General features: G+C 37.9%; 1 protein-coding gene across 7 annotated transcripts; it reads left to right on the top strand.

Annotated features, from left to right (window-relative positions):
• The first annotated feature begins 23,497 nt into the window (after positions 1–23,497).
• Positions 23,498–68,631, top strand: CRISPLD1 (cysteine rich secretory protein LCCL domain containing 1). 7 transcript variants are annotated; one of them, XM_009689461.2, is made up of 15 exons: positions 23,498–23,590; positions 24,995–25,317; positions 47,100–47,218; positions 47,349–47,481; positions 49,028–49,143; positions 49,746–49,846; positions 50,980–51,159; positions 51,252–51,312; positions 51,441–51,507; positions 52,219–52,349; positions 55,895–55,938; positions 56,028–56,100; positions 58,267–58,342; positions 64,988–65,118; positions 67,062–68,631. In XM_009689461.2, exons 2-15 carry the CDS (start codon positions 25,060–25,062, stop codon positions 67,111–67,113), a joined length of 1,542 nt encoding a protein of 513 aa, XP_009687756.1. In that variant the 5' UTR covers positions 23,498–23,590; positions 24,995–25,059; the 3' UTR covers positions 67,114–68,631. The 7 variants fall into 7 exon arrangements, with proteins under 7 accessions (XP_009687756.1, XP_068788578.1, XP_068788580.1 ...); XM_068932477.1 differs by lacking the exon at positions 23,498–23,590 and adding an exon at positions 23,934–24,001; XM_068932480.1 differs by lacking the exon at positions 23,498–23,590 and adding an exon at positions 23,974–24,001 and having other exon boundaries at positions 24,995–25,189.
• The last annotated feature ends 3,458 nt before the right edge of the window (positions 68,632–72,089 follow it).

The following is a 72,089-nucleotide window of genomic DNA, read 5'->3' as shown; positions in this document are numbered from 1 at the left end:
CCATTGCTGAATACCTTTACATTTGCTGGTATTTAACAATCTTGTTAAATGCAAAGCTTCCGTTTTGAACGTTCAGTAGTTCTGTACTGATGCCTTTCCTACACATTTTTAAATCAATATTTTAAATTTATTGGAATAGCTGATAAAAATTCTATTCAATAGAAATCCAAATTTCTATTCAATAGCTGACATTACAAGGTATTAGGTCTAGAATAGCCGATGAACTGATCTGACTGTCCATGAAAGAAATAACATTATTTTTGCTTCCTGAATATTTTCCTTGTCTACTATTGTTTCCCAGGTGGTTTTAGTGATTTTAATCCTCCATGATATATGCTTTTCTTTCTCCCAGTCCTTATTTTATGATGTTTTTCAAACACTGCGTGTTTCCTCTTTTACCTTAACTACAATAGTTACGCCTGGGGCAGCCAAAACACTAGCATTTCTTTCATCTGAGAAAATACCAACTAAGTAAAATATGAATTGCTATAGTATATCAAATTAATGGTCTATTTTTTCCAAAGTCTTTTCTTTGAATGGAGAAAAAACTAAGATTTTCAGAGAAAAGCAAAAAGAAAATCCACATAATGACTTGTGATAACATGCCATTGGGTTATTTTTTTCCAAGGCAGAAAGTTAGTGATGGAAAATGTCTTAAAAAAAGAAAGTATATGTCTTTTTTGGTACATACAAAATGTATTTTATTGGGCTGAATTGCAGACATTCTTATCAGTTCTAAAAATGCTGAATTCTTTTTAAAGCCCTCCTCTACTCTGTAGCATGTTGTGCCAGTGCGTTCCACAGTGTAAGTGTTTACTATGTAAACTAGTGTTTCCCAGACTGATGTTCACAGACCCCACTGCAATCATGTCTGTGATCTATGAAAAGTGATTATATAGCGGTAGGGTGATCTGTGAAAAATTCCTAAAGGCTTAACCTCAGTTGATGGTCCCAAACTACGAGTATAAACACATTCTTCTCTGCTATTTTTAAATGTAATATCTAAAAAAATCTTTTGGATGGTCCTTTACCTTTCCACTGTGAAAAAATTAATACACATTTGAACAATTTCCTCCTAAAATATTAATTTTGTAAAAGCTTGTCTTGTCAAATCTTGCTTATTCTTTCACATAAAGATCTTCTCTAGTCTCTCTAATCATTGTAACTGCCTTCTGCTATATCTTCTTAAGATTTGTGACCAAAAGTAACACAATTTTATAAGTAAACATCAAAGTTATTTAATTGCAACATTATTAGCTGTTTCACCTTTGCAATGAATCATGTTTCTTTCTCTGAACGCCACTGCAGAATGAGCATATGTTTACAATGCTTGTCCAAAAGGTTCATAGAACTTCATTTGAATGACTGTATTCAATATAGAAGACATCAACATCTCTGACTATTTGAAACCATTTCGTTCAGTATTACCGACCCTCAACTTTCTGTTCACAGATCAACCTATCACTGCATTGCCTGGTTACTCATACATGTTAAATTTCTGAAACACTACTCATATTACCTATGAAATTTGTGTCATTCACACTTTTGCTGCCTTACTGAATGTCTTCACTGAACTCTAGAAATTTTGTAGTCAGATCCAATTAATTATGAGAGAAATATTAATTATATGAGAAATAATGAGCTTTAAAGTAGATTTAAAAAAAAAAAAAGTTCATTCCTAGATTATGTAGCTTGGTTTTTCCGGTACAAGCTCATGAGTCACACTTAAACCTCAGGGACAATATTTCATAATGCAAGACAAGTTCTAAAATGCTGGCACTGACTATCTCCATTTGGGCAGGATTTCTTTAAGAACCTTTTCAGATACCAAATTATACTCTTTGGAAGACAAACTGCAAAGATTGCCTAGAAAACTAGAATTTTTTCCTAGGGAAAATAGTGAGAATAAGTCAGGTGCTAAGTCTATGCCTATGCCTTCTGCTAAAGATTACCAGACAATTCCAGAGCAGGAAGAGTCTAAAGCAGACCCTGTCAATGAAAAGGACATATGTATACTCTTTAAACTAAAAGTAGAATGGCTATTTCACTTTATCTATGAGGTATAATTAGTTACTGTTGGTAAGTGTTTGGGCTGCTGTACAATATTTGTGAAACTGTCCATAAATTGCAAAAGTTCACAGTGGAAGTGCATTATTATCGCTTTATATCTATGTTGAACATCTGCTTAAAATGTTTGTTATCCATCTAATCAGGAAGCAAACCTTCCTTCTGAACTGTGATTTACTCATTGGTCAAATGCCAAATCACCATCAAGAGCCAACAGTAAATAATCTAAATGATTTTAGCATTTTCAGGGAATGAGTTTTGATCTCAAACAGTGAGTGCCATATGCCTCATTGCCTCTTTGTATAATTCTGGAGTGCTTTCCAGAAATTAGTATTACATTATATTTTTATGATACAATTACTTTCTCTATTTTTATCTCATATTTGTGTATCTAAACTTTAGTGTATCATATAGAACATAAAGAACAAAGATGTATATCTAATTCATTACTGCATCTCTGTAAATAGCCAGCATGGATGCTTTAGGAAGAACATATGAACAAAGCAATGACATTGTGGTACTTCCAAGTACCCAGCTTTCAGCAGTCTGTGGCTCATGGGCTTTCGCAAGCATAGGAGATATCTTTGTGTTTGGTATCTTTTGATACTTTTTCTTTTGTGAATTTGTCAGCGCTCTTGTTGAACACTTAACAACTCTTGTTATCTAAACAGTCATGCGGTGATGAGTTTCATAGTTTAAATATGCCCTTTGCTAATAAGTACCCCGTTTTTGTTTTTAACTTGTCAATTGACAACTTTAAGCGTTGTAAGAGAGCTGAAGCATTCTCATAAGTTCATTGACTTCATTCGCAGCAGTGAAAGTCTATGCTTGCACTTTTTTAAAGGTCTAAGAATGCGTTAAAAGCAGTAGGATCTTTTGATACCTAAATTGCTGCACACTGAGTAAAAGCTGGGTCAGGTAGAAATTTCAGGATCATGCAGAAGTGATGGTTGGTGCTCACAAGACATGCTTACTATCTCTATCTGAAGCAGTGGGGAAGATTTCTGTTTGGGCTCTGCATTTATACCATGTGATGATGACTCAAACAGAGCTCAAATAAAAAAAGAGATGGAAACAACCTTATTCATTTAGTAGATGACCAAGATGACTAGTATGCAAATAAGGGATATATATAGCCATGTAGGCTGCATACTATGTCTATATCACTTTAAAAACATGTTATAGAGCCTTGGTGTTGCTAGAAAATACAAAAATATCTGACTATTGGCCTGGGTGCTGTTACTGCTTCTGGTTATAATGGTCTTTGAACTACTTTTTTTTTTTTTTTTCTCTGGGTAGAGTCTGCCATTTTCTTCTGGCTTGAGAGAATCAATGTATATATGCACAAAGTCTGGTTGAATGGGATCTCTTAAAGATTGTGAAAAAGAATCTGTGTAAAAGCAGAGTGAGGTATGTCTTTATGAATGCAACAAAATATTAAAAATTAACTAACTTGTTTATATACATTAAAAAATCCTATCTGCAGCAGCTAGGAAATTTGTTTAAGGAATATCACTGAGTCTACTATCTGATAGTTCTGCTACAGGTAAGTAAAGAATATTTTCAAAACTGATGGAATTTTGTATTTGTAATTGCAGTTTTATTAGAGAAACTAACAAATAGGAATATAATCTATATGATGCTGACTGGCAACTGTTATAGTCTCGCATCAGTGAACCTTGCTTGTAAATAATAGCTCAATAGTTTATTTTAGTGTAATGCATTTCCTCCTTGCAAAGTCACAAAAAGTTAAAATTTTCCCTTACATTTTATCAGTGATAGATGCTGATGTGAACTAACAAGTGAAATGTAACACCTACCTATACATTATTTCTTTAGTGCCTTCACAATTTTCCTTTATATCCACAAAATAGCTCTTCAAATTCAGGTTAACTATCTCTTAAATTAGCAGAATAAGTGAACTAAACATCAAAATAATACAGGAAACTGTTCCCAGAAAAAGATATTTTTTATAACCACAAATAAAAACAACAGAAGAAAAGAAAAAATGACCTAAACCTACACCAAGCTAGTGAGCTCTTCCGCAAAGGCACTTTCCTCTTCTCCTTGCCCCAAAGTTCTTCATTTGAACATCTGTACTAGAGAGAAGAGAAGATGGTAGTGAGAAATCTATCTGTATATTTTTATTGATATTCATGATGACTGTACAGCATATTTAAGTCTTGAGAAAAACTGTATTTTGAAAATCAGTGGCTGTGCTTGAAAATGTGGCTTATAGTACCTTCTTGAAAAGTGTATCACAAAGTGTTAATGGATAAAATCATGTCTGAACAAAAACTCAACAAAATCTGTTTATGCAGTACGGTCACATACTGAAAGCTGCAGTGGAGAAAAAAGCAAAAACATGGTGGTCCTAGGCTAGTAAACTGTTACTCTGTATGAGTATCAACACAAGGTAATGCAAACTTGACAACAGACAGAGCGTTGAATAAAACCCTTGAATAAAAAGAAAATATGTATATGCTGCATTAGACAGAGAGGCCAGTAAGAATGCTCTTAAACAACTGCAAAGCTGTGTGAGACTCATTTATTAGCTTTTCTCCTCATGTTTGTCTTCTATGATGTCTGTATCCCATCAGACTCTTTAATTAGTGTCAGTAAGAGATCACCAAGTCCTTTCTTGTACTCCACTGTAGCACATCCAAATGTGGCTGTCTGGCCTGCTCTGCCACCTACCAATAATTTCATCTGAGGGATGGTGCCTCAATACAAGGGATGATGTGATGCTATATCATGTGTGATGCTATCTACAGCCAACGGATTCACTGCTCTGGGGGACTCTGTTCACCTGATTGATTGATATGCGCCCCGATGTGTGCAGCCTTGAACATAAGGCTTCTGTGACAAGGAGAGGGGTACAGTATCAATAAGTAAAGTGCAGCTATCTGCCAGGAAACTTTGTTTTTCTTAGACATTGCGACTAAATGAAACGTGTCTTCTTAATATTCACGTTTTGGCACTAGTTTTTTGAACTAACACCAATAAATTAAAAGGGTAGTCTTATAATGCAACATTACAACAGTATTTTAGCCATTGAGATATCACTGCTACCTTTTGTGGAACCCTGGTGAAAATATGCTCACACTTATATTTAACACCTTTAGCATCTGAAAAGTCTATTTTTTCAATGTAGGAAGCTTTTTGTATGTAGGTCCTTACTTTATGAATGCTAGTTTTGTGGTTGTGCCACTGTGGGACTGTGGCTGCAGTGGTGATTACTGTTTGTCTTCACTGCCCAGTGTGTCTTTTTTACCACTTATACAAGCAGCCTGATGTTGTAGTGGGGCTAGCAGCCAAAGGCTAGCATTTAAAATCCAACATACAGAAGGCAATTCTGTGCAACTGCTTCTTAACATATTAACCTATAATTAGTCAAGAGCCAACAAGCTAAGGAAGAGCTTGAAACAGAGCATTGAGTCAGATGGAAAGGATAGTTCACAGTTTCAATAACCTTTCTGAAAAAGTTCACCTTTCCCTTCATGCAGGCACTGAAAATTTCTATTTTGTAAATCATTTCTTCCTGTCTGTGCCCATCTGCTGGCATATTTCAACAATATTCAGCAACTTTCCACTAGCATGAGCTACTTTTATATTTCACTCTCCAAACTGTTTTGTTTTGAATTAGAATTACAAACCTGCTGGTAGAATTTGTTCAATGTCTTCATGGCAAAAAGGCATACTCCCTGTTCCAGATACAGCTCCTAAAGGTTATGTTGCAGCCTTTCTGAAAACAAGAGATTTTTACTTGGAAATTATCTTGTGTGCTCTTTCCTTTCTGATTGATGTGCCAGTAAGCCACAGTGAATCTGGGAGCCAATGGAGTCAGTAGATTATCAGTAGTTATGCAACAGATGTCCTACTGTTAAAACTTCCTGTATCCTTGATCTAGGTCATATGATTCAAGCCAAGTTAAAAGGTAGCAATCCCTTGCCAGTGCTCTTTTGTATTATGGCTTTATGAAGAATCAGAAGCAAACTAAATCTTCGTCAACACTGGAAGAAATTATGTTGCTTGAATTGCTCAGAGCATACAGGAACCTATCAGAAAACTGAAGGGAATATATGGAATGAGGTGCTTTCACGTTTTACTTGTAATGTATCGTCTGGAGGAAATTGCAGAAATTACAATCCTCTACCATTGCTTATGACTGCAGGCCCCAAAGCACAAAAAGTTAATCCACTGGTAGTGTAAAGATGAGGAGAAACTGAGACAAACAGCTGCCGAAGTACAAAAAAACAGCCGGTGTTCACTTTAAAGTACTACTTGGTGAAGACATCTTTACAAGAAATATAGCAACCAGGAGGAAGCGTGGCTGGAGGTACGTGGTTTGTAGGTAACAGAAGTTTGCAGGTGGCACCAGGAAGCTGCTCCATGGGAATGTGGCTAAAACAAGAACTGCATTTAAAGCACCTCTGCAAATGCTTCTTTTAATGAGATCTGGTTATTTTTAGACATGTAAAGAAGAGTTATTCACGTTGCCTAGCTTCAGGCACCTAGATTAGGAGTCTGATCTCCTGTATAGTCAGTGTAGGGTCCCTTAGAGGGCTGGCCAAGATGAGAAAGTTAATTTTGATGTTCAGTCATCTTTAGAATGAACATATTTGTCATCACTGATTATGTAGGGAAAACATCCTTACTTAACCACCTATCTCACATGATTACAGTTAGAAATTGTGAATATCCTCTATGAAATCCTGTCATATTAATACTCAGAACATTTATTCATGAAGCAGAACCCAAATTCCAGATTTGACCATTTGACGTTATGCTAGAAACGTGTGTTCTCAGGTTGTCATTTTAATTACATAATTAACAAATGGATTATTTGTCGCATTACTGATAACAAGAAATTGAACATACTTTTATGTGGATGGTGAAAACTATTCTTTCTCAATGAAAACATTAATAAGTAATGAAAGGATATAATAGTTTAATTAAAAAGAAGACAGACGGACAAAATAAAAAGATGGACAAGTAACACTAACTAATAATTGATAATTCCTTCACTCCAGGAAGGAGCAGTGACACACAGACACAAGAGTGTGCTCCTTATTTTAAATCACAAAGAATTACCAACAACAAGAGGAGGACAATATTATTGTTTTATGTGGAAAGGGAAGATGATGATGTGAATCAGAGTTCTGTGTTAAATTGATTAAAAATGCTAAAATACACAGCCAGAATCTATAAACATTGTTTTCAGATAATTGCAATGAATTCTCAGAAAGCAGATTGGCAAAGGAATGTGAAATATAATCACAAGTGCATGGAAAACACACAGTAATGATTACATGTTCAAATAATAGGATGAGTTTGCGTCATAACAGGAAATTTTGTCATCTTGTTACTGCTTCCAAATACAAGTTAGAGCAAGTTTCACAAAATGGTTTGGTATTATAATAGCTTGAGAGTAATTCCGGATAAAAGATCTAAGAATAAAATTCCTCTCCGCTAACCCCAGACACCTTCAAACCTTAAAAAAAAGAAAGAGAGAGAGAGAGAGAGTGAGAGAAAGAGAGAGGGAGAGAAGGTCAAGAGCATCAAACAGAGGGTTCAGCTTATATTATTCTTTCTATAGCCAAATGAGAGACTGAAGAGAAGGGACTCAATAAAGAAGACAAAGAGAATTGTCATGAAATCAGGAAGTGATTGCTGTTGTGAGATACAGTATTATCGGCAAAATTCTTTATCGTCCCTGCATGCTATGAAACTTTTACTTCTGCTTTATTAATTATTTTGAACACTGACATTTAACTGATAATAAGCACATTTTGAAGGGTGAAGAGAGAAGTAGACATCAAAGAAAGAAAATACTAACACTTAGCATTTAAAAATCTAACTTTTTGTAAAAAAAAATCCATGTAACAGGACTTCACTGTGTTCTGCCCTTAACTATATTTGGCATTTAAGGCCAGAAAGGACATGTTTTCCTGAGTCTAGTGCAGTGTTTAACTACCATGTCAGGCTGATGGAAAGAGATAGTGGAGAGAAGACGATAAAGGCAAGGAAAGTTATGAAAAATAGTGAAGTGTTGAAGAAAGTGAGATACTGAAGCAAATACAGCCCCTGTTCCAAGAACGAAAGGAAAAGAGCAATGTGGGTAAAAAGACAACAGGGAAGAAGGGTTCAGGATCGAAAGAGGAAGGGAAACCTGCGAAATGTAAAAGAGACTGAGAAAATTCATTCTGGCAGGCAATGAACGGCAGGAACAATCTTGTGGTGAACAAATTGTGCAAAAAGTTTTTTAAGTGACTAACTGGAAAAAATCCATGAATTAGATAAAGGATGGTTGTTAGTGCAAAAAATATACACCATAGTATTAAATGTTGCACAGAACCCCCAATACATTCCAGGTAAACTTAGTAGATTCATCATATTCAATAGATGGTATGCAACTGTTCATGGATTATTTAAATGAGACTTTTAGAACTGCTTCACAATGTAGCCGTCTTGGTTAGGAATTTTTTTAGATGCAATCAAGAATAGATGAATGTTTACCAGATCTGAAATGTCAGTTGGCCTTCTTGAGAGTTCTTCTGGACAACAGGATACCTTCCATTTAGACAGCAGAAGTGTGTGCCTCTTGCCTTGGCTTGTGTTGCCAAATGTTATCATTAGATTATGGAAATGCTGAATCGACACAGGTCTAAGGCCTGGGAGATATTTCTAATGCATGGAGACATTTACAATAACTAACAAAAATATTGTATTGAAAACAGCAACCTGGTGAGGTATGGAATTTGGATAATCATTTGAATAATGGAATTATGAAATAGAGCAGAAATATTTTCACTTGGATGTCCCAGATCACTCTTCTTCACAGGCAAAAATTTCATTATAGTTTAAGTTTCTTATGAAAATAAAAAAGAAGAAACTTTAAAACGTTAAGGACTTTGACCTTTAGCTCCCTTGGGGCAATCATTACTGACCTTACAGAGGCCAAGCCATCTTTTCTGTAGTTAATATTGTTCCCTTTATGTGCCATTATCACTTAGGCTGTCTTAAATGTTGGAAGAATTTGCTTTGCTAGCATTTTTTAAAGATACATACTATTTATTATACATCTGGAAATAATGCATTATATAGTTTTCTTAGAGCATTTTTTTCTAATGTATATTTTGGGAACCTAAGAAATTTCAGGATAGAGGTGAGTCTTGCTGACGGGTCATTTTTCAAAACCTTATCATATGTCACTGAATGGGTGGTCCCGATGTCAGGAAGTGACTGTAAAGAAGAAATGTGGCTGAGGGGAAAAGGTATGTAGAGTTAAAATTTGCCCAGTGTCAGATGGGTCACCACATTAATGTTGTGTGGCTTTTTATTGTTATAATATTATTCTGAGTATGTGATATGCTATCACTTGTACATAGTAATTCTATTGTAAATTCATGTGATATGAAACACTTAGTAGAAGAATGCCGCAATACATGGATAACGTGTCATCCACAAGTTTTCACCAAAACCACAAGGATAGCATTTCACAATCTTCCTGAAAAAAACTTTTAACCTCAGAAAAATTTCTGAGTGAGAAATTTTTACCCCAGGCATAAGCACCTTTTAATAAAACATCTCTAGTATGCACCCTGTAACTGTGCATAAGTGGCAGTATATTCTTGTTTTATTAACTATTTTTCAGAGTGCTATGGTGAGATCTTTTATTTAAATTAACATGTGCTTATCAGATCTATTATAGAGTACATTACAAAAAACAAATATTCAGATGTTAAAAATTTACCTTCCTAATGCTAGATCAGCTTTTAAAGAGACAAGAAATTACGTGCTATTTCATTACATCATTGGCAAGCACTAGCAGAGAACACAAACACAACAATATTTTGGTTTGGTAACTGCAAAGGCCATAGAAGCATTATGTAAGAATTGAGGGACAGGTTCTTTTTCCTTCAGAGTATTGAATCAACATGATTTGCACATAGGAAACTGGATGGAATCAAAATCTCTCCTTTCTAACCATGAAATGGTATACAGGGAAGTTACGGGTCTTTCATTAGTGACAATAGAAGTAGATAGTGATATCATTCCTATGAACATAATTGCTCATCTCAATGACCCTAACAAATACATCTTCACACTCTCCTTTGCATCCTCTCTGGCATGTTTAAAAAAAAAAAGAAAAGCAGAAACCTTCTGATTGTCTGCCCTCTCCTGCTCCCCCATAAGATCCAGACTGTAATTCCAGCAGCTCTGCTGCATTTTGGACATTTCACCGCTCCTTTGTAGTCAGTGTATTTCTCGCAAGATGCAACCCAATTAAAATGAATTCACATCCAATTCCTTTTCCAAAGGAAGCAAGTTTTGAGTAAATTTCATTGCCTTCCCTTTCTTGACTAAACTTCATAGCATATTCAGGAAGACTAGTCACAAAAAGCTAGTCACATATAGCTCATTAGGCTTGTCCTCACATTGGTCAGGTACCATATTGCTGGAAAGATACCAAGATCCCAAAGCTCTCATACCCCTTAGCAAAGATCTGTCTCTTTCCCCCCTTTTACCAGGCAAGAACAAACTGTTGTGCAAAAATATTGCAGTCCACACTTCTGAAACTCTCTTGTTTGCATATTTAAATATTGCTTCTTTAGGAAAAACAGACACTGGCACCAGTGTAAGAATGTATGTTCTAATATTTGTGCACATACAGATATTAATCTGTTCAAAGCAAGACAGTTGAAGGATGTGCACACACAATTGGCACAAAAGAGAAGCTGACCTTTCAGTATTTACTCTGGTGGTGTTTTCCATGGCACCTACCTGGCTGACATTGGCAACACTGTTTCAGAAAGTGCCGTTAGACCCTGCAAATCTGAAAGCTTCTTTGCAAAACATTTACTAGATTGCTTGCTTGGTCTTCCTTTTTCTGGGCCACCACATTCTGCAAGCAATTAATTACGTTTTATAATATACGTATTCAGAGAACAGATCACTGTTTTGATGAGTATAACCTGCACGCCTTCAAAGGTGTTACTCCTTCAAAGCAGCAACTCAACTCCTCATATACCCTGCTGCTGTTGCTCTAGCTGTGTGGGTTTGTCATCCACCATAGCAGCTACGGATGCAGCGCACCCCCCAACTGTTGGCAAATGACCTCTGCTTTGCTGTGGGTCGGAGGAAAGAGAGGTGCAGAGCAGCAGGCTGTGGAACCCTAGCAAAACGGGAGAGTCCTGGTAAAAAGGAGTTCTTTAACAAACATCCTCTTAATTTTTTCCAGCTACCAGGATAGCCATACTGCTGCCAAATAAAAGAGTTTTTTCAAGCATAACCCATGAGATGCAACTAAAAAGAAGGTATATAAACTGTATATCTCTTTAATAACAAGTTATTCTGTGAAATGATGTAGTAAGTTAGGGAACTGTAAAGGGGATTATTCCTGAGAAGGAGATGACTTTGAGGTCCCAATATGAGGCGGATAAGTACATGCAATAACAAAGTTGAAGCAGTTTAAGATAAAGGGTGGCTCTTGCTGTGAGAGAGGGGTACATGGTGGGGTCGGGTTGCTTGTCTGTGGAAAGACAAGGCAGAAGTGTGGAGAAAGGGAGGAGCTTAGGACTAGGACAGGAGGATGTGGGGTGGAGAAATGGTGCTCAGCTGCTCTCATTCAATCATTTGATACCTTTAAGTTTACAAAAGAAATGAGGGGTAAAGAACACTTTCTGCATTGCATGCAACCAGGTGCAGAGCCGGAAGCTGCAGCTGCTAGTAGTGGTGGCAGCAGCGGTGGTGGTGGCGGCAGCAGCCGCAGCCGCAGCAGCAGCAGCCGCCCATCCCTGTCCTGATATCCCTGCACCTGGCAACTTTGTCAGTGTTGCTGTTTTGTGATCATGTTCTTCTCTCATTGATGGAGCCAAATGTGCCACATGGAAAGGTTTGCAAAGCCTTCATTGCCTCAGAAAAGGTACTGCATCAGAGACCTTTTCCTGATACGGGAAGACAATTTACCCACTGTGAGGAATGAGTCTTTAGAGGTGTTAACAGTCAAGGCTACACATTGAATTGGAAATGACTGGCAAATAAGCTATTAATTAAAACAGAAATTGGTTCCATCTTGTGGCGTTTAAGGAGAAATAAGATTCTCACAAGGTCTCTTCTGAGTGCTCTTTTAGTACAGCTAAAAGCAGTATTTTAATTTCAAATAATCCAACCCTATAATTAAAGTTACATTTTTACCACAAATTTTAAAATATTAATGAAACTTGAATAAGTCTGGCCAAAGTGCTGCTGGGCAAAATATAGAAATATGCAAATGAGCACCTTCTTCAAAGATCTACTTATGAAAAGGCCATATTCCAACTGACAAAGTTCATTGGTTTAGTTGTCCTTTGTAATTCTAATTAAATCTTCCTTTATAAATCAAATTTTAAACCATTTATTCCTTTCATGAGGTGGCTGAATCACACATTTAATTAAATTTATCTGTGAATTCATAGGAAATATAATAAAAGTAATAATCTTAACATCTTTGTTTTAAACATTGTGTTGGTTTTTGTCATCTAGAATGAGTTACTATTTGAAAACTGAAGTGATATGCAGTATGACAGAAATTGATTCTTAATAAATTGATCACAACTGTCCATGCTAGTATAATTCGTAATGACCCTGTTCCTGCATAGCAGGATATGAGTCATTTCTGTAGAAGAAAAAAGAATTTCTAACAACCTATAATAGAAGAATTAGCATGCTCAGTCATAGAATGTAGCCAACATAAAATTAGAATTAAATATTCTCATTGATCTTTGAATAGTATTGTGTTCTGAGTGTTCCAGTTGCGCTGTCAGTATGTGGAGAAAGGTAACGTAACCTGACCTTTAGGTTGTGGTTTCATGAGATGTTAAAGGACTGCTAGAGCCAAATTAGAATTGCAACAGCTAGATAATACAAATTTCTTGTCTGGTCTATATCCCTGTGCCTGTTCAGACTAACTTTGCAAGAAATTATGCTGCATTATCTAACACTGGTCTGTGCCCTAGACCTACTAGCTGCTTCATAGGCACTTTCCCAGTGCCTCTGTTGTTCCTTTGGCTTCTGATGCTACTGGGTGCACCTGCCACCTATATCCCTTAAAAGCCTCGATGCTGAGCTTCCCATTCCTCTAGCAAAATGCCACTAGGATCAGTGGGATTATGACATCTCTGTCTGGTCTTGCCCAAATTAAAATGACATGGGGTTCAGGTACAGCAAGGACTAAGACAGCTAAGTGCTTTTTGCTCAACATCATTCTGTATTTCACTGTGGGTTCTGATATTTAACATCTGTACCTGGGCAGAAGAGCTAGATGTCTAGAAAAAAGCTTGCTATGAGAGCTACTCAGTAATAGTGGCATGAAATGGTATGATATGCTGCAGATACTGATGGAGATGGCTCAGTATAGGCATCTGAATACGTTTTGCAGATGAAGATGCTCTACTGGTGTCATTGGCAGGTTGGTTTGTTATTCTGTTCCAGTCATGAGAAGCTTGATGTGCGTGAGGAAATGGCCCTTCCTCTTATACCTCTAATCCTCAGCACGGCACACACAGCTTTTATGACCCAGGATGATGTGCATCAACCAAAACCTGAGTCCAAGACAAGGGTTACTGTTAGGGCAGAGAATGTCCCAGGGTGAAACCAGATTTCCTAGGGCCAGATCACTGAGGCTAGGCAAGACATCTGAAGTTCTCTGTTACGACATACCGCAGGGAACTGAGCGAATAAAAAGAGCAGCCTGTATAGGAGCAGTTCTATAGGTCCTGTTTGGTATATATTTCGTTTGCAAAACAAATACATACATAAGGGTGACACAACCTGGCCCTGGCATTTCTGTTAGTAAGACAGTCAAACATTATGGCTTTGCACTTACTCCTTTATAGCTCTGGGGCCATGGCAGTGGTGCTTCCTATACTTCTCCTCCCCTTGAGGAGGAGTCATACTTTTCTCCTCAGCTCACTTACAACAGCTCTGAACTAGGGGGATTTGGAGCACCAGCCTGATGTTACTCACAGCACTGGTCATGCCACTTCTTAGCAACTCACACCAAGACTCACATGCTTCCTCTGTCAGAGAAAGGACTTTCCAGTTTTGAGGAGTGGTAGTGCTGCTGCATTGAGGGCTTCACCTGAAATCTCACTTTGCTACCATTTGCCTTACTGTAGCAGTGAAGAATAAAACATTAATAGGAGTTAATGGCATTAAATCTTAAATAAATTGGTCTCCACCTTCCTTCCAGACAGCAAAATGCACATTTCACATACAGCACCTGCCAGTCTGGAATTTTCTGGTGATAGTCGATGGCTTCTGAATGACCACAGTAAGCATCTTCTTCACACTCAGTGAAGCAAGAGCTCAGCACAGATGTTTGAACCATTTCCCACCAAGTGAGGAGCACATCATCTTTGTAGGAAGATGTACTGTCACCAGTCATTGCTCTTATGTATCCAGATGCTTTCAATAGGGAATAGAGATGCATACCCTGCAGACTTTCTCACTGGTAAAACATTGATACTTGCTGATACTTGCAGACTGGATGTGATTGAGCTGTGCCACTGTAAGCAGCAATGGTCATGCCAGAAATCTACAAAGTTTTACAAAACTCTTATCACCAAAATAAGGATCAGTCCCTCCCTGTGGGCCTGGTGATATGGCAGGTAACCAGCAAGGCCTGAGTGTGTAAGGATATAGGTCTGGAGGGAACAGAATTTCCAGTCCACCAGAGAAGCGTTCGGGTGGTGGAAGTAGGCTGTACTCCCCCACTGCAGCTCGGCAACGAGGCTAGGCAACTAGATCAAGGTGAGTGTCCTGCAGGAATGCAGTGGAGTGCCCTCCTTCAGAATGGAAAGCAAGCACCTAGCTCCTGTAGAAACTCCTCTACTGCCCCTGATTTTTAAGGACGATATCTTAAGGTGCCTCACTCAAGAGTGGACCTGAGGATGATTCTGGCCAGGGCAGGGCTGATGCTCATGCTAGCTGTACAAATGCGGCAACCTGGACTTCGTCAGCAGTCAAGAGAGTTTTGAAGCTGCTACTAGAAGGTCGAGTTCTACTCTGAGCACTTCTCAGTGAGAAAGGTGGCCTTTCTACTTTCCCCTTATAAGTGGAAATAAGGCCTTTCCATACCAGGCAATGAAGTTGTAATCCTCCTACATTCTTGTCCAAAGCCAGAAGCACATTCCTCTCAGTGCCACAAGTCCTCTCCAGGAAGAGGCATAGCTCCTCCCTTGGCTCCATGGGGGGATGAGGAATTTGCAGACTCGAGTAAGCCCATGGATTCCTGGTTATCTTCTGGTTGCTCCTTCCCAGAGCCCTTGTGACCTTTACAGTGGGACGCTTCTCTGCTATTTTTATTTGGAAAAGATTTCCAATGCAGCAGCATGCACAAATTATGTTTTGCCTTGTCCTCTGGCCCCAAGAAATGCGTGAAAGTAAGTGGTGCCGCCTCTCTGCAGAGGTCAGGAAGGGGTGATAGTGAGCACTGCCTCCTTAGAATCACTCCCTGAAGAATGGTGGGGTGAAATGAAAGAGCAGCAGGGAGTTAAAGGAGCTGTAGGTCAGGTGACTCTAAATCTTGGTACCTATGTTGCTAACACATCAAAGGGGTTGGAGGATTAGGGGTAGGGATGGTAGGGTCCCATGCTGGCATCATGCCCAGGTACTGAAATGACCTCCATGTCCTAGGAAGATGAGATGGTGCTAAGGTAGATGCCCATTGGAAGGAGTTGTCTTTCCCCCAGATAAAAGAGCCCCTATCTCCCTCTGAAAGTAGAGAGATCCCTGGTAGCTAATAAGGCGATCTCTGCTTCAGTGATGAGTTAGGGCACCGACAGCATGATGGTGAGGAAACCACCTCTGAGGCCTCCCCAGGAAGTAACTCCACAAGTGGAGCAACAGCAGCGGAGTTGCTCCTCAACGGCTGTCTGTGCTCATGTAGTCAGCTCTGCCTTCCAGGCCACAGTTTACCTTCTTAGGTGTTTAGCTAGTTTTCCCATATGAGACCGAGGAAGGTTCTAGGCTCATGATTTAAGCTTGCTGTTTGTGTCTCTCTTCCCAGATAACTGTCTGGAAGAAGAAGATCTGGACTTTGGGCCAGGTGGCGACGTATAAAGACAAAGAGTCAGAAGAGGGATGGTGGGGGAGGAAGCAATTTCCCCCTGATTTCTCCTCTAGTCTCCCATTCAAGGACTGTGGGTAGCTTTGTCAGCTACAATCTGCTTGGCTGGGTGTAACGGGAAGGTTGTATGGGTTTGATTCTGCAGCTGGGTGGACTCTTTGGGTAGTGTTACAAAGGAAGAGTGACATTCAGCTGAGCTGAGTCAACAGCAGTGATGTGGTCAGAGCTTTCTGCTGCTTGGGAGACTGGAGATCCTCCTTGCTGGATCAAAGGGCAGTCCTTCTTGAGGTACTCCTATCCAACAAGGATAGCACCCAAGTTCAGCAAATTGCTCTTGCACAACAATGCCCCTGATAGAGGTCCACTGACAAAGAGGTCCCTAACAAAGAACATTTTTGTTCACTACCCCCACACCATTTACTGCCACTGGCATTTGGATGATGGGCAAAGGAGGGCTTGTGGTAGAAGGCAAGGTATTGCACCTTGATGGGCGAGGGCTGGTGGGAAACTGGCCTAATCAGAGCAGACAAGTGAAGGAAAGGGCAGCACAGGGGAGGGAATAGAGGAAAGCAGGTGAAGAATATCCTAATCTTAGGGACCCAAAGGAGACAGTGATGCCACCCACTGAGATGATCTTCTCTGCTGCTGTCAGGGTATTAGCCCCCAATACCGAGAAGATCATCTTCTTGTACCTCTTTGAGAATATCACCACAGCTAAGGGCTCTACCTTCTCAGCAAAGTCTATGTTGGTCTCAGGCTGGGGAAAAACTGTTCAATAGGGCAGAAAACTTGTGTGCCTTTTTAAAAGAAATTTAAATAGTCAGGAGGGCAAAGGAAAAGGGGAAGAGGAGTGGGAACAGGGCAGAAGTCGATGAAAAGGACTTTTCTCTGTCTCTTCCCTTTCAAATGGGGGTAAACTGAAAAGTCTAGGGGTGGCATATGGGGGAGTGGGGGTCTCCAGTTTCTGCCCTGTGGGGCCAGCATGCCCCATCACAAACACAGATGGTGGGGCAGGGCCTCTCCTTCTCTCCTGGCTGGCCACTGCTGGCACACAGGTCAATCTGCAAGGGGAACAGACTGCAGAAAGCAGCTAGGCTCACATATGCTCCCTAAACAGCCTTTCTGTTGCTGATGTTGGAGAGAGAGCATCGAGCTAGATGGACCATTGATCTAACCCTGCAGGGCAAATCTTATGCTCTTAGTTTGTTCTTTCAATTCAAAGATTAAAATAAATTGTTATGCTTAGATTTCGACATTCTGAAATAAAATAAAATCACACTTTTAACTACCTAAACTTTATAACATCTCAGTGATTCTATTTTCTGTGACATCCAACTAAGACAAGCCATTGGGATGCTTGGACAGAGGAAATTTACTCCCTGGGGGAAAAAAAAATCTCTTTATCCCAAAGATCATTTTCACTGGAATGGATTTTGGTCTTGGTCTATGGACATAACTTCTCCACAGATGACCATCTTCAGACATCTTTTTCCCTTTTCTTATTGCTTGCTGTAATTTGTATGTTAACAAAGATGCTACTTTTTGACATGACCCACCTCACTTCAGAAATGTGATACAGTTAAGTCAAGACATTTTTTTCCAGAGAGTAAACAAGGAATTAGTGACGCTCACAACACCAAATTGAAAAGCACAGAATCATTACAATTACACTTTTAAGCCACTGTGAAGTTAAATGCTCTATTCTGACTGGCAAGAAGGGATTTACACTTTTGTTTTCTCCCTCAAACCTGTAGTTCATATGATTCATACAAATAAATTTTTAATTAAACTATCAGCCACATTTTATATTAAAAATATAGAAAAAAATACAGGTAGTTTATCATTAGCTTTTGTTCAAAAGTTATCATAACAATACCCACTTATCTTGGAGTAAAAGTAGGTTTGTGGAAAAGTAATCCAATCCTGTCTCTGTAAAACTCCACCACCACAAAAGCAACTTTTTATTCAGTTAAATTATTTTATGGTGCAAATAGCTGAAGATAAAAAAAACCCCACCAACTCAGTTCTCAGTCCTATGCCAAATCAATTGGCAACAAAGGGACTTGGAACAAAGTGTTTCTGAGACAGGACTGCAAACACTGTGCTTAAGACTTTAATTGGTTGGAGCTGTCTGGTTATATGTGTTGCGGCAGAAAAAAACAGAGCATGCTTATAACAAAGACCAGCAGAAAAATGAGAGAAGCAGATGGTTGTGGGCTTGGGAGTGAGCAAAGACAGAAGGCTAAATCCCCAGGAAGATTAAAGGCACCACATACCTGCCCCAATTAGTACTTTATTTCAAATACATTAATTGTAAATAGGGGTTCTCAGCGTGATTTCGTTTTTCCAGAAGCGTCCTTATCACTGGGTTCAAAAGCATTCCTACACATCTTCCTGGCTGAAAGAATACTTAATTATTTTTTGAAAGAGAAATGACAGAGAGAATGCCAGTAATGTACAGGTTGGAGGAGTTAATCAGGCGCACTCAGGCTCAAATCTTTTTAGAGAGGGGTGAGAACTGAAACCAACTATTTCACATTTTGACTCATTATCTCCTGCGATACTGAGTAAAAGGAGAAGGAGTATGTTTTTGTCTTTAGCTAAATTTTATGAGCCACCATGTTGATATGGTGAGTACTATGTAGTCAGAAACTTTCTGCAAAAGCCCAGTTGTTCTTCATTTTAGTAGGTTTTCTGTTTACTAAACAAAATAATTTTCAATCTTTATATATTTAAGAGGTAAGGGTAGTAAATTAACCAGTTTTGTAATAAAGAACTGTTCAGAAATCAGAAGAATTTCCTGTATCTTTCTTCTAACATGTATCTTGAATGTAATTTAAGTCACAACATTTTTCTTCTTAATGATAGTTTGCCTTCTGCATACTCCAGCTCCCCAGTGGCCTGTAGCTCTGACATTTCTCCATTGGTTAAAATCTCTCTCAGATTTCATAACAGCTGCAGAATGTTAATTTCTGCTAACTTTTATTTATTGTTGAACTTGGCCAAAATTAAATGAAAAACCAAGCTGTTTTTAATCTCATGTAGAACCAAAGTAGAAGCTCCCCTAAGAAGCAATACATGCTTTCAATCACTGTCAGTAGGCAAGAGTAACTCTTTCATAGTAATATAATGATAATAAAATTATAATTCTGTCTTCACGTAATTATTGCATTCAATTCTAAAATAATTTTTTAAGAAGTTTCATAAAAGGAAAATCTTCATGACAACTATTTATAGCTTAAGTATAATAAGTTATGTTCAAATAATTGCTCTAGAAATCTCTTTGTTTCTTTATTTCAGGTATATCACATACCTTTATAACCCAGTTTAAATTTGACTAGTTCATTTACTTCCTAAAAGACATTTGTGGGTACTTTTTCAGTCACTTGTGTGAAATAGCTGATGAAGTTGCTGCAGAACAATGTTTCTGCCGATATTTCTCTCTATTACGGTGATGGATAACACAAGATATTGGAAAGTGACTCCTTTAACCAAAGGCCAGTAGCTGTGAAGTGTTCTGAGTATTTTTGTTAAGTGCTGGTCTTCTAAATATTTTTCAAGTTTCTCTGAGAGACAATGAGAAACCACTATGCTCTTTGTGAGTTCTGCTGATGAAACACCAAAGTCAATGAATATAGCAATTATCCTTTAGATGCTACACAGTCTGAAGATGATCAACGTTTGGATGAACAGCAGGTTGTGCAAACTGGACTAGGGAACGCATGGTGAGGCTTGCTGATAAAACATAATGCTTTGAAACGCTATCTGGGGCAGGTAAAGTGCCCAGGCACTTGTGTGATTTCTGACAGACATGTGGTGCAAACTTTAGATATCTTTTTAACCTGGCAAACTGGCCATAGGAAAAGTATGTCCCATTAAATTTTTCTTGAGTTCTGTCTCGGAAACACCAATATAGCTGTGCTCCTTGGCAATAAAACAGCTCCCAAAATCCTCGACAATGGACATGGCCAAGACATTTTCAGCTGAAGAAATACAGCTATCAAAAGATCTTGCAGCACTGGAATAATTTTGTTTTGGACAAGGGTTTCCCACCACACCTAGAAAAGCACAAATACTAGCACCAGAGGATTCTCCTCGCTTCTTTCATTGCTCTTGCCAGAAGCCCTTTGTGACAGTTTTTAAAACCTAACCAGGCAGGAAATCCAGAAACTGCAGAGGCAGTTTGAGCAAAAGCTTAAATAAGGATTTGAGCACAGTTCCTCCATTTTAACCACCAGTCCATAGAATATATTTGCTTTCTCTAGCCCTATTTATATTTAATTGCAAAATGAAGCAGATTCAACAAGAGTCTCCAACAGCAAAATCAAATGAGCCTGCTCCACAATATGGTGGGCAAAGTATTCTGCTAGGTCCTAACGAAGGAGCGTTCAGGAGCCAGACCGATATCAAAATTTGAAAATTGGTCTCCCCTTGTACAGACATGTCTCCTGAAAATCTCATGCTTGGCCATTTTTTGCGGCAGTCTGGAACAGTTTACTGGGTTGTAGGGGTAGACAGAAAGGAGAAGCCTGATTTGGGAAACTCATGGGAGCTTATGTGCCTGGCAGCAGGTTCGTGACATAGGCAGTGATGTGTGTCTGCCTGGTGCTTTAGGTGCTTGGCAGATTTTGGTGAGAAAAGATGTTCCTATGAACCGTAGCTCCCTACAGGACCAGGCAAAATACACTGTTTTTTTGAGTCTCACTGCCTGAATTTTGGAAAAAAGTGGCGGTTAGCACCCATGTGCCTTCACAAATCAGACTTTTTTATAATAGTGAATGCAGTGCTGTAATACTGCAATGACAAGTACCAAATCAGAAAGTATAGTAACTAAGGATCTTTATAATCAGCAGAAAGATGGCCTGGATTTTGCTGCTTCTGCCTGTTCTGAATTGAAGTCACAGCTTTTGTAATTTTGCAGATTTGGTAAATATGTGTTTATTAGAGACTGTCTCTTTGTCTTTCTTACTTGATGATGTCATTCTTTCTTAACCCAGTTCTCCACACTTGGGGGCCCCATGTATTATTTCTATTAGGAAAACAAATTGATGATGAAGTGAAATATCTTTCCTTTGTTTATTTACAATGACTGCTGGAATCCTGTCTCCTCAGACCCAGGAAGACTCAAACTGCAGAAGATTTTCTTTCCTTTATACTTTAAATCATTTTTTAGCTAAAGTTTAGGCTAAAAATCTTCCTTTCTGGAATTTTTTCAGTGTCATATTGGCAGTGCTTGTCCAGCAGGTACATGATGCCCCTTTATTGATTTCTTTCAGGTCGTTTCTTTTTTGTTTTTGCTACTAACTCAGAAAAAGCTAATGAATTTGTCTGTCTGCATATGCCCTGCATGTGCCTTTGGGAAGGGAGGATATTTAGCTTTTGTTTCAGTAGATGTAATAGCACTCAACTGTTTAGTATACTAAACAATTTTAAGTTAAGGACGGCAGTTGCAAACTCAGTGCCAGAGGTTTAAACCAATCCAGAATAACACAAAAGGAGAAAATGGTCTCCCCTTCCTTACAAGTTGATCAAGACAACAGATTCAGGCAATTACATTTATAAATGCACAAAATTAGTGGATAGGTCAAAATCTCATTTGTCAAAGTCACAACATTTCTGTGCGGTCACAAATCATCCAGCTATAAAGCAGATACAAAGGGCACAGTCACAGAGTGTAAGGGGTTTATTCATTTGCTGATAAATTAACTGACCAAAAAAAAAAAAAAACCCGTTGGCAAGAGGCCTCTCTCTCTTCGTCTTAGTATTGAATCAAAAACCTGCATTATAATATGATAAGGTCTTCAATTTGCCAAAGCCCAAGTATGATCAAGTGAGTTGTAAAAAGTATGATGAATGCTCAAAATGAAAGACTCAAGATGATGTTTGTTATATATTCTATATTAAGCTCAGCAGGTGCCCAGTACTGACGTAAAGGGGGGGCAGCTAAAGTCCTCTACAGTGATTGATGGGAACCCCATAAATATCCTCACTCCTTTAATTTTTTTTCAGTTTGCTGGATGTGAGAGCATGCAAACATAAACTACTATAAAAGCAATTCCCTTTTCTGCTATTTTTTAATAAAACACCACTTTGGGCAAAGAATAAATGGCTTGGTATGACACATACTCCTCATTAAGTGGTGATAATGAAGCTGTGCTCTGTGTGTATAGAGGCTACATCTTGACCTCCAGAGGTCTAACAAAACTGCAAGTACATCCAGTAAGATAAAAGGGATATGAATATCACAAAAATTCAGATCTGACTTGTAGAGTCTATCAAGTTCTTCTATTTTTTCGTTTCCTTCCCCTTCCCTCAAATTCTTTTAGATGAATAGCTTATAAGTATAGCCCATCCTTCTGTACCAAAAATGACAGATGTTAAAGCATCCTGGTGCATAAACTCCCAAAGAACTTATACCTAGTCTGCGTATCAAGCTGCACAATGGCATTTTGCCTTAAACTTCAGATGTCGCAGTTTTGCTAGGAAAAAAGTTTAGCTGATGGCACTTCAGTGCAGAAATCCATACTTTAGCATTGCAAAGAAAAAGTCATAGGGAGGAAGCCACATGAAGTGTAACAATTCTGCACATCACGGGACATAGGTAATACCCATACACCCTGCAACAGCGGGTTGGTTAAGGAAACCTAGTGGTTAGGAAATTTGTAAGTAAAACTGAGAAGGAAAGAGTACAAGAAGACGCAGTGAGTTACTTGCATGGCATTGTTTCTCATGGCCCCATGAAATTTGGAAGCATTTACAGAGCTGGTATCTGGAGTCAGCTGTATTCTGATGAATTTTAATCTCAGTCTCTCAGTTTCTGAAAATGAAAAGATAGAAAACCTTTGCAAACTGGCATAGCAGTCCTGTGAAGGCTGGAATCTGCTTGATTGTGCTATTTGTTAGTTCATTTTACCAAATTACACTAAAGAAATGGAACACTGTCCCTATCCGCTTGCATAAAAGGATTTAGACTAGGAGACGTTGGTGCAAATACAGCGGTGCTAGAAACAGAAATGAGTGGTTACAGGTTCTTGAATTCTGCTCCATGAAGAGAAGTCTCATGCACCTGGTCTGCATCCACAGCACAATTCCTGTCCTGATACCTCCAGCCACATTCACGTGTCCCCTCAGCTTTTGCAGGGCTTGCGTGTGAGCAACCAGCCTGTTCATTTTGCTTTGCTGCAGCAGAAGCAGACTGATCTAGCATCGCCTTCCCAGCTATCAAAAGATGGAGGTGGCCGGGCGTAGGGCCCCGTCTTGTCCTATTTTGGGCATTAGCCTTTGTAGGCTCGGGGCCAAAATCTCGCTGGATGCAGAAGTGCCGGCCAAGGTTTGCTGCCCCGGGGATGCTCCGCCGTCTGAAGCCGGACGACACGGCGCCGGGGGGGCGGGAAATGCCCCCTCGCCCAGGTGAGGACGGGGCGGGGGGGGCGGCGGGGCGCGGAGCTGTGCGCGGCGCGGCGCGGCCCGCCCCGGCGGGGTGCCGGGGAGTGGTGTGCGCGCACGTCACCGCCGCCCGCCCGCGATAAAATGCCCGGCGGGGAGGGACGGAGGAGGGGAGGGACGGAGACTTGCGGCGGCGCGGCACGGCACGGCACGGCACGGCACGGCACGGCACGGCACGGCACGGCACGGCAGCCGGCAGCGCGCATCAACCGCACCTCGCCCCGGCCGGCCGGCCCTGCGCGCCCGCCCGCCCGCGCCTGGGCGCTCCCGCACGGCCGCGGCCGGGCTGCGCTGCGCGCCCCCCGCCCCGCCGCGCCGGGCCGAGGACGGAGGGCGGCGGGCTGCGCGGGCACGGCGGCCGCCGCTGGCGGAAGGGTAAGGGCTCTCGCGGCGCTGGCGCGCGGGCGCGCCCTCGGCATCCCCGCGGCGGCGCAGCCCCGGCGGGCGGCCCGCGGGTGCTCAGGTGGCCGAGCGCTCGCTTCCCGGCGTGCCGAAAGGCGGCTGGGCCGGGGCCATGGCGCGCCCTCCTCCTCCCCCCCGCCCGCTCCCCTCCAGGCTGGTGCCGGCGGCGCCGCCGACAGAGCCCTTTTCTGCCCCTTTTCCCTCTTTTTGTTTTCCCCTCAGCGGCTGGGTGCAGCGCGGGTGGTGTGGCGGTGTTAATGCATTTTGCCCCAGAGTGAGGAAACCCTCGGGCTTTCCTGCCGATAAGTTACTCAGTCATGTAGTAGTAGGTCTTGGAATATTCTCTGCTTGCTAGTACTACTTTTTCAAAGAGTCATCTATGCTTTTCTTTGTTCAGTAAAAATATGACCGCATCTCCCCCGGTTTGTGTGACAGAGTTGAATGCTTCTAGTTTTGCTAGGTATTTGGAAATCATAAAACAAAAGCTCTTAATCAAAATCATATTTTTGAATGCAGCAAGAGTGTATATTTTATATTAACTTTCTTGAGTTCTTCAGTTCACATTGAGGCCTTGAATGCAAGCCTTTTAGCTTGAAATGTTTTTTGTTCATAAATTCCAGTATTGGAAGACCTTATCTAAAGTCTAATCTTCATTAATGCCTGGCTCCTTTTAAGTACATATGAAAAGCATGCTTTCTTGTAGGCAGACACTGAAGTGGGCATGCCAATGTACTTTATAAAGCCACTTAAATGATCCTAAGTTCATAAGGTTGAAGATAAGCTATCTTTCCAAAACCACAGCGTACATCTATTGCTGTAAAGGACATGTAGCATCCTAGTCTGTCTTCCTAAAACAGCGCTAGTAAACTCTGTACTCACTACAGTTTGACTTTTGTTATTCAGCAGATTCATGCAGGCTAGTACTTCAACCTCAGAATTACATTGCTTTCTCTCATGCCTTTGCAGCTGACAGACCTGGAAGAAAGACTTTGTCTTGGAGCTAACTCCTGAGCATTTTGAGATCATTCATCATGAAGTATGTAGTACAGGAATGGCTCAGAGTAACTGCCTTGCTATTCATAGCTCAAGCAGTTTCTGCAATGATTCTTCCCAATGCCACGCTCTTAGAAGAACTTTTGGAAAAGTACATGGATGAAGATGGTGAGTGGTGGATCGCCAAGCAGAGAGGGAAAAGGGCTATCACAGACAGTGATATGCAAAGTATCTTGGATCTTCATAATAAATTACGGGGTCAGGTGTATCCACCAGCTTCCAATATGGAATATATGGTAAGGAAAACTGATAGTGACATCCAGAAAGAAATGTTCATAGAGTAGTTACTGTCGCTTTATAAATCAGCATACTTTCAGTCTTAGCATGTTTGTTTTCTCATTTAAAGTACTTGCTAATTGTTTGCCTCTTTCTCTCACTCTCTTTTTTACTTTTTAACAGCACAGGGGTAAACTTTGAGATAAAAATTGCTCATTTGTGGCTCAAGTGTCATATTCTATTGATATTAATGGACTTATCTTTGATAGTTGTATAGTTGTCCTGAATGGAAGGTGTCTTCCTCAGTGTAAGGGGCCAATTTGCAAAAGTGGATTATTCGAAATAGTTGATTATGTCTTAAGAAATTTCAAAATAACATAGATTCTCTCCCAAGCTTCTAGACTCAATGGAATTTCTGAGCAAAAAGAAGCTCCTATAACAAGAAAGTCTTCTATTTAAGTTGGCATGTGCTACTAGCCTGGAATCCTGTGTGTTTCTAATAGTGTGATATATAATTTCTGTTTGTGCTTTTCCTTTAAGAAACCTCTGTTTTTGGTATGTTGTTTGGAGGCTTAAGTCTTGCATGTTTTTAAATTTCAATTTTATGCCCTAATTCAAGGCTAACTATAGCTCTCTCCAGCAGTTAGATCAAGTCAGGTATGCTAACATTTTGTTAGAGCTTTTAAGAAGATCTAACAAGAATGGTTTCTTTTCTTCATTCTTGCTTCTGCAGAAAAGCTTAAATCTAGTTTCTGTATTCATACTACGTATTATTTGTTTATCTCTCCAAGTATCAGAGAAATATCATTCCTATAAGAAGGGCTGGTAACACCAAATGTTGCACAGGTTTCCTGATGCCTTCCATTGGAAGGTTATGACAGAGGATCATACTAACACATTTGAAGATGTGACTAGCTATCCCAGCTTGGAGTGGTTTATCTCTCAGCTTGAAGACGTGATCAAACAGAACACGTGCGTGTCCTGGAGACATACTTGCTTAAATCAAGAAAGGCAGCTTAGCTTAAGTTAACCAACATGAATGTTAGTATATTAGCCTAAGAGCGATCAGGGAATTAGTTGCCCCATCTCATCTCCAAGCACAGGGGCAATAACATCTTAAACCACTTTAACCCTTTCAATTATGGCCATATTCTCAAACTTTATTTTTTGTTGTGACTTTTTCAAACCTTTCTGTAATATTACACTTTTTTTTCCTCGAGATTCTACAAAAGGGAAACTTTGGTTTTAGTTATGCGCCTTTTTCCTTTCCTAATGCCATTCTATGTATTCCTGTGTTATGTGTCTTGGAAGAAGGAATTTGGATGTACTCATTGGATTTAGATTTTTAGCAGCTGTATTCTTCAAAGATTCCTTCTGCACTGCAAGCACTTTGGGCTAGATTGTATTAGATTTGTGTGTGGAGCAACAATTTTCTTTTTTCTTCCCCCTACCCCTCCTTTTTTTTGGTCATCTCCTTCCCAATGACGCATACTCCAGAGTACAAGTGGCATGCAAATGAGATTGTCTGATTTTAGCGCAGAGGAGCTCTCCCTAGGGAGAAGGAGTGGGGAAATAGGAGCAGAGTGGGACAGGCAGCTTTTAAAAGAGAGTGGGACTGAACGTTGGCAGTAGTATCCAAAAGGATCTGGGACCGCCATGAGCAAGAGTTTGGGATTCGTATCCCTTAAACGATCTGTCCAGAGGGATGGATGCTGGTGTTCACAGGATTCATGAGAAGGAAATGGAAGGAGATTGAGAGTCTGGTAAAAGGGGAATCGGTGGTATGGAAGGCAAGATGTGTGAACAGATGTGGTTGAGGGAAGAACTGAGGCTCTCTGGGTAAAGAAAGATTGGGAGTAGCAGATTATGGAAGGAAGTAAGAGCACAGGAATTTGCTAAGAGGCTATTTTAAAAGACTAAGCCATGGAGTAAGTGGGAAGAGAGATTGTAACTTGAGGGAAATAAGTGGGAACCAGGACTGGGAACTGGGAGAGGATGGTTGAGGAGACAATGGGAGCTTTGCAGTGCTTGAACAAAGGAAATGCCAGAATTTATGATTCCTTGAACACATATTTTACGATAAAGTCCGTAATTATGTGAGTGTCCGTTCTCTTTTCCACATTACGTGGCATAAATGAATCTGGGCTATTTAATAGGTTTAATATGAGCAAGATATAAATATGGAACCATAAATGAGGCATGAGGCCAGAGAGTGAACAACAAGGAAGAGGCAATAAATGATAGCATTGTTCATTAAGGAAGCGTGGTTTGTTTTGTGCACTCAATGAGACCACGTTCCTTTGGGAAAAAAGTAAAATCTGGTCATTACCATTGTGTGTATATGCAAGAAATGTGTTAATTATACAGGCAAACTCCATTCGGTAATTTCATAACTATGTACTGTTTTTGCAGCAATATAATTATTGTTTGTAATTCAATATAGACAAATGTCTGTTGTGACACTTACTATACACTTTATTTTTCAAGATGCATACTCATAATAGGATAGACAAATATCACTTTCCAGATTAAAAAGAAAAAAAGCTCTTAGATCTTGTTTTAGAAATTTCTGTGACCTCTGAATCAGTTTCATGAATGCTAGAAAGATCAAATAGCCAAGAACTGATAGAATTAAAACTGGCTGGATGGCCGAGCTCAGAGGGTTGTGGTCAGTGGCGCAGAGTCATGTTGGAAGCCTGTAGCTAGCAGGCTCCCCCAGGGGTCAGTCCTGGGTCCAGTCTTGGTCAACATATGCATCAATGACCTGGAAGAAGGCACAGAGGGCACCCTCAGCAAGTTTGCTGAGGATACTAAACTGGGGGGAGAGGCTGATACAGCAGAGGGCTGTGCTGCCATTCAGAGGGACCTCAACAGGTTGGAGAGATGGACGGAGAGGAACCTCCTGAATTTCAACAAAGGCAAGGGCAGGGTCCTGCACCTGGGGAGGAATAACCCCATGCCCCAGTACAGGCTGGGGGCTGGCCTGCTGGAAAGCTGCTCTGCAGAGAAGGACCTGGGAGTCCTGGTGGACAAGTTGACCATGAGCCACCAATGTGCCCTTGCGGCCAAGAAGGCCAATGGCATCCTGGGGTGCATTAGGCAGAGTGTTGCCAGCAGGTGGAGGGAGGTGATCCTGCCCCTCCACTCAGCCCTGGGGAGGCCACACCTGGAGCCCTGTGTCCAATTCTGGGCTCCCCAGGACAAGAGAGACCTGGCCCTGCTGGAGAGAGTCCAGCGGAGGGCTACACAGATGATGAGGGGACTGGAGCATCTCTCCTCTGAAGAAAGGCTGAGAGGGCTGGGCCTGTTCAGCCTGGAGAGGAGAAGACTGAAAGGCGATCTCATCAATGTGTCCAAGTATCTGAAGGGGGGGTGTCAAGAGGATGGGGCCAGATTCTTCTCCATGGTGCCCAGTGAGAGGACGAGAGGCAACGGGCACAAACTGAACCACAGGCAGTTGCATCTGAAGATGAGGAAAAAGTTCTTTCCTGTGAGGGTGAGTGAGCACTGGAAGAGGTTGCCCAGCGAGGTTGTGGAGTCTCCTTCCCTGGAGATATTCAGAAGCCATCTGGACACAGTCATGGGCAACGTGCTCTAGATGACCCTGCCAGAGCAGGGGGGTTGGACTAGATGATCTCCAGAAGTCCCTTCCAACCTCAGCCGTTCTGTGATTCTGTACTTGACTATTTATTGAAAAAATAAAGGATGGGGCTAGATCAGAGTGTTACAAAAAAAATACATTGAAGTTTCATCAGCTAGACCCATACTACTAAAAAAAATAAACCTTACACTTTGACTAGGATACATCTGGTCCTATTAAAGGCTAAGTTCCAGTCTTCCAGAACAGGGCAACAATCCTGCTGAATGTTTCCTCGATATCTAGCGAAACTGATAAGTAAATATGCAAAACTTCATCTACTTTGGAGCACTTTAATAGTACAGAAACACTGGCAAAAAGCTTCTGCCTTGGCCCCAGTCCTGCCAGGATAAGCTGTCCTTTGTACTGGTAAAACCATTCCTTGGAAACAGAACTAGGTCTATTTGTAAAAGTTATATTTTATTAAATCTTTCTGGATCTGAATGCAAGTGTTCAAAGCTCAGGCACCTGACTGCTATACTTATCTCTCTAGAAGTCTGTCATATAGGTTAAGAAGAAGTTTAAAATCTCCAAGTGCTTGGAACTGAGAGAAAACATCTGGGGACTGCATGTCTCATTGCACTATTTATATGTTACAACTGAGCTAATCTGACAGCTGGCTCTGGCTAAAAAGGCTGGCGCTACCTCTCTGACTCAACTGCTGGCTGCATGCCTCTGTCCCACTCCTGCCACGGGCACTTCTCTGAGTTGATGATGACATTGGTTCAAGTACTTAAAGAATCAGAAAAATGATCTTTGGGTTTTTTTTTTTTGGAAGGTAAACTTTTTGCCAATTTAGGTCCTGGGAGTGGCTCCCACCATAGTTGACTCTGAGCACCAAAGCTGATAAAAGGAAAAGAGTGGGAATACATAGCTAAGGACTGAGGGAAGAAGAACCACACTTTGGACTGGAGCTATTAGTTATATTGCCTTACTTGTAATGTCCAGCCTTACCTTTGAGGGAATCACAAGGCTAAGGCTGCATTCTCAATTTAAGTTGTGCGGAGGAGGAAAACTTCTTACACGCTTTTTACTAACATACGCCTGCATACATATCTTCTGAACACATTATTATTCAGAAGAAAAATGTCACTACATGGATACTGAAAAGAATAAGCCATAGCATGATATTCCATGCCATATGGTATGTTAAAATTATGAATTGGCTTCAGTCGTAAGGAGATGTGTACAAAATAATATCTATGCAATAATAGTCTAGTACAGATATTCTGTGGATCCTTGGCATGCCAGTGGCTTTTCCTTAGTTGAAGTTGGCCTCCAGCATTTAAGATCTTGATTATATTAAAAAAAAAAGTTGAAAAAATTTGAGTTACTAATTTTCTGTACTGCTATAGATTCCCTCCTTATAACATGAAAAAGAAAAGATACCAACCTATCATAGCTGAGAAATCTGAAGTTACTAACTGCAATAAGATTCACTGTAGAGATGTCTAATCAACTGAACCTTCTTATGGTTGTCTAACTGAATTTACTGGATCAAAAGTTCATCTTCCCAAGTATTCTGTCCCTGATGGTGATCATTCCTAGGGTAAGAGAATAAGATCAGAGCATGCAAACAGAGAAACTTCTGCAGTGAAGCCTCCCAGCTTTCAACAAACAGCAGTTCAAGGACTTCCTAAGTTGTATTTTTGTGTCCTATAGTCCAAATGTCATTGTCTGCTCTGAATCTTCTACAAGTTTATATTCTTTGCATATACAACATCAAGTTGCCATGCTCTGTAAATGTGCACTGTGTGGAAAAAGTACTTATTTTTTTCTTTAAACCTGCTCATTTATTTGATACCTTTTTTTTCTTTATTGTGAGAAACAATGCAAAATTCTCACATTTATCTTCTTTTGTCTTTCACAGTTTTGTAACCTTTTAGCATATCCCTCGGTAGTCACCTCTTTTTTACGTGAAGAGTCCGACTCTTCTTACTTGAAAACGGTTACCTCTGAAAAGCTATTCCATTTTGTTGTCCTTCTCCATCTGCTGCGGTTCTACTGCATTCTTGTTAGTTCAAAGGGAGCGTAACCTCATACACTGACAGTTTGTTGTACTGTGGATTGATATAGTTGGATTTTTTTTGTGTTTTTTATTCTCTTCCTAATAATTCTTAACATTCTTGAACTTTTTGACCTTGAATAAACTAAGGTGACATTTTCAAAGAGCTCTTAACAGTTTTTCCAAGATGTTTCCACTCCACTGTGCTGAGAGGTCATTTCTGGCTCCCTATTGCATACATATAGTTGGCTGTAATCTCCTGTACTCATTCCTTTGTATGTATTGACATCAAATGTTATCTACTTTGTCTACCACTCAGTGGCAGAATCTTTATTTTCATCTCTCTTTTTTAAACTACCTTAAACTTAATCAATAAGCATCATTGCCCAACTTGCATCCTCCTGTGTCTTGCACTCTCCTGTGCTGAGATGTTATGAGGAAACTGCTATTATGTACAACAGAAGAAAAAGAACATATATTTCTGGAACTTTGAAAACTGGTTGCCTATTCTTAAGTTGTTTTCTGTCTTTATCACCTTCTCCTTAATCTCAGGATAGCATTTTTTTTCTCCTTGCACTGCTGATGATGGCAAGACCTGCCCTTTAAGTTGTAATAGTCTTGGAATATATTCCTTCTGTGGTTAAAATACTCATTTGTCAAATCACCAACTGTAGACACTACCTAGAGTCTTGTACACACTACTGTCATCAATGTCACCCTTAAATAAGGCATGAAGTGTCATAGAAGAAAAACTCTTACCTCAAATAAACAGTGGTAACGTGATAGATCAGGAAATAAGTACATTGGTTTGTTGTTCAGACATAGAAACTCTTATTCTACCTTTTTCAGTTAGAAAGAGTTATTTATTATTGTATTATTAATGAATTATTACTAAAATGTAAAGTGGTAATAAAACTCGAAATGCTTATTTTAGGCACCGTAATCCTACAACTTTCTGATCTTTTATTCTTTTTAATTTAATTTTTTGTAAATATTATTTGTATATCATGGACTGACTTTGCAAAATCATTATGTTTTCTGATAATTTTAATGGTAACATTGCACTTTAACAAATTTGGATGTGTTCATGAAAACTGAGATTTTTTTTTCCTAGTTGTCATGGTTGACACTTTAAAAATACTCTTAATTATATGAAAAATGGAAAATGTTAGTTCCTTTGTATTCTAAACAACTGTATTATGCAAAGTACAAAGTATCCACCTGGAATAAAATCTGCAATTTTGATTAATGAATTTATCATGAATTCTCTTTTAAGCCTTCCCTTGATATTTTTTCCTTGAATTCATAGAAGTAGATATGTTTTCCTAAGCACATGAATAAGTCAAATAGTTCATATGAGATCCCCATTCCGTGCATATGCCTTAGCTGTACTGAAAAGTGCTTAAGTTCCTAGCTTGATAAATAGCAACCTATTTCAACCTGGTATTTCTTGGCACGTGGCCACATACTGTATTTTGTAATTGCCATAATTGGAGAACATCAGTGTCCTCCAGGACAAGTCTTTTTTATTTATTTATTTTTAGTCTTCTTGAGGTCAGATCCTGCCTGTACGTGCTAGGAATATCATCACAAAGTCTATGCCTTGCTTCTGTGAAGATTTATTTTGCAAACCTTATGAGAGGAATAAAATCTTATAAAAGTACTTTTTTTTTAAAAGTTCAGGCTAGAATCATTTATTTGGTTTAGCTGCATGGTTCCTATGAATGGTTATATATGTGCATCTCACAGCAGTATTGCATCTATGTTTTATTCACAGGGGTAAAAAAAGAAATATGCTTATCTTTCTTCTTACTTTATGTTGATATATTACTTCTGAAGGCATTATCTTTCTGAAAACTTTGATGAGTGATAATTGGAAGATCTGATATCAGCTATTCATTTCAAAACTGTGACTGACTCTTGGCTTGCATGGGTCCTCACATTTTGGGCGCAAGAAGGCTTGCCCCTCTCAATAGCTTTATGAAGATTTCAGAAGAAGAAAATTAAGAATGACTGGAAATATTTTGGGGTCTTGAATAATCTTATGTGTTGGTCCGGTTTCTCACTTAGATTTTTCTTAATTCTGCCTCAGGGAAATTCATCCTGTATTTAAATGCAGATCAGTGGACTTCGGATCATATGAACCCACTGGCATACAGAGCTATTGCATGGGCAAGAGTAAAGCATTATTCATGTGATGATAGTGACTGAATAGGGATTGAAATACATTTTCAGCTATTGTGTGCTGCTCTTATATCATACAATCTGCCTGAGTCCGGATTTAGCAGTTTCTCTGTGCATACATGTTAGATCCCAGCTGAGATTTCTGTCTAGACATACAGAATACATACTGGGCTACAGAACTGAAATCTGCACTGGAGTCGGTCTCTGTGCTCCAGTCTGTGGAAGAGAATTAGAACTGCACGAGGAATGGTAAAGGCCTGGTAGTGGACTTACATATTTTGGTGAATTTTTCTATACTGAACAGCAATGCCCTCTTTATATTCCTAGACCTTTTTGACAAAACTGTTGCATGTCTCTGTTTAGTTTGTCTTGTCAGTTTTGCCAAAACTCTGCAGGGGCGCTTGGTTAAAAACAATTCCCGTTCCTTTCGAGCAGAGAACTTCGGTTTGTGGAATCCTTTAAGTGGCTGGAGAGCACTTAGGTTGCCAAAAATATAGCAGCTCTTTCAGAGTGAACCTGTCTGCTTTCCCTCTGGTTTTCCACTTCCCTGCTCCACTTCAAAGGTTGGCGGAAGTGCTTCAGCTTCTTTGCCTGTGCTCAAAGGCTACTGACACTGCATCAAAGAGTACAGTGACGTTGACTTATCCTCTTATTCTCTCTGGCACTGTTAGCAAAGGACTGTGCAATGCAGAAGTGGCCAAGAAAGCAAGTGGATAAGTCCACGTTATGACTTTTATTGAGGCAATGCCAAAAACAACTAAGCAACTCCAAGTAAAGAAACTGAAAGTGGAAAGTAGCAGAAAGGCTTACTGTCTCAAACTTTATGGGAGCTTTCCCAAAATAAAAATAAGTAACTACATAGGACAGACACTGTTCATCTCTTATTTTGCTCTCAGAAAACTTCATCTCCCATATCAAAAAGATTGTTGAGTGTTAATCAGGAGGAACAGAACCAGAAATAAGTGCAAAACTGAGGCTGAGCACAGGAAAAATCAGAGATTTATAGAAGGAATTCCAAGTAGTCTGCCATTTTCATGACATCTGACTGGGAATCTTATTTAATATAAGATTTTTTAAACTGAGAAATAAAAATTGATATTTATTTCTTATATAATTTCATTGAAATGCTAGATATGAATTTGACCTCTTATCTATAAAAATTAGCCCTCAAGCTTAGATTTGGCATGAAGTGTAGTGACTTTTGTAGTCAGAAAAACATGATTCGTTAAGAAGACTATCTTCTGTCCTTATGGAGAAGGACGATTTTTTACTCTATTATGAAGGAAGATGTCAGTTAAATAAAATGAGGTTACTTCACTCATTAAATCAGTGTTCTGGCTATGTTTCAAGAAAGAAAGATGCCTGATACATAGCATAGTATATTTGTGCTGAACTCTCTGTTGGCTTTCTGAATGGTTACGAACTCTTGCAGTAATACATTTTCCGAGTGTTTTCTTTAAGACTGTATTTGAATGTATTTCTAACAGCAGTGCCAAGTGACATACATGTAATCAGTGTGCAATCTCTTCCAGTAATTTCAATTCACTTGTATTGTGCTAAAGTGACATCGCAATGGTCACCTTTTAAAAGCAAGCATTCATTTTGCCGCATATTTGAGATGTTGCAGCTAGTTCCTGTTCAAAGTCCAGGAAATTCTGTAGCATCTCTAAAACTCCTGTGTGAAAGCAAGTAGTACAGCAATTTTGTAGTAGTAATTGCCATTAGGATTTGAGGTAAGGACCTGTACTCTGGTAAATTTATAGTTAGCTATAAATATTTATGAATACTCTTTGTAGCGAGTGCCTGTGATTTGTACTTTGACAATGGACAAAATGCAGAAATCGAGATTAGTTTTCACACCCCTCTTGCTTCTTTTCCATTCCTGTCAGAATATACAAATGAATAGATGACTTTTAGTCATGTTCTAATAGAAAGTCTTTATGCACTGTTTTTAAAAAGTAGTAAAGTAAATGTACTGTTTCAGAACACCTTGGAAACCTGAATATTCCAGCAAGGTTTTTTTAATGTCCTTAGAGTACACACCAAATTAAATGTGATTAGTCATGTCTGCTTGTTCCTATTCCTGTTTTTCACTTTTTGAACACAAAAACCTCAAACACATGAAACTGTAATAGAGAGATGCTTCAAAAATTGGTTCAATTTATTCAGTGTTTGGGAACAATATTTTTGGCCTCATGCTACTTTCCTGTTTCCAGGCAAAAGCCACAGTTTTTCCTGCTTTTTAATCTTTTCCAAAAGAGTAGCTGAAACCTCAAGGTCTATTCAGGGATTTCTGCCCAGGTTAAAGCTCTATAAACTCCAGTCTACCACATGGTAGTGCATAAGGTCCTTACCATTTATTTCTAGACAAACCATATTCCTCCATCAGAAAATGGATACCTAACTTTCTCGGTAGTGAAAAGTTTAATAATTTTACATATCCTCTTTCTTTGTGTTTAAAGGATATATTAGTATTTGTTAGCATGATTGCTTTCATATTTTCAGTGAGATTTATCCAGTATTTCAGTACTCTTGAGTTTTTGTGCTCACTCCACTTTATACTATCTAGGTGACCTTAGGTGAGCATTGGGTCCAGTATTTTCAAACTTAGATGACGGAAGCTAAGCATCTCAATTGTCTGTAGGTGACTTTCTTTTCAGATGTGCTAATAATCCTTAATTCCCATGGGCTTCCCTCTGAAGCCTTGGTATGGATGAAAATGCATTACCGAAGCCTAATTTTCTTAGAAAGCCAAGCTGAAAACTGCTGATGTTTGTCAAGAACAGATCATGCCAAACTAATCTATTCTATTTTTTTGACCCAGAAATTAACTAGCACAGTGTATAAGGGTATTCTCACTGTCAGGATGGTAGAACATTGAAAGTGGTGATGTGCTGTTGGAGTCTTTTCCTTTTTAGTTCAGTATTTTGGTTAACTTGAATAAGTATGGCACATGCTTAAAAACTGCAGAATGCATTTAGCTTGGGTATAGGTTGTGATTGTTTTAGAGAATACAGTGAAAACTAGAAGAACAGCTTGGCAAATGGAAGTAATGGCCTTGAATCAACATGATGAAATGCAGTACGTTTATTGCAAGGTACAGAAAAAGGAGGAATTCACACAAGTAGAACACAAGGAATAAAATGTGTGCGTAATACTACAGAAAAAATGATGCAGGGGTTATACCGAATTACAAGATAATATGGAGCAACAGTGTTTCAAAAAGGTAAACCATGCATGACTTCTCTGTGAAACTGATGAGATCTTGGCTGAAATGTGATGCCCAGTTATGGTCATGTTTTAGGCATGGTCTAGTCACAATAGTGAGAATGAAGCAGATTAGTAGAATTGATTATAAGTTCAGAGTATATGATTTATGAACCAAACTGAAAGAGTTAAGCAGCTGAATTTGGTTAATCTGGGAAATAAAAAAAAATTGTTACAGAGAGTGATTTGTTTTTCCTTCTTGGCAAAAAGACACATCAGCTAGCGTTGCGGGGAAGGAGATTTAGGTTGCATACCAAGGAAATCCTCTTTACTCCTACAGTGATGAAACTCCAAAAAAATTGTGAAACTATACTAATTTATTAATTAAAAAATGTGTATAATACGGGTTTTATTCTGGCTCAGTGGAGGAAGCTAGACTACAGTCAAGATCAGCCTCTTGAAGTCATTTCCAGCTTTATAAACTCTTTGTGATTCTGTGCTGGCACCATGTAGCTAATTTCTGTTTCTTAAGTGCAATTCTGGTTTATTTGATCATGGCATTTCTTGTCGAATATTTCATCTTTCCTTTTTTCCCTCTCAGTGTCATTGGTCTTAAAGAATACAGTGAATCCTATTAAAAAGCAAATAAATACCCATACTGTACTGAGGTATTTACTTTACCACTTTCTCCCTATATTTAGAATGTATACAGCAATGAGGTATTTATACTATGCCATGGTAAATGTTTACTTTCAGTGTTGCCCACTGTACTTACTTTTCCATCTTTACTGAGCTTAAATTTTAGCTTCTTTTTTTCTTTCCATATAGTCCCCTTCCATATGATTTTTTCCATTTTCCTGTGTGTATGAAAATCTCTCCAGTTCAAATGTTATCACTATATTTCTTACATTCTACTGGAAAATGCTTTTTGAGTTACTGGGCTTGGTAGTTCTGTTACAACAGCAGTTGGTGTGATTGGGACACTCACTTATGCTGCCCTGCCTTAGTTGAGAATTAACTCTTTGATTTAAACACTCACACAACACAGATGGCGGGATTCATCTCGTCAAGCTTTCGATGTGCTATGATGTCCTATGTCTGCTTTTGAGAATGGTCTCCTTTATAACCAGTGGAGAGAAATGAGGATTTCCAAGAGACGGTTTATCTCAATTAAAGGTGGGTAGATAAGTGTGATGCATCTCCCTTTGCAGATGCTTATTTGCCTATATTAACTACAGAGGCAATTTAGATAATTAGCTGAGATGTAGATATCTGCTTCGAGGCTATCTAAATTCAGGGGAGGTTGATCCCCATAGTTTAGCTGTTGATGAGCTGTAATTTGAGCTGCAGTATCCTCAGTGAAACATCAGCTCCTTCATCAACACTACACTGGTTTCAGCCTATACCCTGCTTGAACCCTATATTGACAGAGGTTAAATACCACAATTTGTAGTCCAGTTGGTAAAGTTAAACTGTTGTTAGTTGTGGTTCATTTAATGTGATATGCTGTAAACTATGGGTGTTCAGAAGAAGACCTATATTTCATGCAACATTCCTGCTGCGAAACTTGTAACCTCTGGGAAAGAAAAGTAGGCAGCTGGAGTCAGTAACTGCTATTATTCTTTCAGTTTAATCTGTCACCTTGGTGTAGCCTCAGCTAGCCTGACATGTGGAAGTTTTGTAAAGCCCTAATGTGCCATTTCTGTGTGAATACCTTTTAATGGTATGCTATATAGGTTTTAACAGAATATGAACAAAGACAGTGCCTGTGTTGGCAAGTGTTGTGGTGCAATAGAAGATCTGTAGAGCAAAAGATTTGGTGCTGAGGACCTGACATTCGTGCTGCATGCATTTTGATGGTTTTATTTTAAACTAGTTTTAATGTGGTCCCATGGACTACACACCTATTAGCATGAGGTGCATTCCAGGACCACAGCTCCTGGCATAGTTTCATCTGAAAGGAGTCCAGTTTGGACACTCCAAGAATGCTCTGTGATGTGAACCAAAGTACAGTAAGTGGGAATGATTAGGAGTTTCATTTCAAAGCACGTGCCTGGTATAAGAAAAACGACTGCCGTAGATGAACCGTAATCCACTCTAAATTCAGTTTTGGTGTGCAATGGTATTGCAACCCCAGTCTAAATGATCAGCATAATTTCCTTACTACTGGCTTCGTGGAAGGGAACGTTTTGGATAGTAGATGGGTGTGAACGCTAAGAAATGCAGCAAAATGGCACACATCATGGGATTCAAGATGATATGCAAGATGTTTTCCAAAGCTGGAAGAGAGGGACACTAGTTAAAATATGCAGTCCAAATGAAACTGTAAGGCTGAAATATGTAGGGTGGAATATTTTCTCCTCTCACTGAAAAGCAGATGTAAACATCCTAGGCCTGGAGATTTAGCCAATGTCCCTGCCATACATACTAGCTCAATTGTAAGTTTAGGATAGTCATTCTCTGTGGTGTATTTACTGGTTTGGACAGCAGAAGCATCTGAGCTATAGACCATGCCATTTGGAAGTAGAAGACTATTCTGAACAGCTGTTGAAATCAAGTCTACAGCATCATTTACCTCGAACTGGAGATGTTTGTGTGTGGCTAAACAATGGAAGGAAGATGCTTCAGAGCAATAGTACATAAAAAGTTAATCTAGACCTTTTCTGTCACACAGGCGGATATAAGAGTAGAAGGGAAGTGGCTGTGCTGGTGACTTCCTCTGAGGAAGACATGTCCTCCTGGATGGCTAAGAAGCTGATTTCCAGCATTTGGGATCTCCTGTTCTGAATATATGTTTCATTAGAAAAGAACAGATCGTTTGTCATAAGGAAGGGTTTTGCTTTTGAACTTAAGTCATCTCTGAATGACTTAGGGGTTTTAGGAAGTGTATATTTGGCAAGGTTGAAGGGTAAGAGATAGCATCTTGATCAAGTGTTGGATAAGTGCTTGCTTGATGGAGTCTGCCTTCCATGATGTTGGTCTTGAATATCAGAAAACTCAGTATTAGCTATGCCTGTTTTATTGTGTCCACCTCCCCCAGCCCCAATTCTGAATCTTACAATTTTTGTATGAAAAATTAAAGCATATAGAGCATCTCTAAGGTTATGATTAACATCACTGTCCTGCCACTTAGAAATGTCTGCCAAATATTTCAGTTTTTCAGTTTATTTGATGAAGCACAGGCGTGCTCTCATGAACAAACTAAACTCAGTCCAGTCTATTATGCCATCAAAAAAAAAAAAAAGGAAAATCATTAGAATGAGAATAAGTAAGAAGAATAACAGGCTCTAATTCTGTGGAGGAAAGTCTAGATTCTTAAATTTGTCAACCCCTTGGAGCTAGACCAGTAGGCAATAATTTCATGCCCATATGGGGGAAGGGAAGAACATCTTCCTTTGCCTGCATAAGAACCTAGATGTCGTGTGCACCTGCAGTCTTCATGAATGTGTGTGTACTGACTTCAGGAGCAGGCTGTGCTCCAGCTGTGAGCATAACAGTACCCAAAGCCCTTTGGCTGTTAGCACCATCTAAGGTATCAAATATCTAAATGAGCTCTGTGAAGCAAGAGGAATGTATAATCCCTACATGCTCACAAAGCAGATGCAACCTTATGGTGATACCATTGTCTGTAGCTAAACTACAATAGCATGTCATTAATGATGTATTCCATCTTCAAATGGAAGAAAAGTTTGAGAGAGGTAAAACATCACATACAGCCTGGAACGCAGAAGATTAATATCTTACATGTTCTATTTCTTTTGTTAAAGGAAATGTATTCCATTTGAGGCCAGGTCCATGAACTTGTAAAACCTGTGCATGAGTTATAAAAGCTGATAAAATCACAGTCAGCAGGACTGCAGTTTTAAAGAAGTTAATTTGTTATTAGATGCAAGCAGTTATGTGTGAAAATCAAAACCAGTAAGAGTTCAATGCCTAAGTACTATTTAGAAGATAGGTAAGAAGTGGAATTTTGCAGACTGATTTTTCACATTTTTAAGTGTTTGCTACTCATTGTTTCCTGGAGTTTTGGTGCACAATTACTTGTGTATGCAGAAGGTTAGAAAGGACAGGAGAAACAAAAAGGCCCTCTGACACAAAGGAGAAAGAAAGGCCGTCCTGGAAATGTTACTCTGTATAGGCCTGGAAAAATGTACATTATGGCCTAGATAGCTGTATTTGTCATGAGAAACCTGTGTTCAATCATTTTGTAGCAGGAACTATGGCATTGGAAAGATTGTAGAGCATGAAATGATACAGTATAAACCATTATCTTAGACTGGAGTATATGTTGGGGTGCAACTGTCTTGCTCTTGTGACTGAGGCAGATAAGTAAAACATGCATATCTCAGGTTGGGTGCAAATGCATGGTCTACATGAGAAGGAGGTGGAGAGAGGTATATAGCTTGGTAGCTACAACCACTTTGTGCAACATCATGAGTACTGAGGCACAAGAGGCCTAAAAAATGTTTAGTTTCTCCCCATCTCTGCAGTATACTCCCGTTGCTGCATCTCTTTGATCTCCTAACTAGCATTACTAAATGATCTTCTCTTGAAAATAAAAAATTCAAGAAGCATTTGGTAAGTAGAAACACATTTGTCCATTTAAGATGTGTTAGCAACTCCATGTATATTTGTTACTACCATAACAGAGTTTTCTGTGAAGCAAAAGGAATAGCTTCAAGTAGGTTTGTGTTGCTGAGCAGCTGATGATACGTTCAGTATCTATCTGTTTGTTTGCCTATCTCAATATAGAAAGGCAACCCTGATGATGATCTATTGTCCGAAAGATAGACCACGTATAGATTTCCTACAATGCGAGAAATATTTTTTCATGATACAAGAGATTGAATTACCTTGCATGTAGCATCAAAGGATTTTGCTGTCAATACGCTTGTCAGATCTGAAAATCAGCTGCCTAGTCGCATTTCTGTCTTCTTGTGCTCCCATCAGTATCGTCTTTACCGAAGAAATCTTATAGTCCAAATTTATTAAAACTTCATCAAGTTAGGGCATGAGTGAGGAAATAGTGGTTGAGGAACCAGGTACAGCATACACATATATTCAGGCAGACCACAGTCATCTTTTTAGGGGCAAAAACCCCAACTTTCTGTTTTTTTATGCAGTTGTGTTTGGAAGTCTTATTCATCCTTCCTCAAGTGTAAGAATCCCTGTCTATAGCTATGTGGAGGTTTCTTTTAAAAATCTTTTTCTGTACCAACTATGTCAAAGCATTAATTTGTTTCAGAATAGGCCTTAGTATAAATCTGTAAAATACTAGCTTATAATGAAGAATGTTATGGAAGAATTCTTTGAATGAGCTTTAAAACATGAGAACTATGTTGACGCATTATATATTTCAGTGGCTAGATTTACTATTACTAATGACATTATGGTTAAACCATAAGAAATGACCACTTCTCGTAGGATGGAAAATACCTATGTTGCTATGACTCTTTGTAATCCGCCATTCTTCTTCTGATTTTTTTTTTAAATGCCAAGCTTCTTGTTATGTAAATATTCACTAATCAAGTGTATACTGTTTGTTTGAAGGTCTTCATTGTATTCCTTGCTCTGAATGGACTTTTGTGTTTTTGGAAAGCTTTCCGTATATATTTGCTTTCCATCCTTTACCTTTTTTTCTTCACTATGCTTTAAGGATGAAGGGAGCACTGGGAAAACAAAAGCCCTTTAATTTTAATGAAAGGAAACATGAAAACGTATATGTATATCTTTTTTTGCATAAGGAGGTGCTTTCATTGTTTGAAGCCAAAAGTTTGACATCATGTAAACCAAAACAAGGAAATGCTATTAAGACCACAATACTTGCTATTCCAGTGAGGAGGCAGGTTTTATGTATCGATACAGTTGATTTGTTTGTGTTTGTTTCAGCCCACTGTGTGAGCTAGCACAGAAGAAATACTATTAAATAAATGCATTCCATTTAAAGCTAATCCAGCTAGATTGGAATACAAACACTTTAAAACTATCGATGTTTTAATTTCTTAGAATTAACATTCTCAATTTTTCTTCATATAACTTAAATCTTAGTAATTAACTTGGGAAGGAAATGAGGATATCCTATTTTAAATGCTGGAAAAAAAGGAAAACATTTCAAGAAAAATCACTCATATAAAGTAGCTCACTGCTGTTCTTGATCCATTACTAATGGAATGATCAGGTGCACTGGCAAATGAATGGAAAGTCTTTTGAAGTATTTAAGTTTCAGATACGTGTGACTACAGAAGCGGCCTTGTAAAGAATACCTTTAAGCTAATTTCTTCTATGTTAGTAGTGAGAAGGGATTGCAATCTGTCAGATTTGTTTTATAAGTTTTACATTTGTTTTGAGAAATTGATTATCTGTACATAATGTCATTAAAACTTGTGTAAAATTTTTGCATCACTGGAGTTGTCTAATGTAAATTTAAGATAAAGTTTTACTGAGAATTGCATCAGAAGTTATGACATCAACTTCTTTTTTATTAAAAAAATGTGGGAATGATTCTGGAGATTCAGAAAAACTTTTACATGTGTACAGTGTGATTTAGGGTTGTATTGGATTGTTTCTCTCATGATAGAATTTGGAAATCTCATTCCTTCTGCCTTTTTTCTACTGTCTGTAAGAGATAATTGGCATTTTATCCCATTTTATTTTATTTTATTTTATTTTATTTTATTTTATTTTATTTTATTTTATTTTATTTTATTTTTTGTTAAAAGTCTTTAGCAATCAAGAAAGTGACTTGGATCTCTTGGAAGTTCTTTGGAACTGGCATCTTTTTTTATTTCTTGCATAATACTTCCTACATTCTAATGTAATTTAAGAGAGGTTTTATTTCTCTTCTAACTTCTGTTATAGATACTTCAGGAAGCAGTAGCTTTGATGAGAAAATGAGACAGCTGAACAACAAATACTGCAATTAAGGACTTTGTGTCCTACATGTAATTTACATTGACAGGTTTTTTTTTTTTTTTTTTAACATCTGAACATGGAATAGTTTTGATACTTATTCCATAGCACCAAAAACTGAATGATTAAGTAATTAAAATGAAGAAGAAATTAAAATATATCCTTAATCTTTTTGGTGTAGCTGCATACTGTGGACTGCGACACGAAGATACGTTGTTACTTACTTTAAAGTAACTTTGAAATACCTAGATCCAGTAACAGCAGTAGTCATTACTACATATTTGAGCATATTTAAACTCAAACATAGTCTTGATGAAGAACCACTGTTTTGTTGTACTGTTGCAGGTAGATATTTATTTACGACCGCCTCCTCCTCCAAAGAAACAATGGGTCTAACCAAACTTTGGCTGACAGAATAATAGACAGCCTTCTCTGGCAATAAACTGTGCTAACTATACATGTGGTATATCCATGACTGGTAGTTTTTATATCTGGTTTTAGAAATAAAGGATTTAGGTTTTAAAGGTCTGAGAAACAAATGAATGAGCCCTTTCTTCTATGACACACACAGAATTTCCTGAGCAGCTGACTGTTCTGAAGTAACTTTGCTGAGTGGTACATGTATAAGAGAGAAAAACAAGACGTGGCATCTTTTCCTGCTAAATTCAATCCTTATGCAGCAGCAGCTACTTACTGCCAGATTTCTGATGATTTTTTTCATAAAATGTTCTAATTGCTTTTCATCAAAATTTTAGTGATTCAACGTAAATAAAAATTGAGTATATGAAATCTATGCTATGACATTTCATAGCATATTTTTGATAAAATATATATATTTGTATTTAAATTCTGATTTCTGAGACAGTACACGTGAAATCGTATCTCAGATGTTTCACAAAGGCGTTAAAATATGAATTAGTGAAGTTTTAAGGGCCATATTCTTTCTGCAGTGTTATAAAATTGTCAAACTGTTTATAAAAAACAGTTGAAAACTAAATAAGTAATGCAAAATTCAGTATTTATGTATAAAAAAATGCCATGCTAATTAAAACAGTGCATCTCATTAGGCTAAATAATGAGTTTCTTAATACAGTTAAAAGATTGTTCTTTTGGAAAATTTCTTTGATACAGTAATAAATGAAAATTGTCTAACCTGTAGTTAGGGCTAGTTAGGATATTTTTTTTAATTTACATTTTTCATTATAGATACGAAATTTGAAAAATTTCACTTGAAACAAAACTTATTTTTAATCCTCTAATTACTGAGTTTATTATACAAAGTTCAGGCTGCTTAAGGAAAGCAGGTGCTATCAACATAAAATTCTTCGTATATGAAGGGTCTTATTTTCCTGACCCCCGTCTGCCCTCCCTAAGTTGTGATGACCTCAGTTCTAACTGTCACATTACTTCATTTCCACCCTTCCTCTTTGATATTTGACCTGCACCAAAGACTCTAGAGTTTCTGACATTAGACTCGTCATTACGATTGACGTGGAAGGGCAGTGACCAAGGAAGGCTGATGATGTCACTGTCTTGGATGACTCTAGAGCAGAATCATAAATGAAATTGCTCCAAGAAACGTGTGTTATGATGAGACTGAGTTCTTTGTAAGCAACAGTAAATGAAAACCTTGAGAAAAAGAGAAACCAAGCATCAAAGTGAAATAGCTCTGAGAAGCTGCCCATTTTTAAAATGAATTAGAGGTCACTGGTGTTGCCATGAAACTTGTATTTGCAGAGACTTATCTTCGGCTTCAAATTTGGGTTTCTCATTTTCTTTGTGCTTAGCTAATAAATATTCTACCTTGAAAAATACTATTTGACAACTTCAAAATTTCAGTCTGATTCCAGAGTTTTGTTAGCTCTACAGTTACTTCCATATTAAGCAATGTGTTTGTTTTCCTAGGGGATTTGTGGTTAGAGGCACCAGGAATTCATATAAAAATAGACTTTGGGGATTATATCTACCAGTGGGACATATTTAATCTCTATAACATAGTAAAACATGGGGTTATTACCTCATAATGAGCTTTAAGCTATGACCTCTTCTTCTTAATTAATTCTGCATGTTTCCTATGTGAGACAATCTCACGCACATACGCAGATTCTCAAGGAGAGTGGAGTTGCCTCCATAGCTCATGTACGATCCTATTTCTGGATCTATTGTCAGGAATGAATGTGGAGTAGGCAAAAAGTGTCATATAAAACTTCCTGATTTAAGATTAGAATATTGTCTTTTGGAAATTAAGGAATCCTATTGCTTATGGCATTGAATTATTGGCCCAGTAAGGTGAATAGAAAATTCCTACTGTTTTGTAATGTCAGTGGGTTTTGGATCCATACATAGTTGATTAAAACTTTTATTTTTGTCATGACTGTATTGTTAGAATAATTCTGCCATAAAAAATGTTGTAGTGTTGAAGTCAAAATTCACACTTCAAATATCTTACTAGTTAATGATACTGATAATAATGGACAAAATAGAAGAACAGGACTGAAAATAGATATTCTAGAATTAAACTGAGTGATACTGAAGTCTTTATATAATTATAATTTTGCATAACCAAGGGCATATGGGGCTGTTAATCAGTAATCCGTTCAAATAAGTGAAAATGACATGTCAAAAACTTAGAAAAATAAATTATAGCACATGAAAATTATCTGGTTTATCTCTGTACTCTTTGGTTGTAGTAGTGAATTTTTTCCTACAATCCATGTCAGAAAATTGTGGACATCATCTCGAGTGTCTACATGGGAATTTGGGTTTGGAAATATCGATTTATTTAAATAACACAGTCTCACTCTAAGAAACTGTTAGTTTGACCATATGATAAAATAATTGAGCTTCTATCAAGAGATGGGTATATTCTCTGGAAATATTTCAGTTTCCTAACCTGTGTTAGGAAAACCAGCGAGGACTGGTATAAGTCAGTCAGATAGCTGGAAAATATTTCTGCAGCTAGCAGTTAAGAGATTTAACAAGTCAATCAGCAGTATGGATGCTTGGCCAAAGAAAGGACCACTTCGAATAAACCCTAGCTTAAAATAGAAAGAACAACGCAAGTACAACGTGGTATAGTTTTCACAGGAGAAGTGGTGCAAAAGTATGCTTTTGAAAGAGGAGAGAAACTTGCATTTGCCTTTGCCCTGCCCGTTCTTCCATATCCCTTAAAAGATATTGCAATAAACAATAATTCATAATCTGTGTATTTAACTTGTTGTAAGCATGCCTTTATAGACAGAAGTTCCTTCCTCTTACTGATGTCGTCAGTGCCTCCCTTTTTACCAGCCTAGCCATAAAAGCAATAACAGACAATCTTACTGTAGTCTTCACATTTTTTGTTTGCACTGTGTGTTATTTCAACACCAGCTGCTTATAGAAAAGGGAGAGAAAATCACTTTCATTTCAAATAAAGTATTGGTTTAGAGGAAATAAAGCCTTATGTTGAAAGTGTGTTGGATAATACCCTTTTGGCTAAGCAAAGTGCCTTTTACTAAAAAGAAACCTCACAAGACGGAAAATGCACTTGATTTAGCTTGGGAAGTTGAACTAAGCCTTTCGGTTTCAGATTTGTCTTTTATTCACTTCAGCATGTCTGCATGTGTTTTCCGGAGAGAGTGCTGTGAGGGGATTAAAACTTTCTATCTTGGTAAAAGCATTTCTATTTCTTATGCAAAACGAATGGGGCATGCAATTGTAAAGTCTCTCTTTTTTTTTTTTATTTTATCTTTTGCCCCAGCTGCAGAAACTTAAAAAATAGACAGGCTTGTGTGCTGTTGTTTGTTTGTTCTTTTTAATACATGAAATACCCATCAAATATTTCTAAGAAGATGCACTCTTTCTTTTCTTTTAAACTTCAGACATGGGATACAGACCTGGAGAGATCTGCAGCATCCTGGGCTGAAGCCTGTCTGTGGGAACATGGGCCTGCAAGCCTTCTTCCATCAATTGGACAAAATTTGGGGGCACACTGGGGAAGGTAGCTGAAGATACTGTTTTATATTATATATGCTTTTTGAAATTTCACAAAATTTGCTTATTACTTAAAGGAAAAGTAATAGAAGTTATAGCTTTTTAGTGATCTAACAGACTGTTCCTGGTTTTCATAGGTATAGGCCTCCAACGTTTCATGTCCAAGCGTGGTATGATGAAGTGAGAGATTTCACCTATCCACATCCTCATGAATGCAACCCATATTGTCCTTACAAATGTTCTGGTCCTGTTTGTACACATTACACACAGGTATGTGGGTGGGTTTGGTTTTTGTATGCTGAGTAATCAAGATCTCCAGTTAGGTCAGCGAATGATGCACAGAACTTATTAATATCACAGCATTAATCTTATAGTATATTCCTTAGTGCAAAAACACAAAAGGGGCTTGTGGTTTATTACATTTCATAATTACAGGCATTGGACGTGGGTGACATGGAGTAAGGTTGTCATAGAAATCTTTAGATTTCTGCCTCATGAATATCACTTCCTTAAAAGGGTTTAATGAAAAAGCCCACAAAACCCAGTACTAAATGGTAGTACTCCGTGCCCTTTGCACAGTCTACTCTCAGAGCTGGCTGGTAAGTTTGTGGTCTTCCATTTTGGAATATGCGGAAGAAGTTACAGCGCATAAAAACAAAGTTTCCTTACATGAGTTCATGAGAACATACAACAGTTATAACATGTTACTTTAACTTCAGGAAGTTTTTGAAATTGTGTAAGAATTTCTTTATTTGGTACTCCTGAAATCTAATGTATGTAGTCCAGATTTTTTCAGAGATGGGAAGCACATGATCCTCAAATGATACTAAAATCCATGCACAATTTTTTGTATATTACTAGAAAACTTCAGAATTATTATTTTTTTACTTTTTTATTTTCTATGTTTGTTTACTTGTATATTTTACCATTGTACCTAATTTTAAGACACAGTTAACTCCATGTTCTTGTTCACCGTTTTGATAAAAATACCTATATAATTGCACTTTTCCATCATATGCGTCATATACATATATATGTATTCACATGCGGTATATATACTGCTTTGTGTTAGTGATTCTGTACAGTACCTACCCCTTTAAAGTCCTGAGTGAACTAAACAGTTCACTTCTCTTGAATTAATATGTTTGCCACCTGTCAATTTTGGTCTACTATGACCATCCTAGCCTGTGTCTTTCAGATCATTTTGAGATTTCTGCAATAAAAATTGTTTCAACGGATGATTAAAGGAACACAGCCACCTTAGACTGCAATCATGTGACATCATATTAATTTTAAACCCTGTTACCTATCATAGAATCAATTCTTTTTGATGTATGAAGTTTCTTTATGGATTTTTATGTTACTTTCTTTCACTAACACCTATATATTATGTCACTCTAAACAACCTAAATCTCTCTGGGTTCCTGGACTGTGCTAAGAACTTCAGGGCACAGGAACCTAACTTCTTGCAAATCAAGATTTTGCGTTCGTTTTAATTCCAAAAATCTGCTCTTCGGCTGATATTTTGTAAATACTTGCAGTCTGTTGCACGTTCCGATACATGCTTAGATCAGTTGTTGTAAATGAGAGCCGTATCTTTTCTGTCAACATAAAGCTTTTCTTTCCAGTAAGGATATAACTGAATGGCCCCTTGTCATTTGTAGTAATGTTACTTCTACGCCGGTTATGTTTATAACAGAGGGGAATATAACATCTCTTTTGTGATTTGAGTTTATAAATTGAAGTTTTTAGACAATTTTGGTTTTGTGTTAATCAGCTTTGATTTTCACGTGTCTTTCTCTTTTCTTTCCCGTAGGTTGTTTGGGCTACAAGTAGCAGAATAGGTTGTGCGATTAATTTATGTCATAACATGAACATCTGGGGACAGATTTGGCCAAAAGCAGTCTATCTTGTGTGCAATTATTCTCCTAAGTAAGTAGGCTGACACCCAAAAATATCTTGAGGGCGTAAAGTACTTTATAATCCAGGAAATAATCCTAGAGGAAATCAGTCTGAGTTTTCTATTTTTTGTACTGCTACAATGTAAAGTATTGTTCGGAAGGCAGCCTCAGCTGCACAAATACTCTTGTGATTTTCTAGAGCTTCAGTTTTCTGGCTTGACTGTGTATTAGCATTCACCATCAGCGATCTTCATTGTAGTGTGATATTTGTGTGGATAATAAATGAATTTGCCCATTGTAACTGTAAGGAATGTGTAACGTGAAGCCTATAGTTAAGATCAAATTCTATAGGGTATTTCATTTAAGAGAGTGAACCCTATTCTCATGTAGTTGAGGAATTTAGTCTTACGGTGCAATGCTGATCTAAAAAGGTCTCACAGCAGCAGTATTTTAGTTTCTTCCTCAAGGATTTTTCAACAGCTTTGCGGATTTGTGTGTTTGGTTTATCAAAACAACATCATGCCCTAGGTGCCCACTGGTTTTCACCATTTATTTGTTCACATATTAAATACTATTTAATATTAATGTATACATTGCTTGCTAATATGCTTGCTAATTGATTTTTTTTTTTAGGGGTAACTGGTGGGGTCATGCTCCTTATAAGCCTGGCCGCCCCTGTTCTGCTTGTCCGCCTAGTTTTGGAGGAGGTTGCAGAGAAAACCTTTGTTACAGGGGTATGTACTCTTACAACAGTACAGCTATAAGTGGTCAGAAAAACGTAACCTTTTGCATTCTTCATTATGCTTTAAGACAGTGGAATAGAATGTATTATCTGTGTGCCCAAAGAGCTGGCAGGGGCCTACATTGCTATGATGCATGAGTTTATGTACTGTCGCGTGTGAGACTGAGCCTCCCTGAAAGAAGTGGAGCGTACTAAACTCCTGCTGACTTCAGTGGTCATTGAGAGCCTTTAGTACACAAAGACACAGACTTTGGCAGTATGCTATTTATATCCCTTTCTATAAATAGTTGACGTCTATGCAGTGATTTGTTTATAGGGAAACATGTTAGCTTAATGACATAGCCACATGCATTACTATAACCAAAAGTCAAGAACAAGATAAGACATTATTAATTAAACAAAATATCAACTAGGATGGTTAATTCCCTACAGTTTTCATGGTTTTAGTCTTTCTTCCTTCATAGCATTGAAAAGTTCCGTACTGTGAAGCTGCTATTTCTTACTATTTTTCATACAAGTAACTTAGTCATTTCTGTTAATATTTTGGAAAAACAGGATTATTTTTTAATATATCTTTATCTATTCTTACAGACCATAATAGCCCCACCGGTGTGCCCTTGTAGCTTCCTTAGGTTTCTTAGTTAAGTAAGAACTGTAGATTTAATGATGAGCATTTCAAAATCAGTTACATTATATATGAATAAAAGGGCCTAATTTTCAGATGTACATTTTTAGGAAATTCGCTCCTTTAATTACAAGTTAACTAGGAGCTTGATAAAACTCTTTTCAACTACTAATAGAAATATCACCTTTGATCTGTGGATTTTTCTGATGGCATAGAGAAGGTGCTAAAACAAGAGTGTTAAGAACATTTTCATACCTGAGATGTGCTATCTGTGCCAGAAAAATTCCTTGTTTGGTCAGCATCAGAAAGATACCTGAGAGGTATTATTAAGCTTGAGCGCTTCCCCTCATGAAGCAGTTCCTTGCATTCTTGTGCATATTCAACCACCATTTTATGAGAACAAAGCCGTGATACCAAAACATGGCAAAGGATTTACATTCCACAAAAATCAGGATATTTTTTGCCTGAGAAATTACTCTTTGGCCCATTTTCTGAAACAGAGGGTTCAGAAGGACCTTATTCTCCCCATGAACCAGAAGAGGAAACCAATGAGGTTGAACGGCAGCGATCCAAAGCCCAGGATGCAACAGCACAAGGCCGACCGAGGACTCATTCACCTTCAGGCTCCACAGGCAGTGATGACAGTGAGAAAAATGAAGTAATAAGCACACAGCAAATGTGTAAGGAATTTGCCTGATTTACAAGTAGTCAACAAATTTGAATTATGTAGTATCAAATTCATTACAGTGAAATTGCTTTTTGTTTGTTTTAGCTCAGATTGTTTCATGTGAAGTAAGGCTAAGAGATCAGTGCAAAGGAACAACTTGCAATAGGTATGGTTAATTTTACGGTTGTCATCTTGAGATTATTTTAAAAGTCTATACCTGTATGTGAAATATTTTCCATTTTTGTAATCCAGAGCTATGTTTTTGTAAGACCAGGTCATATTTTATTTTCGCAGATATGAATGTCCTGCTGGCTGTTTGGATAGCAAGGCTAAAGTTATTGGAAGTGTACATTATGAAATGGTAAACATTTTTAATTGAATTTTACCAATAGAATGTTTAAATAAATGTATTTTTCATTGCATTAGTAGCTAACATAGCATTAAGAATGAATTTGAAGAAACCAATGTCCAAAGAATGAATTTGAAGGAACCAATGTCCACCAAAAATAAAATCCTACACGAAATGTTTAAGGTTGCACCAGACTATCTAAGTTTGCCTCTGCTGTTCTGCATATACTGTCTGGATGTACTTCATACGTCTTATAGTTGTACATAAATAGAATTTGTATGTCCAGATGTCCACAGTGTCAATATGTGAAGTGCAGCTTAAGGAAAAATACAGCAAGCTGTAGGTATAATCATATGAAGTCCTTTAGTAAGATGGATCTGCTTTTATGAACTTACTGCCAAGCTCAAAATGTACAGTTCTATACCTATATTATGTTGTATCACTATGTAGAACTGAAAGAAAGTATAGGAAATAACAGCTGCAGTGAATGAATGTATTTTGTCTCTGAAAAAGGCAAAGTGATGTTTTTTTTTCATTTGGGATAGTACCTGTCCTGACCACAGGTCAGGTATAAAACAGGTATAAAACTTAAGGGACTATCTACCTAGGTTTAATGACAGAAACTTATGACTGTAATAAAAAAATGAACTTTTCAAATTAAATTACAATGGAAAATAGTATTTTGCCTGATATGGAACTGTTTTTTCCCCCTCTGTTTTTCAGCAATCCAGTATTTGTAAATCTGCCATCCATTATGGCATCCTAGACAATGAAGGTGGTTGGGTTGATGTCACTAGGCAAGGAAGGAAAAATTACTTTATCAAATCTTATAGAAATGGCATTCAATCAATTGGGTAAGTTTCCTTAAAATTGCAATATATGAAAAGTTTTGCACCTGCTTCTTTTTTATTTCTTATAAAATACATCACAATAATAACGCTTTGGCCTTATTTCTTTTATCACAAATAATATGAAAATATTATGAAAAGGCATTTTGAAATACAGTTACTGTATCCATCTTGCAGGTTTAGCCACTATTTAATGGCATACAGAAAAGTGACGTTATAGTTAGGCAAAAGGAGGTAAAATAATTTACTAAGTTCCTTGGTCAGTAAATTAGTATTTATAGTTAAATAATGTCAATATTTGGAGTATTCAGTTAATTCAATTAATTAAAAAAGCATAGATATATAAGAACTAGTACATGCTGACATTAAATCAGAGTTTTAATTAATTTGGTCAAAAACTGGGTAATATTTTCAGGGTTAGCCCATGTACACAGTAATCTATGACGATAAATTGACAAGGCAATAATCTTACAAAGTTATTTTTAGAAATGACTCACTTGTACTGTGCCTACAAGCAATATGAGCAAAGGATAAAATACATCTCTTCATGTAAGTGTTTGATAATTTCATTAGAAGACACAAGTTACACATGATATCTTGCTCAAGTGTTTTGGATAACTTCTGCATTTGCCAATGATGGAATAATATCAAACACTCTGGAAGCTTTATTTGGAGGTGTATCAGAGTGTTTGGGTGCTTGCCCAAGGTCTGGTCAAAACTATTGTATGCAAAAATTGATGCAAATACTTTTTGACAGGGTAAAAGAAAAACAAGAAAAGCAGTGCATAAAAATGGAGAATATCTGCTCCACTATTGCGAATCAAAATTATCCATTGATAGGACAACAACAGTAGTAGTATGCACAAATCTAAGATATTACTAGTATCTACAAACTACGTTTCGCTATATGCTAATGTATGCTGGAGAACTGTGCACCACCATACTTATTTCTGCCTGTCTTATGTAGTTAATGTATGTTTAATATCAACCTCAATGAAAACAGAACTTTACTGAGCAATGTATTTGGTTGAGGTGAGAACGCAAGCGTACAGGAGGAGGTGGGTAATCGTTAGGGGCTGTGCTCTCGTTCCGCACTAGGCCAACCAATGCCAGAATTTTGAGGAAGTGAAGGCACGTACTTTAAAGGTCTTCCTGTTTTAAGAAAGTACCTTTGTGCCCAGGAAGTACAGTTTCCGTGCCTGTGAGCCTAAAGAAAGGAAAAACTCTTGGAAATTTGAAACCAATACTGCAGTCACAAGTGGCTTGCTGTTCATCTTATAACAATGCTATGACATTTATCTAATTTCTCTTTTCAATGGATTCACCTAATCCAGGGTAGAGAGAAAGACTGGCCAGATAGCCAAAGTTCAGTGGCTTAGCATTTGGGCTACCTGAATAGCAGTGCTGGCATTGACTATGAAATACATCTTGACTGTATAGATAATGAGGTACTATGAGCCAATTTACTTACAAACATAGTGATACTTAAACTTTAGAAAATATTCTGGATGGAATGAATTAATTTCCCATCACTTGAAATCTCATCTTTTGGTGCTGTTGTGACAAAACCATGAGAGTGTCTAGTCTAGAGTGCGTGTTTAGCACCTATTCCCTGAGACTCAGAACTCAGAGTGACTTGCCAACAGTCAGTTTTGTTTGTTGTGCATATGGATAATAGACCTGTTATATCACTGCTGAACAGTTGTGGCCATTTTGGTTTTGATATTCGGATGTTGCAAAATAATGTTTTAGATGCTTTATGAACTGTTTGAAGGACCAAGTCTGTACCTCCTATCTATGAGTATATTTCAGTGAGTTCCTGCCACTGTGTGTGTGCACACATGGCACAATTCTTCATTAATCTCCTACAGTATTTATGATTCCACTCTTTAGAGTAAACTTAAAAAATACTGTGATCAGGCATCACCATTGTAAGTGCATAAATTGTAGTCTTTGCAGTAAACAAAGATAATCCCCAGAGTTTTCATAACTCTAATAATCTGTCCTTCAAGCCTGTACTGTGAATTCTGTATTACCTCATTATTTAGACTTACTTAAAGTACCTGTTTGCTACAGAATGCAGATGCTAATTTACAAGGCTCTCTGTAGTCAAGAGAAGAGACCTGGAAAAGGCCCATCATAAGACAGGTGACACCTGCAGGTACCTGGTTCTCACCAGTGTCCCTAGAGGGAGCCGAAATTCCTAGCATAAACCAGATGGCTATTTAATGGCTAGGTGAAGTGAATCTCACCTCTGCTTTATATTGCAAAACTTATTTGTTCTTCTAGACTTTTGTAGGGCAGAAGAAAGAAATCAGTAAGTAGAAAGACAGAAAGGTGAATTTCAGTGCAAGATAACAGCAAATACCTAATCTTCAGACTTAAATGCAGGATTGCTAATACAGCTATTTTTCAAATGTTGCATCATCAATAATAGAAGATACCATTTTAAGCACGTTAAGTGCTAGATGATGTTAGCGTGTGAGATTGACTACTATGTTTTCTGCTTCCTCTTAACATTATCTCAACTAGCTAATCAACTTTAGAATATGCGAACTATTCTCATATTACTGCTTTAAAATGCTAACAGTACAGTTTTTTTCATGATATGGACCTAGGGCAACATAGGTATGAGCTAAGCTGGTGAAAACAAGTTGGAATGCAATAAAAAGGAACTGTGAAATTGGTGGATCATACAACTAAATAAACCAAGGCAAACAAACAGTTTGCAAACACAGGTTGCAGTGCTATGGGTAACCCAGGAATAATTTGCTCGAAAGGTGAACAGGGAATCATATCCTTCATGATTATTTAGTAAATATCTTTATAGACATCAAAAAACATCATCACCTTCTTTTTCTTTGCAAGTGAAAATATTAGAATCGAGGGCTTATCCGCTGACATAAAAGGAGAAATCAAATAGAAGTGTTCACCAATTGCTGTGTAATAGCTGAACATAGATAACTGACCTTATATAACAACAAGGAACTGATGCATCTGGGTATCGTATAACTACTAAAGAACCAGACTGTTATGTGTTATACTGGGTTTATAATGATAATGGTGATAAGCTAACATAGAGCAAGTTCCAAAAGTAAAATTGATTCAAAATTTTCTGAAAAGGTTTGTTAGGATAAATTTATTTCAGGCACGAAGCTGTTTGAAGGGATGAACCAATAGGGAGGAAGTGAGCGGTCTCTTTTCTGCTAGATGGGTGCTTCCGATCAATTCTCAATCACAGGTTTTGGTTGCTATAGTTTGAGAGACAAATTGATGCGTAAGTTGTTGCTAGCAGATTTATTCTCTTAGCAAACTAAATTACACAAATAGCTTAACATACATTCCTCATTTTCAAACACAGATTCATCGGGAATATAAAGTAAAGGTATCACTTGCAGTAGATTCATAAACAGGGGAGTTTTGCAGTGAGTAAACATGTTTGGGGGTAATGTCTTGAATTTATTCCTAGATTCAATAATAAAAATTCTCCTAGCTAAAAGGAAATCCATGAGTGATGCTGTTAACTGACTATTTCTGTTATTTCTTCTCAGAAAATACCAGTCTGCTAATTCCTTCACAGTCTCTAAAGTAACAGGTTAGAATTTATTTCTTACAGTCATAATATTACTTTGATTTTTTTCTCAAATAGCACACATTTATTGGTTTCTGTTTTACTTTCTTCAGTTCAAGCTGTCACCTGTGAAACAACAGTGGAACAATTATGCCCATTTCAAAAACCAGCCTCACACTGTCCAAGGTAAAATTCTTTAAATATTTTATTAATTTGAAGTGCTGCCATATTTTCTGTCAGAGTTACTAATTAACTACAGCTGTCATTGACAAAGGTGACAGCAGTAGCTGTGCAGACCTTTGAAAATGAGGCCAGAAACGTTTTACTGATATTTAAGTCTTTGGTGTAAGCAGAAGGCCAGGTAGGTAAAGGTGATCTGCCTATAAAGATCTTTGACATATCATAGTGAAATAGTCATTGGTTAGACTGAAGACTGCAAAGAAAGATGCATTTTTCTGTGTCATTGGGTACTACTAAATCGATGTACCTTGGGCACAATACACTTGACTTCAGTTTATCCATCCGTAAAACGGATGTATTAAAAAGAGTTGATGCAGATATTTGTCACAGAAGTTACCAGATTGTTTGAGTATTTTGTTTTTGCAAAAAAAAAAGAAAAAGACAAGAAAAGAAAAAAGAAATAGATTGTTAAAATAGGGCATGGTCTACAGGTCAGTAAACAACTTTCAGTTAAATATGTGTGCCGTTACTTTGAAGCCTACATTTTCACTCATTGAAAGAAGCCTGTGCCTCAATATTTTGAGGAAGGAAATCAGTAACAGTTCTTAAAGCAATAGATGAGTCAAAGGTAAATACACTGTAGCATGATTTACCGCAAGCTAAGCTGGAGATATCCACAGGAGTACTTTCATAGCAATCCTACAGCCAATACAGGAAGCAAGCACAAAGCCAGAACTGCTAGGAAAACATCCCTTCATGTAGCACTTGGGTCCATGGACTTGTTTGGTGTTTGGCTATGACTCCTGCTTTTCTGCATGGAAGATGTGTAGAAATAAGTGTAGGAGTGGAATACAGGAATGGATAGATAAAATCTCGTGCTTCTATACTTTATTTTTTTTTTCTTTTGTTATTAAAAACTAAAACTAGCTTCATTAAGAGAAAAATAAAATCTGTTTTTAAGAAAATTGAAAAAAACCCCTCACATTAAAAAGGCTGACTAATTCTGATGCATCAGTTTAAAGAACTTCACAGCAGCAGTGACAGCATGACTGTGCATGCTCTTAACATAATTCTAGAAGTGTAGTCTCAAGTTGTACAAGCAGTTGTCTGCCATGATACTGATTGTACAACCTCATCTTTCCCTCTTACGTCCAAATCATAAATCAGCAGGTCTTCAAAGCACTATCTGACGTCATAGTTCCTTTGGAAAAAAATCTCCCTCAGCTGCATCAGCCTGTTTCGGTTGCCCATCTGATAACACTGTTGCATGCCCGAGGGCTATGACATGCTGAATATCAGACCGGAAAGTGGATAGCATCCCGGGGGAGAATGCTTGCCCAGGGCAGTCACATGTAGGATTGTTTCAAAGCCATTAAAACATGACCATTTTTTAAATGAAACAACACAACCTCAGAGTAAATTTGGTACTTTAGTGGCATTTCCTTATTGTAGCATACCGTAATTACCAAACAAGATGCTTGCCACCTATTCTAGTGTTTGCTTCCAGACTGTGTTCCCGTGCATTTAGAGCTAAGGCAGGCATGAATCAGAGAGTTTTTCTCAAAGAAGGTTAACAAAAAGGACCGAAATAAAGATGCCATTTCTCTCAGTAGCTCTTTGATCTGCTAGAATCACTTTTAGGAATCTCATTCCTAACGTTTTCATTTTAGCCACAAATATCAGCTATTCCTCCTCACTATTACTAACTTGCCTTGCCTCAGCATCTTACGTCAGCATTGGTTTGGTCATCAGCATCATAACAGGACCAGGCCTCATCCAGATATATTTTTCCTAAGAAAGGTTTTCGTCTCTACAGGTTGGATAGGATGCGGTACAAACATCTAATAATACAAAACTATGACCAGTGTCTTTTCCCACGGACTTTTCTACTGACCCTCACATATGTTGAACAAGGTGACCACCTGGTATTCCAAGGGAAAGAAGACAACTAGACCCACTGAAATGTGTTCTCATGCACTTTTAAAAATGAATCTCAAGTTATATCAGCGATATTTTTTGTCCTATGATATCAAAGACTCCAAAGCTGATAGGTAGGGTCCTCCTGTATGCGTCATCAATTTGATTTATACTTAGTAATGCTGAAGTTGAATATGATATGGTAATAGTATATCATTGTTCATAACTGCCTGTGCTTTATTTTCAATATTACAGAGTGTATTGTCCTCGCAACTGTATGCAGGCAAATCCACACTATGCTCGTGTAATTGGAACACGAATTTATTCTGATGTAAGTAATGTGATTTATGTTACGTCATATAATGAAATGTGAAATCCTATGAAAAGCTATAAAATATAGTAAGATATAACATAAATCGCTAGTCTTCTTCCATACACTAATTTTTCAAACCAAATATCAAACAGAGATATACTAACAGTCTTTATATAAAGTTCTTCATTTTCAGAGGCTCCCATTTAAGTTAGTAGTACTCAGCTGCTGAAGATATGGAAACTTATTTGGAAACTCAAGGTCTTTGGAAACTTCAGTAGTCTCTGGACCCAAATTTTCAATTTTTGATCAGAGTTCCTACTGATCTGTTCAGCATTGGCAATGTATACTAATTTAAACTGTTGCTTTACCTTTCCTGATGCAACCATAACTTACCTGAGGATTAAACTAACCAAAAAAATTATTCTGAAGATAGATGTCCATAGTATCATTATTTTGCAAATTTCTTATCTGTGTAGAGAACTATATATTTGTAGCAGAATTTTGAAATGTTTATTTAAATTATCTGATGATGTCTTCCTATTTGGTATTGACTAATACTGCTTTTTTATGTCATTCTGTTTTTTAGTCAACTTTTTTTTCTGCAGTACTGTCTTTTCTACATCATGTTTAGTTCTGAAGTGGACAGAAAGAACTAAATGATCTTATTTTATACCTCTCTTTTGTCATCTCTCTATGAAGAGGATACTCTTGTTTTGGTGTCCTGATTGGATAATTCCACAAAGCAGATAGCTTTTTGTGATGTCTATGCAAATTCTTTTGGCTCAAATATGCATATCTATGTATGCAGATGTATGTATGTATATGCATATGACTACTTGCACAAGTATGTAGGCCACATCCATTCATGTTTTTATGAACAAGAGTTTGCTTGCACAAATATTCATAAAATAAGCATTAACAAATTTTAAAATGTCACTAATGCAAAAAGATATGTTAACAAAACCATTCATACAGTATTCATGAGATTCTAGTTGAACATTTTCTTTTCTAGCTATTTGCCTGATCAGTCATTGTATTCTTAAAGTCATTTAATATTTTACTGCTACTTCCTTTCTCTGTGTTACTGAAAAGTAATATCCTTTGATTCATCACAGAATTTTTGCTTTTTTTATCCTCTTCTTTTTTTTCGCTTTGACATTGCCACAAGTATCCCTAACTCAATTGAATCAAAAACCCCATTATTTCATCCTCCATTCTTGCAGTCTGTTAGCTATTATCTCTTTGTCTGTGACAGATAAATCAGAGCCATAGTTCGTATAGCTGGCATCTATAAATGCATGTGTGTGCGAAGTTTTCATGTAACACCCATCCTCCCCCCTCCACAGATTCTGTTTTTTTTGTTGAGCCCCTTTTGTTTCTCTTGTCTTGAGGTAGATTGCAAGCTCTTTAAAGCAAAAATACAGCTCTGTTCTGTGTGCATAGTACAAGGAGATCCTTTCCTGAATAACATTCTTAGGATATAAATAAGAACTATAGTAACTGTCACTCTTGGAAGGCAGAAGTACAAATTACTCATTCTTCTTACGGTCCAAAGACATTGCCATCTCTGTGCTTTGTGTCCCTACTGGCCTGGCTGCTGGTAGTTTCCACATGGCAATGCTTTGTCCTGTTGGGAGACCAGGAAAAAAAAGATATCCTGCTTTCCTGTGCTGAGGAGTTGGTTCCACTTTTCAACTTTGGTTAATCCACTTTGTCTAAAACCTTCTGAGTGTTATTTCTGGAATTTCAACATTGTGTCATGCCAACGAGTATTTTAATAGTATTTATATTTTTAAAACACTTTTCAACATCACCTCGTTATTGAAATAAAGTAAAAAAAAAAGTGAAGAATTGAATCAGATCAGATTTGGTGTGACTGTTAGAACGCTCTTGTAGATGATCTTGCAGCACCTGCCTATATGGAGGTTGTCCTTTGTTGTTGCTCTTAGTCCCTGGATTGTTGAGGTACCAAAATAAACGTATTTACATAACAAAGGGAGCATTTTTCAGTAGCGAAGTTAATAGGTTCCAAATTATTTCACTTACAGAATTTTTTGTTAAAAAAAAAAAAAGGACACACCTTAGATGTGACTATGGTACAAGTTCTTAACCACATTCCAGTTTGCTTATAGGAATTTGTAAAGAATTTAAGTTATATATTTATTCTATTGTTTTCACAGTAGGAAGCATTTTACCAAAGACAATCTCTTATTAATAGTAAATATAAATTATGGTACTGATTGAATAATTACGTAAAGAATTGAAGCTCTCCTTTTGGCTGGTACAGATCAGCCTAGGTCGTTTGTCTATGGAATTTGAAGGAGTTCATACTATCTGAGGATTTTGGCCATACTCGTTTTTGTTTTAATAACCATATATGGAAGTATTCTCCTAATTCATAATTCTCTGCTGCAGTAAAATACACACATTATGATAGAAACAAAACTATAAAGTAGTTCTATAGTCCAGTCATGTTGGGGGAGAGAGGCTTGTGGTTAAAATGCCTTTGCAGATAATGCTATGCTGTGGTAGATATTTGGTATTTTGCTGAGTAGCTGAAGAAGGAAAATAATTAAACAGCTTGGTGTTCAGAAGCTCTGACCTGTTAAATACTAACAAATTTCAAAGGGTTCACAGCACAGCAATAAAGCAGGGTCATATAATGCTGCATGAAATGTTTATGTTAACTTAAAAAATAATGCTTTGTGTGTCCTTCAGAGTGAGTTTATGAAAACTAAAGAAACAAACACAGATCTCTGAAAAAGACTTCCAGAGACTATTATAAAAGACTGCTGATACAAAATCAACTTACCAATACCATGCTGAAATTTAAGGTAGACATAGGTATGAAATTCTGGTTCTGCTTAAATTAATGGGAGTTTCACCTTAACACTTTATTCAAGGCAATGTGATCAGGTTGCTCTAAGATAATTAAGAACAGCAAATGTTATTTGCGTTCTGATTCCATTTAGATGAAGAACTCTGAGCTAAGAGAAGTTTATGAACACTCAAAACAGATAATGCGTTCTCCAGAAGACTATATTCATATACTTGTTCATATTGGTAAAACTATATACATTTATTTGTCTGTATTCATATGACTTAATATTTATTATTTTACACTCATGTTTAATTGTTCACGTGTGCGTAAAGTGTGCACGTTTACACTCCATGCTTATCCACAAAGCAGCATTAGAACGCCAGTTTATTTTTCATCTGAAAGCAATCTCTGAGTTGACCTTATCAACCCAATTCCTCTGTGACTTCTAACTTTTCATTCTGTGTGATCTTCTTGCCTTTAGGTTTAAGATGTCGCACAATAGCCTTACCACCGTACTTTGGAGGTCTAGTGGCCAGCTGTGGTACCAACCTTACCAAATATTCCATCTTCTATTGGAAGTGGTTTCCAACAAGTAGTCAGCCTCTTCTGTCAAAAACTCCAGCCTTCTGCTTTCTTTTTTACTTTACCAAAAGCTTCCTAATGACATTGGAACAGCCAGTATCTTAGTTGCCCTGAGCTGTAGTTAGGAAGGTATCTGCCTGTGTAATCATATATAGAAAATGTACCCTGAGGGTTGCAATTACAGAGGTTACAAATTATGATCCTCCTTTTTTCTGAATTGTGGCTCTCAGCTTTTTTTTCATATATCCAATGTCTTTGGAAAACAGAGTTGCTACCATATTATAATATAAGTAATTAATAGTGGTCTTCTGGTGTTCTTCACTGTAATTAATTGCTTTAAATATATTAATCACCACCTCTTCTCTTTTGTCTCTTCAGGATGTACATTCTGTGTTACAAATGCCATCTTTTTTTCCCTTGTGTATTTAAAATTGCACACAGTCTGGTCTTTAAGCACTCCCATAGTATGGCAACATAAAAATCACTGTAAGCCTAAAAATAGGGAGACTACTGGTGTTAAGAATATAGCAAAAATCTTGCAGCCTTGGGAGGAGGAAGAGAAGAGTACTGAGGAACATAAACTGCATCCTTTCTGGCACGTTCAAAAACTGAAGCCAGCAATGTGAAGGGAAAAACTCAAAAGGGCCTTTGCTAAAGAGTCTTTGCATAAGCATTTTCAATCTTTACTCTTAGAAATACTGTAACATTAAAATGCAGACTATGTAACAGTAACAGTGAAACTGACAACTTCTGTGGTTGGAATAAAAGTAGGAAAATAATTGCTATTTTAAATTCCTGATTTTATATAGCATTGAGATTACAAAATAGCTACAGTTACAGATATAAATTATTCCAATTATAACTGGAAGAAATGCAACTCCTGTTTAAATAGTGGTCTGTGCGACCAGCTATTGATATTTATATTGGCTAAATTTTTAAGGTTGGTCGAGGAGAGACCTATTGCAGTGAAGACTCTTTTTTTTTTCCCACAAAACAACTTGGTTATAAGTGGAGATGCACTGTAGCTGCAGCTACAATTTACAGAGCTGGGTAGTGAGGCAGACTGGGACCTACATTCTGCAGTATCTGAGAAGTTTCATTCTTCTGGCAAGTTTTACTGTGCTAAAAGTGTGGTGGGAGTCACAAGCTTAAATCGGTTATTTAAGTCAACATTATCGAGATTGTCACGGAGCTATTCTTCTGTTCATGTTATTTGTGCTACTTCTTAGTTTCATGAGAAATGAATGACTGGAGAATGTAGGTTTCACAGAATCACAGAATGGCCAAGGTTGGAAGGGACCTTGGGAGATCATCTAGTCCAGCCACTGCTCAGGCAGGGTCATCTAGAGCACGTTGCCCATGACTGTGTCCAGATGGCTTCTGAATATCTCCAGGGAAGGAGACTCCACAACCTCGCTGGGCAACCTCTTCCAGTGCTCACTCACCCTCACAGGAAAGAACTTTTTCCTCATCTTCAGATGCAACTGCCTGTGGTTCAGTTTGTGCCCGTTGCACACTGGGCACCATGGAGAAGAATCTGGCCCCATCCTCTTGACACCCCCCCTTCAGATACTTGGACACATTGATGAGATCGCCTCTCAGTCTTTTCTTCTTCAAGCTAAATAGGCCCAGCCCTCTCAGCCTTTCTTCAGAGGAGAGATGCTCCAGTCCCCTCATCATCTGTGTAGCCCTCTGCTGGACTCTCTCCAGCAGGGCCAGGTCTCTCTTGTCCTGGGGAGCCCAGAATTGGACACAGGACTCCAGGTGTGGCCTCCCCAGGGCTGAGTGGAGGGGCAGGATCACCTCCCTCCACCTGCTGGCAACACTCTGCCTAATGCACCCCAGGATGCCATTGGCCTTCTTGGCCGCAAGGGCACATTGGTGGCTCATGGTCAACTTGTCCACCAGGACTCTCAGGTCCTTCTCTGCAGAGCAGCTTTCCAGCAGGCCAGCCCCCAGCCTGTACTGGGGCATGGGGTTATTCCTCCCCAGGTGCAGGACCCTGCCCTTGCCTTTGTTGAAATTCAGGAGGTTCCTCTCCGTCCATCTCTCCAACCTGTTGAGGTCCCTCTGAATGGCAGCACAGCCCTCTGCTGTGTCAGCCACTCCTCCCAGTTTAGTATCCTCAGCAAACTTGCTGAGGGTGCCCTCTGTGCCTTCTTCCAGGTCATTGATGCATATGTTGACCAAGACTGGACCCAGGACTGACCCCTGGGGGAGCCTGCTAGCTACAGGCTTCCAACATGACTCTGCGCCACTGACCACAACCCTCTGAGCTCGGCCATCCAGCCATTTCTCAATCCACCTCACCGTCTGCTCACCCAGCCTGCACTTCCTGAGCTTGCCTATAAGGATGTGATGGGAGACAGTGTCAAAGGCCGGACAGTGTCAAAAGCCAATCTCTTTCATTCAGACAAAACTCCCGTTAGCCCCACAGAGAATTTAGCATTTGCAAAGTTTGTGGAATTAGCCCTGATATTATAAAAGTTCTTCTTTTGAAGCAATTAGGGAATCTTCACCTCCTCTGACTCTTTCCTCACTCTGAGTTAAGGAGCTAAAGCTGTTAGTCTGCCATTAATCTTCTGTCACAGCTAAGGAATTATTTTAGACACCCATCTTCTGTTTGATGTGCACATTTATACATTTAACCTCGTTACTGTTTGATATTTGCCTGTGCCTTGCTTCAAATATGGATCATTTGACTGCTGTTTGAGGGTTTTTTTGCATGGGAATGGAATTATTGCAGTCTGTTCTGCAAGGAAATATCCCTGTAGAGTGGGGCAGCTTACTTTGGCATAGGACATCTTCCTAGAAAAGTATGATTGCAGCATGCCTTTGCTGTTCTACTATTTGACTCTGGGTGGAGAATAAACTATATTTCCTGTTGTATAATAAATCATAGGACTATGGTTTGGCTTCCACTGCCTCTCTGCCATTGAAGAAGTGAATGCTTGATAGAGCCTTTTGTTTTGAAAGATTCAAAAGTTAGAACTTTCCTCTGATACTTAAACTAAAATTGCCTGGAATAAATGATGTTTGGTTTATGCTGCAAAAGATATTTGAAGAAGCACTGGCTGTATTTCCTATGTACTGACCTAATTCCTATGAAACTGATTTAAATGCTGTAAAATATTATATTTATTGTATGTTTAATTTTATAAAGTTTCTAGAACCGAGGTTAAACATCTCTGTTGATTTTTCTTTCTAGTTTTTGAAAAAAAAGGTGAATGTAAACTAAATCTCTCCTCATTCTTTCTTAGATGTCCAGTATCTGCCGGGCAGCAGTGCATGCTGGTGTAGTCCGCAACCAAGGTGGCTATGTGGATGTTATGCCAGTAGACAAAAGAAAGGTGTACATTGCTTCCTTTCAAAATGGAATATTTTCAGAAAGGTACAGAGCCCATTTTAAAAGACTACTGATTACCCTTCATCTCAATAATAATGCCACCTTTACAAGGTCTTGTATTATGTCTGTTTGTACCTGAGCAGTACTAGAAACCAAGCAGATAGGCCAGCATAGGTGATTTACAGAGCTTGTGTAACAGCTGCAGTGACTTGGGGGAATGGTGGTAACAGAGCTGCCTGTCTCCTCTAAGCTCATAAATCATTACTCTTAAAAAGCTGCTTATGAAATAAAATAACCCCTTTGTTTATTTTGCTGATTCTGTTGTAACAAACAAAATATTTGATAAGAAAGTTGCCTTTGCTTTCTTTGGGATTTTTTTTTAATTAGCATTAGTGATTTATTTTACCTGAGTTGGAGGATCCACAACAGAGAGATACTTTTTAGCTGGTTCCAGGTACATCAGTTCATGATGAAATGTTCATTACCAGTTTACATAGTATTGAAGCCTTAAGCCTGATTCATATATGATGTTAGCAAAACATTTAAACACATTTTTTCACTTCTGTTTGTTTTTTAAATAGTTTGTTTTTAGTAACATTTTTTTCTGAAACACATGGAGATGCTGTGAAAGTTCACTGGAATTATACTCAGTTTATTAATACAGTCTGTGATGATAGCACAAGGCTGCATACTGCAGATTAAATTAAGCCCCGAATGAGCTGCTCGAGGTTTTTACTAGAAGAAGAAGAAATGACCTTGAGAAAGCTCATATGTGACTAAAGCTAATAATAATTGCAACCTCTTGAGTTGTAGGCTTTCTGAGAAAGTTGTGCGGGGACAAAATCTCTGAAAGTTTATTTAGAGAACTTGGAAGTGGGAAAAGAATAGAGTTTTTTTCTTGTTTTTAGTAACAGTGTGTGGGGGGGTCTTTCCCTCTTTTCCTCACAAAGCTTAGAAAAAAAGCTAGAAACTTGTAAAATACAGATTTTATTTGCTTAGCATTACTTCATTTACATATTTTTGGCCTTTTCCCCGTGACCATCCAGTTCCCACAGAAAGAGTTCTTCCTTACTGATACTTTTGTTCTCCATCTAAATCTCCTCACTGAGCAGAGAAGTAGCCAGAAAAGGCTTCGCAGATTGAGTCAGTATTTGCCCTTTACAGTCTCGGTGAGGTTTAGAAGATCAGTGGTTCGGAGAGCAGTCCCATGCAAGTTTTCCGTGAGGCTGAAGGCAGTGGATTGTAATACAGTTGCAGACTTACTCTTTTTCGTTACATCCTGTCTTACACTCCCCTGCATTTCCCTGTCCTTGTCCGATATGCCTCATGCAGGGTTTGTGAAGGGGAAGAGGGAAAAACCATGAGACTGTTAAATGTGACATGCTAGTTCAGCTCATGACAACGTTCTTTTCGTGATGCTTCATTGCAGATGCTTTTCCTTTTTATTTTGTTTTGAAGTTAGATATTTATCAGTTTAGAAAGTTATCAGTATTTTAACTGCATTCCATTTGTTTTTGTAAAATACTATTTCTCTGTAAAAAGTCTGTCCTTCAGTCTGTCCTTCAGCACATAGACAACTATGAACAAGCAATCTCCTAGGTCTGCAAGTTAGATGTTATTCAATATAGTTATTAAAATGGTGACCATAGAATGTATGTATTGTATGTTTTTTGTTTTCCTTTTTTCAGTGTTTTTTGCCCCGGTAGAGCTTTATTATTTAAACTAGAATCCCTCATCACAGTCAAAAATGTAGCATTGTTTGGAACTTTATATGTTATGATTATTTTTGTGATAAGCTGCTTGGAAGAAAAAATTAACTTTTTGTTAGTTTTTGTTTGTTACAGCTTTTTAAAATTTCTTAGGTAAAGTTATGAGTAGTCTCATGAGAAGAGTCACCGGACTCTAGAATTGTATTTAACAATTCAGAAAAGCTGTCACTGGAGTGTTGCAGTCTTAAAAATAACATCAGGAATGTTTTTGTGTTTCAGTTTACAGAATCCTCCAGGAAGCAAGGCATTCAGAGTATTTGCTGTTGTTTGAGTCTAGTAAGTAAAATGTTTAACAGGCAAGCAAAACCAGAGCGCATAGAAGAGAATAATAAAGGTCATGTCCTATAATTCCTAAAATTTGTATAAAGGTGTAACATTATTGTACAGAAGATACATACTGCTATCCACCAAAAAATTTAAATTACATATATATCTTTACAAAAAAATCTGTAAAAGTAAACATGGGAGAAAAATTCATTTGAAAATCTATAATGATATGTATCTATATTTTGAATCCTGTGTTAAATATTGCTATATTTTCTTAGCAGTTACTCCTATATGATTAATTCAAAGCGCATAAAGGTTCTTTATTTTCTTCATCTGATCATATTATTGTATGGTGCTTTATATATGCCACTAGGAATAACCTTAAAACTATACCATGGGGAGGCCTGATTTTTATTTTCAGTGTACATAAAAGAAGCCATCCCCGTAATTCAATATAATAAATCATGCCTTAAAGTGAAAAAAATATATATATTAACTTTGTGATGATTTACGGTAGCATTAGCCATGCAAACATAAAAGAAGAGCTAGACTGTTTTCAATTTCACTAATCATAACAAGTACAAATGCCTATTTTTGAATAAAATGGAAAATATAGAGAAGTCTTGGGTCATATTAGCATGTGTTCTTCACAGAAATCTTTCTGAGAGAATGGGCCGTTCACTGTTTTATTCCTTAAATATATTAATAAATAAAATGTTTATTGGATGCTGCTAAGCTTTTTAGTTCAAATAAATAACCAGTACATTAAGGCCCAGTTCTTCACATATTTGCCTACCTGCGAGAGAGAGAGAGTAATTTACATAGTCTTTGAAAAGCTGAACGTAAAAGATAATTCTTTCATATTGAGAAGCGGAACACATGAGGAAATTAAGGAATAAACCATCAGTTCCGCAATCTCTGCTTTACTTTGACCATGTGACTCACTCTCTTTACTTAAATGGGCTTCAGCAAAGGCGTAGAATTGTACGCATACATCAAAGTTTGCAAGTTGGAGGCCTTGAACTGTAGATGGTGTCTGTATGCTATACGTAGATATGAGGGTAAATGTTCAAGAAAAACTTAAAGAAAATGGTGACAAAGGCTAACCTTGCTCCTCATAACCTGGCAAATACTCCTGCAGGCCGGGAAGTATAGTGGTACGGAGCCCAGTGATGATTAAGTCATTTGTTGCTTCACCATTTTTTACAATTCATTTATGGTGAACAGCCTTGTGCATTAATTTTACCATATTATGGTATATGAAGAACATGTAATGGTGATATGATGTTTCTTTCTATGAAAAGTGTATTGTGCTTTAAGACTGAAAAGCTGTTAAACTATTTTTGGTAATTTTGTTTCTGTTGTTGACTTTATTTCTTTCCAACATGTAAACTTATTGATATTCTTCATGTTTCAGAGTACTATATTCTGCCTTCTGTTTCGCTACATGTACTACCTCATGTAGTTAGGCAAGCTTTGATAGTTTTTTTAATCTCTTTTGAATAAAATTAATTTACATAAAGCACATTTGACAACCTTTATTTTTGGATTGTATGTCTTACCTCAAGAACTAAGATAGCAGCCACACAGTATTTACTGTTTTTGCTGACCTAAGCATTACAAATGTCTTGTAGGACCTAGCAGTAGGCTAGGCTGAGGTTTTTAAAAGCTGAAAAGGCAATTTAGGCACACAGCATCCATTAATTACATTGGGAGTTTTATGAATAAATCTTCTAGTTGTTTTTTCAAGTTTTGACCAGGATATTTGGGAACAGATTGTTTTCTCATTTTAATCCAGAACGCTGTGTCAGAAAGTGACTGTAAAAAAGCCACCATTTTATTCAGTCCAGCTCTTTGGTGTTGTTGGTAAATGTTTCTAGTGAGAAATGTTCCTAGTTACATTTGTTGAGGACAAACTGTTTTTTTATATTACTGGTTCTTTCTAGCCTCATAAAACTAAGGATAAACTTTTAAGTTCCAGTTGTGGAATCTATGTAATTGATGAAGGAGACAAGATGTCTTTGATGGGTAACCCTTTTTTTGCAGGAATGGGGAGGGAGCCATTGAAAGTTCTATATAGTTTCTGCGATACTGTCGTTAACCATTTACACCATTAGTGTCAGTAGATTTTGACTGTGACTAACCTCCAAGTCACCTGAAGGTTTGTAATGGCCTTGCACCATCATGCCTTAACAGGAACAAAACAAAAACACCTGCAGTTGCAACCAAAACATCCTCACCTTGGGTAGATGGGCAGACAGGGTCACACGTGGAAACATTGCTCCCACACCAAATTTTTGCCCATTTCCTTCATTATTTTTCTGTCTCTTTTGTTCTTGGTGTCTTTTTTATTCTTCTGCGTGGTTTTTGCTTTCTGTCCTCTTTAGCCATGAAGTCCACCGTATTTGCTAGCAGTTTCTGTGCAAGAGAGCAAGGGCAGTCCAGCGGTGCCATGCCGCCGTAGTTAATGCTTGACGGGAAGAGAGATGGGGCTTATGTCCTTCGCATGTAAACAGTTGCTTTGAGCAGCTGTATTAATCGATATAAAAGCAATAGGAAATGGAGGTGAATAATTCTTTCCTTACATTTGCTGCTGCAAAAGTTTGGAGCGCTACTATTCTGCCCTTTTATAACCTGAATACTCCAGCTAACTTCTACTTGTTAAGAAACTCTCTTCTGTGTGAACTGTACATAGTAACAGTTAATGAGTAGACGCTCCTAAGCAGTTATAGAATGAGAGCTACACATTTTTTTTTTTTTGTACACCAGGGAAGCAAATATATGCTGGGTGGTCACAAGTAATTCACAGGATTGGAGCACATGGTATAGCATAGTGAGAAAATATAGAAGAAAGCCAGCTTTTAAATGCTGAAAAATTGTTTAACCGAACAATTGCAAAATCGCAGTCTTAACTTGGAATTAAAAAAGCATAGGATAATCAATAGGAAAGTAACTATTCATACTGTTGAGAAAGTAAATATTCATACTATTCATAATATTTGGTTTGCCTCTCAGGAAGTATCTAGAATCAAGAAATATCACAACTCATCCATAGCAATCCTCTACCAAAAAAAAAAAAAGAAATCGAACGGCTTTAGTACTTTGACATCTGCCATTTATAATTCAAAAGTGCCTAAAATAATAAGGAATGTAAACCCATTAGATGCAGCAAGCCCTTAAAGCATGAGTAAAACAGGGAAAAATACATCTGGAGCTTTTCCCATGATCCTGCGGTATTTCCCATTAAATGTGCTCCATGAGGAATCTTTCCAAAAGCAGAGCAAAGGAAACATTTAGAAAGAGGTCAGGCATTTGCCAAGTATGATTCGCTCACCTGATGACCTTCTCAGTACACATTAATTGGGGCATTTCTCTGCTGTCATCTCCATCACTCCCTTCTGGATTAGCTAATTTCATAACTAAACAAGAGTTAGCATGAAAGTAAGACTCAAGCAGATAGCTCTTGAACGGTCCTCTTCCACTATTTTGATATCAACATGAAGATACTTTACCTTTAGGGAGCTTGGGACCCATACTCATGCTAGCAGACAGCTCATAGTACTAGCTGGACATAAACTAAGGAAACTAAGAAAAATTTCCTAAACTTTGTGGAGGATGGGGAATTTTAGAGTGTTTACAGACTTCTCTGTGTCTGATTTCTGTGTAAGGGACAGTCTGACCTAGAAATTATACATAAAGTATTTTTCAGAATAAGCCCAAAATGCAGCTTAGGATAACTCGTGTGTAAGTTTGTGTAAGTAAGTCTATAAGATATACTCAGTTTCAGGTTTTATGTAAATGTCAGACTTTAGCTGTGTATGGAGTATCAGATGATTTAAAAGCATAAAAATAACTCAAGCTTTTTTTACCTATATTGATACATCCACTCAGAAATATGTATGGGACTTGACTTCATATGGCAGAGATGTAACCAAGTTACATAAACAGTTATCTTCTGTGTGACAATTGCTTTTGAAGTAAGTTTTAAATTTTGCTTAAGACTCAGATAACCCAGCTTCCTGCAAATGCACAAGGGAAAGTTTGCTTCCTGCAATTTCTGTAGTCATACAAAGGGTCAGATTTAGAAATGTAAATATTTGGAAGTTATAAAGATTATTCACATAGTGGAATATTCTATTTGGAAATTTATATAAATACTGTATGAAATACTGTACTGTCATACGCTTGTATTTAATGTCTTAAGGCTTTTTATAGCATCTGTGGAACTCTGGGGAACTGTACAGGGAGAGGACAGCCTGAAGGGTTTTGTTTCATTTAGGGCACAACATGCATCTGAAAGGGCTTTAGAAATACAGAGGATAACATACTTTATTATTCAGAAAATTGCCTATGGTTATATAAAGACATACATTGTGCATATGGGAAAAGAAGTCATGCTATCAATCAGCCTTAGCTTTAGCCTGACTTTGATGACAGGAATAAATTATTAAAATAGTATTTTTAATATGGTCATTATTGTTGATTGTTGATTGTTGTTCTTGTTCTTGTTATTATTATTATTAAATGGGAAGCCGTTATCATGTTCCAAGGGCTGTACAAAAACAATAAAATGTGATTCCTGCTCTAAATTAACACAAGATGACAATATGACACCTGAAATTTGCCATCAGCTGTTCAATGATCTATGTTAAATGTCTTGTTCGTCTTAGTCCGGTTGCTAGGAGACAGATATCTACATCACAAAACCCATCAAAGCACTTTGTAAAAAGTGTTAGTTCTGAGTCCTACATTTTCTAGCGCTACCCAAAAGCCCCCAGTCGGACCAGCCCAATATCATAAGGCACACAAAAACAGGAGAGACCAAGAGAGGAAAGAAAAGAACATGCGAACAAAATGTTCAGTCATAGTAACTCCTGTGTCTTCCTGTTCACATTGATTCCTACAGTAATTCCCCTAGTTACTCAATTGCGTATCTGCCCCCAGTGCTGCTTCCAGTATTGTTTTTGTCTTTATGAACAA

The sequence above is a fragment of the Struthio camelus genome, chromosome 2 (genome assembly GCF_040807025.1).
Source record: "Struthio camelus isolate bStrCam1 chromosome 2, bStrCam1.hap1, whole genome shotgun sequence".
In the NCBI taxonomy this organism is placed as follows: Eukaryota; Metazoa; Chordata; class Aves; order Struthioniformes; family Struthionidae; genus Struthio; species Struthio camelus.
Note: the sequence above shows the minus strand (reverse complement) of the source record. Positions and strands in the feature narration are given on the sequence as shown.

Excerpts from the sequence above, each read along its gene's own strand:
- CRISPLD1 (XM_009689461.2), top strand. The coding sequence starts at position 25,060 with ATGAAGTATGTAGTACAGGAATGGCTCAGAGTAACTGCCTTGCTATTC. Across the intron at positions 49,144-49,745 it reads GTGTGCAATTATTCTCCTAA|GGGTAACTGGTGGGGTCATG; the intron begins GTAAGTAGGCTG and ends TTTTTTTTTTAG. Across the intron at positions 49,847-50,979 it reads AGAAAACCTTTGTTACAGGG|AGGGTTCAGAAGGACCTTAT; the intron begins GTATGTACTCTT and ends TTTCTGAAACAG.